The 72089-nt window shown below is 37.4% G+C and overlaps 2 protein-coding genes, 2 long non-coding RNA genes and 1 pseudogene across 11 annotated transcripts in view; 3 read left to right on the forward strand and 2 right to left on the reverse strand.

Annotated features, from left to right (window-relative positions):
- The window catches only part of LOC125650736 (orexin receptor type 2-like), a 37655-nt gene extending 31433 nt beyond the window's left edge, over window positions 1–6222 (forward strand). For 7 of the 8 annotated variants that reach the window (XM_056166399.1, XM_056166397.1, XM_056166400.1 and 4 more), the window contains one exon: window positions 4754–6222. In XM_056166399.1, coding sequence (XP_056022374.1) covers window positions 4766–6148 — 1383 coding nt within the window. In that variant the 5' untranslated portion in view covers window positions 4754–4765 and the 3' untranslated portion in view covers window positions 6149–6222. Of the gene's footprint in view, window positions 1–1755; window positions 1900–4753 lie in introns of those variants that run through there. The other variant, XM_048879261.2, reaches the window with a different exon arrangement.
- A 6532-nt stretch (window positions 6223–12754) lies between these two features.
- Window positions 12755–16776, reverse strand: LOC125650761 (uncharacterized). The gene is made up of 2 exons (XR_007361095.2): window positions 16562–16776; window positions 12755–12880 (listed from the first exon to the last, which is right to left on the reverse strand). It is a non-coding gene; the product is annotated as an uncharacterized LOC125650761 (long non-coding RNA).
- A 7242-nt stretch (window positions 16777–24018) lies between these two features.
- On the forward strand, window positions 24019–25061 carry LOC125650742 (3'-5' ssDNA/RNA exonuclease TatD-like; annotated as a pseudogene).
- Window positions 25062–28976: 3915 nt separating this feature from the next.
- Window positions 28977–48402, reverse strand: LOC130055084 (uncharacterized). Its single transcript, XR_008803312.1, has 2 exons — window positions 48347–48402; window positions 28977–29401 (listed from the first exon to the last, which is right to left on the reverse strand). It is a non-coding gene; the product is annotated as an uncharacterized LOC130055084 (long non-coding RNA).
- LOC125650737 (cholecystokinin receptor type A-like) lies at window positions 29359–31053 on the forward strand. Its single transcript, XM_048879264.2, has one exon. The coding sequence runs from the start codon at window positions 29724–29726 to the stop codon at window positions 30846–30848; it is 1125 nt and encodes a 374-aa protein (XP_048735221.1). The 5' UTR covers window positions 29359–29723; the 3' UTR covers window positions 30849–31053.
- Window positions 48403–72089: the final 23687 nt, after the last annotated feature.

Consider the following 72089-nt stretch of genomic DNA (forward strand, 5'->3'; position numbering starts at 1 on the left):
GGAAAAAAAATGTGTTAAATGAGAAAAAGAAATGGGGTGTAATTACAATTATGAATTATCCTTTCTTATTTTCTCTGTTAGGAGTAAAAATTTTCCTAAGTTTCGCAATTCTTTAACATTTTGTACACTTAATAATTGAATTAATTTGAAAACGCTTGGAAGTCTAAAATAATACTTTTTGATATATAAATTGCGTATTTCTTGGTATTTTGGACATTTCAAAATAAAGTGAAATTCATCCTCTACGTCTTTTAAACCACACAATGTACATATTCTAATGTTCCTAAGTTCATTTTTGTATCGACCTGATTCTATATTAAGATTGTGAGAGGATAGTCTGAATCTAGTTATAGTTTTCCTATGTATTTCACTCATTGATTTAGATAAATAATACTGTAATCCAAAATTGCCTGGTATATATTGATAGTATTCCCCTCGTGATGACTTTCTAATTGCAGAAAACATTTCTTGCTTATGTAAATCAAAAAATCTTTGCTCTAATATTTTTTGCGTAGGTTTATCAATAATACTTTCATTAAAAATGTATCCAAGACCTAAGCGATTTAATTCAGTTCGTATGTCATTAACCCAAGGATCATTTAAATTTTCTCTGTCTTCTAAACACGCTCGCAAAATACAATTATCTGAATTCTTTAATTTTATTCAATATTTAAGGATTCTTGATTTTCTAAAGATATGCAGGGGAAATCTTCCTAATTCATAATACACTAAGCTATTGCACGTACTTTTCTTTACCCCTAAAACGTTTTTACAGAATAATTCATGTAATTTTTCAACATCTTTGGCTTTATGAAAACCCCAAACTTCACATCCGTAATTTAATGTAGTTCCACACTCCTGTGACGTCATATGAATTTGCGAAGTCAATGATTTAATGACTGGAACATAAATTTTGTTGGAGTCTTTTTCAATAGTTATTGTAAAAAATCCTGTTAGCCATAACATATTTTAAAAGTCTTAGTTATATTTGAATAGTCAATGATATGGTTCAAAATATTCAATCCAAGGACAATAACTCTGTTTTCATTAAATTATTTATCAAGTCCATTTTGTGATAGATTTCCTTTATTTTTCACAAACATTTTACGAAGGTGATAAGGAATCATTAGCTGTGTCCTTTCATGAAATTACATGCAATTTTAATCAACAAGTGATTTTGAATAGCTCAGCTGTATGGTGCCAGGTCTCAATTTTTTATGGGGGTGTACATACTCTGGAAGCTATAGATTTGAAATTATTAAGGATCATCAAACTGGTTCAGTGAAATGCTATTGGTTGTTTGAGTTTTACGTTTACTGAAGTATTTGTGAAATTGTTTGGGATTTTGTTTTCTCAATAAGTCAATCATGTCACCCCCATGCCGTTTGTATTGTCTCTTAAGTCGAAGTTCTATTTTTTATACTCTTTCTTCTTCCTGATTAAGACTGAATGGTTATCTACTGTTTTATTCATGTTAAATTCATGATTTAAAATCAACAACAGTCTTCTAAGCTTTGAAACAAATCGATCTCGTCACTACCTCTATCATAAAAAACACTATTTTCAGGTGGCAGGTAACAAAATGCAAAGAATGTATCCTTATTAACTAATTTTTCGTGAAATCTAAACCAAATAATACATTCTTCAAAATTCCTAACTAAACAGATATCATCTTTAACTTTATTTCACAAGCGTGACCTTACAATAATTCGCATCAGATATTTAAGGAGGTCTAGCGACTGTTTAAGGAGGTCGAGAGCCTGTTGAGCTTCCTGTTGGATCATGCTTGTTTTACAACCACTTAAAATTTGTCCCTAGACTGCTAAAAACGGACATCCTGTCACAGTGGGAGAAAGCATTACACTTCCCAGTGACACGAAAGGTGAAATTAATAAATCTGTAAGTAATGTTTACTTATTATTTACTGGGGAGTCAAAGTAGATTAATTAAAAGGATTATCAATACTTTGGTGATCTAACAACGGACCCTTTTATGATAAGTCATTTAATGCAGGAGTCAATGGCCATAAAACAAATACATTTTCTTGACATTTATAGGGTGTTGCTAGCGCTGTTCCCGTTTTCTTTCCATCTTTTCATACCAGCAGGTTTCCGGTAAAGTGTTTAGTAGTGGTTTACTGTAGTTACACGTTTAAATTATATGTATATCAAAGTATTTCTGTATTTCTACAATTCAGAATTAAAAAATACCAGCAAATTCAATAAGATACATTATTATATACTTTCAATTTCATCTCTTCTTTTTTCTTTAAAAGTTTGCGGGCATATATCACACGATATATGCCGGGAAACATTCCGGCCCGCAAACATTACGTCACAATCAAATTTCTACGCCGTTGATTTTCAAATTTTTCGTGTTTTTCATCTTTTACTCAGTTAAACCGATAAAGTTATTGTTAAAAATAAAATTATTGTTAGTTTCTAAATGAAATTGAAAGTATATAATAAAAAGGTTATAGAATTTGTATGGGAAATATGACGACCTCGTTTTTTGTCGCGAACGGACCTCGCAAGCTCGGTCCGTCTACGCGCCAAAAAACTCGGTCGTCATATTTTCCCATACAAAGTCTATAACCTATAAAGATTAACCAAATCTTTGATTAGTAATCCTCAATGTTTCATATTTTAGTGCTTTAAACATTTGACTAATCTAACATGAAATATTATAACAGTTTTGATAAATTATATGATGGTATGAAATTAGGTAAGGATATGGGGTCATTTATGAAAGAAAGAAAGAAAAAAAGATTAATTTTCTTAATTTTTTTCTTTACTCCTCCTAGGCACCTGATCCCACCTCTGGTATATCCAGGGGTCCATGTTTGCCCAGCTCTCTGTTTTGTATTGCTTATAGGAGTTGTGAGATTGATCACTGTTCGTTATCTTCACCTTTCATGAGAACGTTTTGAGAAGTGCATCTACATCGTCCACCTGAAGAGGAGCTCATTCGTGCAATTTTTTGTCTATACTTTGTTACTTTTGCCAATAAAAACTTTCTTCCAAAGTTTTGAAAAATATTTTTTTAAAAAGTGATTTTTTTCTACTTAGAGGCAAATTAAAGTCATTACTTTAAGATTTTACGATAAAAAGTATAAGTGATATTTTACTACCCGCTTTATAATTCGACCAAAAATGACTTCCCAAACCCTGTGTTAATGTTAAATGTAACGACTTTGAGCAACAAATAAACAAAAACAAAATGTTTTGAAAACATGGTGCCCCCTGTCTGGCAATATTGAAAGGACCAACTGCAAATTCAAAGAATCTACAATAATAGTGAAAAATGGGGGTCATCTACTAGACAGGGAGAACCACTTGATGTCAAAGTGTTCTAAACTTTACGACGACGGCGATGACAGAGAACTGATGAATATCGATCAGAATAGTTCACACGAGCGTTTCATCATTGTGCTAAAATAATTATACTGAATAGGTCTTTTCTCATATCCAGAGTCATTTGACCTATGACCTTTTGACAATCAAAATCAAAAAGAGTTATGAAAACATGGCATTTTGACAGGAATATGCTCTGTAGAATAAGTATCGTATCAGGAGAAAAAAAACCCACCCAAAGTATGTAGTGCACTATATAACATATATCGTGTCAGACCCCCCCCCCCCTCCCCCAGAGTATGTAGTGCATAATATAACATGTATCGCATCAGACAAAAAAATAGTATGTAGTGCACTATATAACATGTATAGCATCAGAAAAATGGTGAACTTAAAAGATTTTAAGACTCATATATCATTTATGCAGCAAAGGGTTCTCAAAAGTGTTGAGCAAGCACTATTTTCTTACGTATAGGAAAGTTTGACCCCTGACCTTTACCCTTAGGATCACAAAACTCATAGAGATAATTGATTTCTTAGGGAGTACCAGTGTACCAAGTTTGATGTCTATCAAAGACAGAGTATAGAGCGGAAAATATTTTCCTATGTATAAAACTTAAGAACATGTTCAAAAATTCATATACTGTATCCTCCAGTCTGATTAAAATCAGACCCCATACTCATTGGGTCTGATTTTAATCAGACTGCTGTATCCTCTAATTTGCCCGAGTTCTGACAGTAAGCCATTCCAGACAGATCTTCTACCAATGTCGTATCTTTAATAGAAAAAAAACCCCGAACAATGTCTGTAACAACAGGAATCTTGTTCAAAACTCGCGCAGTATTTACGGACAGGAAAATGGCCCGAAAATAAGAACGTTTTAGTACTCCGGATTAAATCAAACATATGTGTGACTTAGTACAGTAATCATTATTTTCTTGAAATGGTACACCAAAAGAATGCATATATACGTTCAATCAAAACAGGGGTCTATTTTGTTTTTCAAAATAAAGTTAAAGGTCATTTTAGGGGCCAAATCAGACCGTTATTGACTACATGTAGTCAGTTGGAAATGATTTATCTTGTTCTAGAAATAGAATTATCGATAGTCACCACTTACAATGTATTTGGAAAGTAAAGACTTGTTCGACTTCTATATACCATATAAACAAGTCAGACTGTTGTTGTTCATTACGTAAGTAATGGTGTTTATGTAAAGTTTGTATCAATGCGCTTCATTTTACATCGCGTGTAAGAAACTTCTTAATCATGCAGTCGCTAACCAAAGCAATATAGTTTTCTTCTTAATCGACTGTTTCCGCAATATTTCCGATGACTAACAATAAATATGTGCGTTACCATTGCAAAATAACAACCACTTTTCCATTCTACATTGCAGATGTAAGTCAAGATGAACTGGACGAGCTCTGACTCCGTGTCTCCGACAACGTGGACCGAAGGGACTAACTGGACTAACTCTGATACAGTGTCCCCAGCCGCCAGGACTGAAGACAGCTCGTTTTACACCACTTACATTTCCGAACAGTTATTGTCAACGACAATTTACAATATTTCTGTGTCAATGGGTGATCTTTCCAGAAGCTTTACCACACCCAAGAGTGCCTCCTTTCCGCTCACAGCAGAATACTTGAACGCTAAAGAAGTCCCGGTGTACACCCCCGCCCTCGTGTATACAGTTCTACTTCTACTTGTAGGTGTTCCGGGAAACGCAATAGTTCTCTATGTATATTTCCAAAAATGGGGTCGGAGTTCCACCAGGACTTTTATTCTGGGATTAGCCATGTTAGACCTAGTGAACTGCCTTGTGACGTATCCGATGGAAATCGCCCTCATGTTGCGGCCGTTCCTCTTTGATTACTCCGTACTTTGTAAAGTCACTCGTTTCGCGACCTACTGCTGTAACACGTCGAGTGGACTGGTTCTCATTGCCATTGCAGTAGACAGGTACCAGCGAATCTGTAGACCTCTTCATAATCCCATGACACCTCGCACTGCCAAAATCATCATTTTCTGTGCCATTGGGATTGCTATTCTGTTTTTATGGCCCTCCCTAGTTTTGTACGGGACACAGAGTATCCCCGTTACAAAAACGGCTATCTTAAAGCTCTGTTTAATTCAGGATAACTTCGTTGCCACCAAATACCCTTTGATTTTCTTTGTGTTTAATGGTGTATTTACGGTGATTATATTTCTGATTTTGTCTATCTTATATTCATTGGTGGGTATAAAAGTGTGTAAACATCGCACTTTCCGCTCAAAGTCGCAATCCGTGACATCGCTCTCAGATTACGCTGACGAAGACGACCAATTTTATTTGGGAAATCAAGAAGGTTCACAGAAATCCAGGAAAGAGCTTCTTCCCTTGAAAGGCAAGAGATCACAAGAAAACGGTTCCGGAGAGGACGCTCCCCCCGCTCCCGGCGCTATTAAACTTGTCTTCAAGACGACTTCCGATACCCTGAGAAAGGCGCGGAAATCAGTCTCAGACAAGCGACTGAGAAGGGTGGGAAAAACCACCATCATGTTATTCCTAGTGACGCTGCTCTACGTCATCTGTTTCACGCCTTTTCTGGGAATTGCGTTTCATAGAACCATACATAAGGAAAGTTTTAAAAATCAGACGAAATCGGAGAAGATGGCGTTTTACGTGATTTTGCGTTCTTATTTGTTAAACTGTGCCATAAATCCATTGATTTATTCATTCTGTAATGACCTTTTTAGGAAAGAATGCGCATACATTTTCAAAAAGCTGTTTCGAAAGAACAGCCGGTGAGGTAGACTAAAGTAAGAAAAGCTACGATTGTTTCAGTTGATGTTGTTGCATGTTTATAATAAAATTAATGGCTATTGGTTTCTTTAAATTTACTTTTTGGGGAAAATGAATACATCGATAATGGCTTTATATGTTGACATGTCAAATGTTACCTTAATGACAGATGACCCGTACGTTTGATCATTATAGGTTATAGATTTTGTATGGGAAAATATGACGACCGAGTTATTTGGCGCGTAGACGGACCGAGCTCATCATATTTTCCCACACAAAGTCTATAACCTTTTTATTATATACTTTCAATTTCATTTAGAAACTATCAATAATTAATTTTTAAGAATTTCTTTATTGATTTAACTGAGTAAAAGATGAAAAACACGAAAACTTTGAAAATTAACGACGTAGTAATTTGCTTGTGTATTGATTGTGACGTAATGTTTGCGGGCCGGAATGTTTCCGGGCATATATCATACGATATATGCCCGCAAACTTTTAAAGAAAAAAGAAGAGATGAAATTGAAAGTATATAATAACTAGGAGTATGGACCTTGGGGTAGGTCGACCGGCAGTTGTTAGAGTGTGTTCCTTCCGTAAACACAGCTGGTGAGGAAATCACTACTCAACCACGGAGTGACGACATGCATAGATATGTTAAACCTGGCTGAACGGTAGATAGCCACAATTACGAAAACAATACGCGTTCTGTAGTCTGATTTATTTATAAGGTCGTTCGCTCCTCATCTTGTGCGCACAGGCGCAAGAAAATATACCTTTTTACATACTTGCTTAATACTTATTGTACAAGACCATAAATATCATACATTGTTTTATTTAACACTAACTACCGGGTAATTATATTTTTTTTATCACGTCGATTCAAATATAGAAAGGGTTTTAAACTTCAAGAAAGTATATTTTTTGGCCGAAGGGAGTTTTAATCTATAAATCTTCCATGCTTTTACATGTACCGCTTACATTTTATATTATTGTCGCTATGATACACACCTATTCATACATCTAACATTAAGAGAATGCCAATCTTCTTGTTTAAAATGTTTGTTATGCTTGTGTAATCTTATCGACAACGGATTAGTACGGCGTACATCCGCTTATCGTGGGATCTAAATACAGGTGTATTGAATTTTTTTTGGTTAATATGAAAAAGGTGAAGATAACGAACAGTGACCAATCTGATAAATCCTATAAAGAATACAAAATTAAGAGTGGGGTGAACACGGACCCCTGGTCAGAGGTGAGATAAGGTGCCTAGGAAGAAGTTAATATCCCCTGTCGACCGGTCACACCCGTCGTGAGTCTATATCTTGATCAGGTGAATGGAGTATTTTTCTACTCAAAATCAGTATGTAAAGAGCGGCTTCAAATCGGTAAGAGGAACGTTAGGCAGCATTCGACCCGGCACATTTTATTTGCAAATAAGATCCTACAACAGCAGTTGCGACACCTTTCTAAAGACGAAATTCTACAAAATCATGTTTCAGTTTTAAACACATTTAATATCCCAGTTAATGGGACGGATGAATATGAGTTACCGTACCAATACTGGATTCTTAAACTTCACAAAACCCCTTACAAACCGAAATACATTGCAGAATCCAGGAAATGTTCTACCAAGCCCCTATCTTTACTCTTCACGAAACTATTCAAAATGCTGTGAAGGAGAAACTTCAAACGTACCGTGCCACATCATAAGCCAGAAGTGGTGTAAATCAAATATAGATTCTCAAAAATAGTAAATTTGAAATAAAAAAAACTTTTCCCAAATCAACAGCATCAAAACGTACGACTTTTCCACACTGTACATGCCCATTTCGCATGATGAATTGGATATCGGGTTTTTTGACATCATAGGCAGCTGTTTCGTCAATAGCAATGGAACACAGAAATATTCATATCTTGTGCTCAATCATCCAAACACAATCACGTTCTTAAACACCACTCTGATTCTGCGCGCAAGTACTCATAAGTTGGTATTGATAAGACGCTGGAGTTCCTCAGTGACAATGCTTACGCAGAGTCTTTGGTGATTAGGTCTTCCAACAGTCGGTTGGAAATTCCATGGACACAAATTGTGCTCCATTATTAGTCAACTTATTTTCGTATTCCTATGAGGCAGAATTTATTCAATAGTTTCTATATGAGAGAAAAAAATCCCCTGCTGTGGCCTTCAACTTGATGTTTAGATATATCGACGACGTTTTATCTATAACAATACTAATTTTCATTCATATGCTGATTCAATATATCCCAATGAACTTGAAATAAAAGACACTACAGAGGCTCTCATATCTGATTCATATTTCGATATTTTATTGAATATAGATCTCAACTACACACTACCAACAACTTTATGACAAGCGAGATGATTTCAGATTCTCCATTGTCAACCGCCCATATTAGTGTAGCAATATTTAATTATCACCTACATATGCTGTTTATATCCTCAATCGAGTCGATACGCGAAAGCATCTTCTGCGCATGATAAATTTTTAAATGGAGGTAGGCTACTGATAAATATGTTGATGGTACAGGGGTTTCTAAAGCCGTAAGCGCTAAGCAAGGTCTGAATTTGTGGTACTTCATCCACAGCTGATGACGTCTCTACATGAGTGAAAACGAATGGAAGTTACAACAGACAAAGAAAACTAAGTACTGTCCTCATTGGATATATGTATAACATAATGGTATACGAACATGGCATCATGTCAAAAGTTTGCTTTGGGGGAAATGGATTGTGAAAAAAAAAATCTTGAAGAAATTTTAAACTCACGTGCAGAATTTAACTGTGTTACGTAATGTCGCACAAACATTTTTAGCAAGTATTAAACAGAAAAAGTCTTATTCAGAATTATGTTGTAAAGGAGTATTATGAACTGATAGTACGGGGGACGACAAGTGAGTACTTATAAACATTTTGATGTTGCGTGGGGGTATACAATGTGCAAAATGAGACAAGTTTGTTGATGTTGATTACATTCAGGATATTTTTGCATAATATACAAATAGAATACAAAACTGGGAAGAAACACGTGATCGTTTGTTAGATAATTTCAAATCCTCGAAGTGCACCCAATTGCTTCTGTGTCCCTCGGTGTATAGGCATGCCAAACTTTCACATTCGTCTACAATCCCAGTTTTCTTTATTTTTCTCTTTCTTCTATCTTCTCTTATAGTAGTCAAGAGAAAAACTACTACTGGGTACTTAGAATACGAGTGTTACCCCGAATACGAGTGTTATCCAATATACGAGTATTACCCAGAATACGAGTGTTACTGAGTGTTACTCAGAATACGAGTGATACTCAGAATACGAGTGTTACTCAGAATACAAGTGTTACTCAGTATACGAGTGTTACTCAGAATACGAGTGTTATCCAATATACGAGTGTTACTCAGAATACGAGTGTTACCCAGTATACGAGTGTTACCCAGAATACGAGTGTTACTGAGTGGTACCCAGAATACGAGTGTTAACCAGAATACGAGTGTTACCCAGTATGCGAGTGTTGCCCAGAATACGAGTGTTACTGAGTGGTACCCAGAATACGAGTGTTACCCAGAATACGAGTGTCACCCAGAATACGAGTGTTACTCAGAATACGAGTGTTACTCAGAATACAAGTGTTGCCCCGAATACGAGTGTTACTCAGAATACGAGTGTTGCCCAGAATACGAGTGTTGCCCAGAATACGAGTGTTGCCCAGAATACGAGTGTTACTCAGAATACAAGTGTTGCCCAGAATACGAGTGTTACCCCGAATACGAGTGTTATCCAATATACGAGTATTACTCAGAATACGAGTGTTGCCCAGAATACGAGTGTTACTGAGTGGTACCCAGAATACGAGTGTTACCCAGAATACGAGTGTTGCCCCGAATACGAGTGTTACTCAGAATACGAGTGTTGCCCAGAATACGAGTGTTGCCCAGAATACGAGTGTTACTCAGAATACGAGTGTTGCCCAGAATACGAGTGTTACTCAGAATACAAGTGTTACCCAGAATACGAGTGTTGCCCAGAATACGAGTGTTGCCCAGAATAAGGGTGCTACTGAGTTGAACCCAGAATACGAGTGTTACTCAGAATACAAGTGTTACCCAGATAACGAGTGTTGTTCAGAATAAGGGTGCTACTGAGTTGAACCCAGAATACGAGTGTTACTCAGAATACAAGTGTTACCCAGATAACGAGTGTTGTTCAGAATAAGGGTGCTACTGAGTTGAACCCAGAATACGAGTGTTACTCAGAATACAAGTGTTACCCAGATAACGAGTGTTGTTCAGAATAAGGGTGCTACTGAGTTGAACCCAGAATACGAGTGTTACTCAGAATACAAGTGTTACCCAGATAACGAGTGTTGTTCAGAATAAGGGTGCTACTGAGTTGAACCCAAAATACGAGTGTTACTCAGAATACGAGTGTTACCCAGTATACGAGTGTTACCCAGAATACGAGTGTTGTCCAGAATACGAGTATTACTCAGAATACGAGTGTTACCCAGAATACGAGTGTTGTCCAGAATACGAGTACAGAAGAGAACGAGTAATCAGAGCCTTGTGCGCCGAATATTTTTATTATAATATTAGATTTTAGATCGTTCATGGACCTCAACTCCCCCTACATCATTTCTTGATTGTCTACCCTGTTGTTCTTCAATGTATCAAACTTATATTTCATAAAAATGCCCTGCACTAAGACATTGGTCAGATATTGTACTCGGACAAAAGATCCATTACCAGTGAAGGAATTTCGTGTATTTCAATATTCATATTGATTAAAAAGTTAGCATTGTTACATACCGTCAATCTAGATGTGTGTAAACAGGCTGGGGAATTCTTTCGCAGATTTCCACGAGTCACTCACGGAGAGAGAAAAAAGAAGAAGATCGAAATCAATTTACTGACCCCGTTGATGACAATGTCCCAGGACGTTAAATGGATCAGATAATCCTGTCGCCTTTGTGACATTGGGAATACTCTGGAAAGCGATCAGGCTCTCCTTAACCCGATAATGGATGATAGCGTACAGCCGTGGAGGGGCGACTTAAGAACGAGTTTGCCCTTTTCCCATAAAGTGCTTATTCATTAGGCAGTGTTGGTATCATCTGAATCTCGCAATAATTGAAAAGTCACAGCATAGTCATAGATAAGTAATAAATAGTCAGCGATAAGTCACTAAATAAGTACAGATAAGTTTCCGAGTGCTCACTAATAAGTATTTATAAGTCACTGAATGTTAACTTTTAAGGAGGTACGCTACACCAGAGAAATTTGATGTAGATGAAAAGTGGAGAATATGTACAACAATATTTTGAAGTTGATAATTTTCAAATTTACTTTATTTTGTCAAAAAATACAGTTTTAGTAGAAGGTAATCTGAAAAAAATTTAAAACCCCTGCTGGACTCGAACCTGCGACCTACAGTTCATCAGTCGGTATTTTTTTTTTTCTCTTTTATTATCAGTCGGTATTTTAACCTACTGAGCTACTCGGCTAGGTATTTAAATGGAAAAGGAAAAGTCCAATATTGCTGATATCGATTTTTTCATCCATGTTTTTAAAGGAAGTCAGCCATTATGACGATGTAGAGTACTACCTTAAGTAACTAAATGTTCACTGATACATGTAATTCAATTAACGTCCAGTGATAAGTCACTGGATGGTCACTTATAAATCACTGAAGCAGAATATGTCACTGGATGGTCACTTATAAATCACTGAAGCAGAATCTGTCACTGGGTGGTCACTTATAAATCACTGAAGCAGAATCTGTCACTGGATGGTCACTTATAAATCACTGAAGCAGAATCTGTCATTCGATGACTTTCCAGTGGATGCAAATTAGCACCTGTGGAACACATCATCATGATTATGTTTTTCTCTCGACTTGACGGAAAAGGCCGAGGGATTTTCCGATTGGTAAAATGGGTCATAGAAGGGCCTAAGAAAATGGGAGTAAAAACCTTCTTAACCAAGTGAAAAACCACGGTGAAAAGGTTAGACACTAAGTTGTTGTAAAAACTCATGTCAATGAAAACGGTGTATTTGCGATTATTGATAAAGCAATGAATACATGTATTCTATATCAGATCGCTAATTGCCCGAAAAACGGGTTAACTGTGTTAAAGTGGGAGGAAATTCTTGTAACCGTCGGTCAACAGTGACAGAAATTAAGGATATATGGGACTGACATCAGAGTAATTAAAAAATCCTAAAAATGAGTTAAATAGATAGCACTGTATTCATTTTATTGAAAAAAGACATTTTTAAGGTAGGTTCGTGAGTTCGTTTCCATGGTAACGAACATCAAAGATACCCTTGCTGGAGACATTATAATTTACTGTAATTTACTATTTGTCTAAATGGGAGTGTGGAACTGACATAAGAACAATGAAAACATTTCTAAAATTATTAAAGTAAATAGCATTATTTTTAATTTAACAGGAAAAGTCCTTTTTAAATAGGTCTGTGAGTTCGTTTCCATGGTAACCATCATCAAACATATCCTTGCTGGAGACATCATATTTAGAACCTGTACAGAAACCGGAAGTGTATGGCTGACATCAGAATAATTAAAAAATTCTAAAATTGAGTGAAATGCATAACATTATATTTATTTTATCAGAAAAAGACATTTTTGACATAGGTCCGTGAGTTCGTTTCCATGGTAACCATCATCAAACATATCCTTGCTAGAGACATCATGTTCAAAACCTGTAAAAAAAAACGTAAGGGTATGACCGCCATCAGAATAATTAAAAAATTCTAAAATTGAGTGAAATGCATAGCATTATGTCTATTCTATCAGAAAAAGAAAATTTTGATATAGGTCCGTGAGTTCGTTTCTATGGTAACCATCATCAAACATATCCCTGCTGGAGAGATCATGTTCAAAACCTGTAAAAAACGGAAGGGTATGACCGCCATCAGAATAATTAAAAAATTCTAAAATTGAGTGAAATGCATGTACTACTTTTAACTCTGTATTCTCAATTGAATTATGAGATTGATCACTCTTCGTCATTTTCACGTTCGCTTTTAGTTTCGGTTCTCCTCTATCTATCTTATTTTCCATCTGTCACAAACACTTACACATAAGGTATTTGAAAGTAGAGTTGTGAAACTAGCCTTCAGTGCGGCAGTGGTGACGTCTCCATGAGAGTGAAATATTCTCGAGAGGGACGTAAAACAATATTCAATCAATCAATCAAAAACAAAATTTAAAAGTTTCCTGGTAAACGTAAAGCTCAAACTTTTGTTAAAAATCCTAGAACCAGATCTACACGTGCTTAATTAATATTTGATATCTATTGTAATTAACTTTGACAGGACCGAATGCACAGGGATTACAACTGAGAGAACTGCAAATATTCCTTAAAATCATTAATGTGACTGTATACCAATAAATCATACAGAAGTTTGAACTGTTTTTGATTTACAGTTCTAAGACTTTGTTTACGTCCCGTTCATTTATAGTAAGACGTCACGAGTTGTAGGTGAAGTGCCACAAAAGTCAGACATATCAGTGAAGGTTGTTTAACGTGTAGACAGCTATCACGACACGGGACTTCGGTTTCTAAGGTAATATCGAAAATACCCGTGTGTTTGGCGAAGGGGTAATTATCCGTTTTTAGGTTTTAGGTTTTAACGCGACCACGGCACAAGCCTGACTTCCGGTGACGCAACCATGGCACAAGCGGGACTTCCGGTGACGCAACCACGGCACAAGTGGGTATTCTGGTGACGAAGCAGACGCTCCAACCACTGAGGTACACTGAAGCAGTACTTGCTCCTCTTCGGTAGCCTAGTGGTTAGATCCAACCACTCCGCCCAAAGACGTTTACCATGGGTAATGAATGTTCCTTCTCTAATAGTCTGGCATTAGAAGTGAAGGTCACAAGTCTTTCGGACATGACCTTAAAAACGTATGTCCTAGGTTACGGTAGGCGTTGGCACGATAAAGAACCCTCAATGTTACCGCTTTAAATGTCATGCATACAGTAGGTCAAAATTTGTAGCACTTCATCAAAAGTTGGTGACGTATCTACATGAATGAAAAATTCTTGAATCGGACATAAAACAACATGCAAATATATTTCTCTAGTGTGCGCGTGGTTGTCAGATCACGCCAAACTACTTTATAATACTAATGTAAATCACTTTGATATTTTATCTACATCCATCAAAACTAAATACAGTAGCAGAGAAATCTGAGTGTCGGCTTGTCGGGACATGTTCTTGATCGGCGTCAGACTGAATTCCACCTCAGTGCGTCTGCCAGTCTGTCTAGCCCTCTCTCCTTTCCCCGACATTTTGATTATGTTTGGATATCGTTGTGTAGCGTAACCTCATAAACAACTTCATATGTAAAGCAAGATCGACTTTCTTTCTGATCGACCCATTTCTACAAAACTTTGTCTCTGCGCTGTTTATGATTTTATTAGATATATTAAAAGAAACTTTTCGTACCAAGATCGACTTCTGCCACGATTGACGTGCTTTAACTAGAGTTGCATCCCTTTGTACGAATGACCTGTAACTTAGCTTTTTAAAGATGGCTCATGAAACCAAAATCTTATTTGATAACTCGTTAAAACACCTCGTATGAAGTATGATTTCACTATCAAAAGAGTAATACAAGCTCTCTATAATTTTATATGATTTTTTTGTGATTTTTTCCGGAATAATAAAAAAGTTGGTTGATTGTACACTGTTTAGTGTCCCACTCGAGAATATTTCACTCATCTGGAGACGTCACCATTGCCGGTGAAGGGCTGCAAAATTTAGACGTATGTTCGGCGCTTACGGCCTTCGAGCAGGGAGGGATATTTATCACCTCAATTTTTGTGGTCTCATCTGAAGGACCGCCCCATTTAGTCGCCTCTTACGACAAGCAAGGGAAACTGAGGACCCATTTTAATCCGTATCTCCACGGGATAAAAAAGTTGTTTTATTTGCAAATTAGAGATTTTAGCGTCCAAATTTCACTGTGGTTTGATGCATGATATGAATATCTAATAAAACACGCCCAAAAGACGCAGACAGACATACTAATTTTTATTTAAAGATAAAATATGTTTAGAAAAAAATCGAAAACGTTATTTGTTAAAAAAAAAATTTAAATCTTCAAAAAAGATTCATCTAACAAATGCATTTTAAAAAGAAATTGAAATGAAGTGGCCAAAATTAAGAAATATTGCAATTTTTCAAATTTGAAAATCTTCGACAAAGAACAGAAATAAAATGTACAAATGTTCTCAGATTAATTGCATGTTTAATGGTTATTACACACAGATGGGACGGAATAATTGCAGACTGTCATAAAACGCAAAAAATAAAAAAAAAAATACAGTAATCCACCTTTAAACAAAGTATGCTGCCTTTTGATTGATCAAATATTTGTATTGCCATCACAGTGAGTTAATCGTTATCCTTCTTCTGGCAAATGAATTGAATTACCCAACATTTTATTTATTAAACTGGAAATAATAGAAATATTACTTCCTGTTAAACAGATTGTCTTGCTTTTTCCGAAGATGAAAATAGATCTAGTGCTTAAACCTTTTCATCTCGATAATGAACCGAATCAATACCAGTATATATAACCAAGCCAATCCAATCAAATGTGAGGCTTTTGTGAAATCTGAAACCATGTCGTTAGAAACGGACATTAAGATGCTCTGATACGTCCAACACCATGTTCTATATGTACAATTTGATCATGTCAACAATAATTTAATCTGCAACGTTTGTTCTACGATTGAGCATGCATTTGCTGTTTATTGATTTATTAGTTTTTATTGAAATTAAAGTATTTCTGCGCACATGTGATCTTTGGATAAAAGGAAATTTACAAAGATAAAAAAAGATCAATGAAAGACCTATTCCAGATCTCAAACGGGAAATATCGTTAATTCAAAAAGACATTCATGAATGCAGTCACTGACTCTATACAGTCTAGGTTCTTCCTGTGCAGACCGGTCGCGGTATCTCAGTGGTAGAGCGTTCGCTTCGTAACCGGGAGTTCGAGTCCCGCTTGAGCCACGGCCGCGTCAAACCTAAGACACTAAAATATGTAGTGATAGCTCCTTCGCCAAGCGTTCGGGATTTAGACGGATATGACCTTAAAAACGGGGGTCCCTGTCGCGGCAGGCGTTGGCATGCCAAAGAACATTCACTGCTACGACCCTGAGCGCTAAGCATAGGTCTAAATATATGTGGTTCTTCGCCTACAGCTGGTGACGTCTCACTATGAGTGAAAAATTCTCGACAGGACGTAAAAAAAAACCCACCCAATCAAACAAAAACAATCTTTCTGTGCAGTATCAGCATTCAAAGTTACTAGTATCAACAACTGTTTTGGGAATCAAAAATTTTAGAAAGTAACAGTCTTACCAACATCCACAATGTTAACATTCAAATCAGCATTGCCAACTAAATGAACGCAATTTTCAATCTATATATAGCACATCAAAGAACTAGGTCAATGCAGATTTCTATCTACATGTGTGGTACCACAGCTCGACTCATCTGCGTACGATCTATCTAACGATATATTGATATCCTGACCCGCTATCTTGCCAGACGTTTCTACGGACACAGCCTGTCTAAAGGACATATCTGGAGGGATTTGTCAGGTATTTCCTCGACTATTACGACATTGGCGTCGCCGGTAGCTGTGGAATCTACGACGATTCGCTCTTCGCAGTTACTCATATTAAAGAAAATCTGTAATTTCCTGTGAAGTTATCGTGCCTTTCACGAACCACGTGTTGGCAATTGTTGATAGTTCATTAGGAAGTTCAGAACGACTAAATATTTAAATTTTATCAATAGACATTGTAATCATTTTGCATTATCTATACTTAGTACGTTATTTTAGTGTTTCAAGCAGATTAATTTCTATAATATAGCTATATACTACACCCGAAAAGTAAGATCACGTGATCATATTTTCCCACTGTTTTTACTACCAAATTTATGGCGCGCATTTCGTGCCATTAGAATTTTTGTTCAGAATTTTGATAGTGATTTGGTTTGGATTTATGAAATCAGGTTAAGATTAATTTCAATTGATACCTGGGATAATTTTCACTCCAATTTATTACTTAGCTATAACTCCCAACCATACGGTTGCACTTGCATTAGGTATTGGGGTCACTGGCTCTGCTCATACTCTTAGCTATCACTCTGTTATCCTCTTTCTGAGTTATATTGGATAGTTAAGTAAGTTGTATAAATCATGGCTTCGAATAACCCAATCAACTTGTACAAAGCCCCCGAGAATGATTTAAAGTCGTTGGAAGGAATTGGTAATGCTAAAGTTAAACGAATTCTTGAGCTTAGGGAATCCTAGGAAAACTTTACTTTCAACGATGTGGCAGAAGTGACACAAATTACACTCGCACAATGGACAGCATGGAGTGAAGCAGGTGTTGTCACCATTGAGAAGCCCAAAGGAGAAGCTTCACCAAACGCTCCTGCACTCATACCTAATGAGACCAATCAGCTTCATCTCACTCTACTAGAAATGAATAAAAGTCTCCAACAGCTACGAGATGAGGTTCAAACATTAAGATCGGAAGTTGTCCTGAAATCTGAAATTGATGAGTCAATATCCCCAGTGTACAAAACACCTAGTGCACCGACGTCTGGACTTCAGGACACGGACGATAGCTTGGATAAGACAGTGATCCTTACTACGGGCACAGTTCAAACACCAGCCAAGCAGTCGGATAAAGGAAAGGAACAGAAAGTTATTATAGATAAACTGACCTCTGTTATTCCTTCATCAGGTTATATAACGGATCCATTCAAAGGAGCCAAGCCTAAAACAAGTACACCCCTTACTGGGAAGTTATGAGCCGTTGCTTTCCAGGATTTGTCACCGATACCTATAAACCCTAGTTTCGGACAGGATGGCAAGCCTCTTGCAACTAAGGTTATAAACAGTGGAAAGCCGATTGCCATAAAACGAATGTCAAAGCCAGAGTCTCTGGAACCCCAAAGTGAATCCAGTGTGGTGGGGTCTGTGACTCCCAAAGGGAAAGACAGGGGTAGGAAAACAAAAATGAACAGACGACAGAGATCCTCGTCTTCCAGTTCTTCAGATGACTCAAATCTCACGCAGCAGGTCCAGAAGTAAAAGTCCTCAGGTTCAAAAGGTCCAGAAGTAAAAGTCCTCAGGTTCAAAAAATGCCAGTATTCAAGGGTACTGAGAGTCCAAATTGGGAATCTTTTATTTATCAATTTGAGCGGATTGCTACTCATCGAGGATGGTCAGTACATAAGAAAGCTTTCCACCTCCTGGATTATTTGAGTGACGTAGCCCTAGAGTACGCCAGGAAAGTAAACCAGAATGGTGATTACAAGGACCTGAAACGGCAGTTAAAGCAGAGATTCAGCAGGAAAGAGGTACCTATCCTTGATCGTCGTCAGCTGCCCTTCACTAAGCAATATGAAAATGAGAACGTGGAAGAATTTGCCAAGCGTGTTTACTTCTTAGCACTAGATGGCTATGAGAGATGTGAAGGGAACATGATTGAAGAGATAGCAACGGAAACCTTCTTACGAGGCTGTCGAGATGCCAACAACACTACAGAAAGCCGTAAAATATGTAAGAACTTCTATCGCAAGCCACCGAGCCCTGTATGGGTCAAGAGGAAGTACCAGAGCCACTACATTTGCTCAACGCCAAGTTTTAGTCCCAAGCAGAGAGGGATCTCCAACAAGTGATTCTTCTCCTAGCAGGGCTGAACCAAAGCTCTCTAAACAGAAAGATAACAGCAGATCCTCCTTGGATGAGCGAATATGTCATCTTGCTAGGATGGTTGAGAAGTTGACCACAACTGTTCAGCAGTCAATTGGTAGGCAGCAGACCCCACCCAGTTCTCCGGTTGTGCGGGGGCGGTTTCTTGAGAGAACACGAAGTCCAGTTAGATCATCAACCAGAGGGCAGCGCTACAATTCCCCAATCAGGAGTAGCCAGTATAACAAGACTGTAGTCGAAAACAAAAATCCCAAATCCAATGATTTAAACGGGAAGGGGTCAAGTCTATAGGCCCTCACTTGACCCTTGATGATAGCGGCCTAAAGGATCAGTTAATAACTATAAGAAGAACTTTAGGAAAAAGTATTAAGCTTGATGTCATCATGGAGGGGAAACCATTAAATGCCATCATTGATACAGCGGCTATGATTACCCTTATCAATGAACACATAATTCCACAGAATCGTCTAGTCACTGCTGAGCTCATGAAATTAAAAGGATTAGGATCCCAAATTGTGCATGGCAGGCTACTATAAAATACCACTTTTGAAATTGACACTCTACATGTATCCTGGGACTGTTGTGCTGTGCCAGAGGAAGATGACATAATAATTGGACTGGACTTTCTAGAGGCCAATCATGGGATTATCAACATAAAAGAGGGAACATTATCTATAGAAGGCAAAACATTTCCAGCCAAGTTGATATCTAACCTACATGGAGGGCTTCATAGCTCTCAGGTGCGGGTACAGAGAACAGTGTGTATACCACCTAATTCTATAGCCCGAGTACCAGTCCAACTTGACAACCCATTTATTGGTGATTATGTTGTTTCCCCAGTTTGTCTGAAATTTGTTCTAGGTTCACATACCTTAGGGATGGGATGTACCACAACCATGAACTTTATAAATGATACCAATACAAACGTCAAGATCAAAGAAGGAACTGTAGTTGGAGAGGCTGAAGTTTACACGGAGATCTGTCTAAAAAACAGTGGCGCTTTTCGTATCCGAACTAACCAGACTGGTGTCAGTGAGGACTACACACTTCCAGCACATCTTACTGACATATACAATAGATCAGTCGCTGATCTCAATGACACAGCAAAGTGGCATGTTAGACAATTGCTAGTGGAATACCAGGACATATTTTCAAAGCATGATCTTGACCTTGGATGCTTAACAGCGGTAACACACAAGATAAACACTCAGGATCATCGGCCAGTCAAACACAAAATGCGCAGACCCCCCCCCCCCCTTGGGTTCCAAGATCAGGAAAAAGAACAATTGGACAAAATGCTACAAGCTGGAGTCATACAGCCATCAAGTTCTGATTGGGCATCAGCACCCGTCCTTGTGAGAAAGAAAGATGGGTCGATTCGATGGTGCATAGACTATCGAGCCTTGAATGAAAAGACGGTGAAAGACTGTTACCCCTTACCAATAATCGAGGATTGTTTGGATACCCTTCAAGGAACAAAATATTTTGCCACACTTGATATGACCTCCGGCTATTATCAGATAATGATAGACAAAAAAGATCGTCATAAAACTGCCTTTATAACACGCTATGGGCTGTTTGAACACACTCGTATTATAATGGGTCTCTGCAATGCCCCAGCTACTTTCCAAAGGGCAATGCAGCTTGTGCTCAGAGGTCTCACTTGGAGCCAGGTCCTTGTCTATCTAGATGATGTTGTAGTTCTTGGGCATAGTTTCGAAAATAGCTTGGATAATTTGCGGGATGCCTTTGATAGATTTAGGTTACACAACTTGAAGTTAAATCCAAAAAAGTGCACGTTATTCCCGAAAAAAGTTGAATTCATGGGCAAAGTAGTGAGCAGTTCAGGCATTTCTGTGTCGCCTTCTAAGACAGAGGCAGTAGCGAAATGGCCCATACCCACCACGCAAACTGAGCTGCTATCTTTTTGGGCTTCTTGAATTATCATAGAGACCATATTAAGGACTACGCTACAATATGTGCAGACTTTTATGATTTGGCACAGCAAAAGGGGGATATGGCTTGGATGGATAGGCACCAAATTTCATTTGACAGCACAAAGAAGGCCTTAGTTTCAGCACCTTGTTTGTCATATCCACGCCCTGAAGGTCTTTTTATATTGAATACTGACACCTCTGATAAAACAATCGGAGCTGTACTATCTCAAGTCCAGGATGGCCAGGAGAAGGTTATCTGTTATGCAAGTCATGTCTTGCTCAAACCTCAACGCAAGTATTGCACAACTAGGAAAGAGCTCTTATCCGTTGTTAAATTCTGCAGACACTTCAGGCATTACCTCATTGGGCGTCGTTTCCTGTTACGCACTGATCACAATAGCTTGGTATGGTTGATACGTTTCAAGCACAGAGAGGGGCAGCTGGCCCGTTGGCTGGAGGAACTAGCACAGTACAATATGGAGATAATTCACAGACCGGGAAAAAAGCATACAAATGCTGATGGAATGAGTCGTTTACGAGACGATATATCTGAATTTGATTGTTATCAGGCTGGCTCAGATCCTTCAAGTTTACCCTGCGGGGGTTGCCATTACTGTTGCAGAGCTCATGCACAGTGGGGGCGATTTACAGAAGATGTTGACGATGTCGTTCCCCTATCGACTAGATCATCCCTTCCCGCAGGTCCTGTTCTGGCTATCCGAACACTGGATGATCACTGCCCAGAGTCCAGGGATGTGGAGTCTCACACATGCAATTGGGCAGCAAGTTTCACTCCAACATATGTCAGACAAATGCAGAAAGAGGATGCTGACCTGAATCCAATTATTGATTGGTTAGACAATAACCATGAACCTTCTCAGGCTGAACTTACACTTCAGAGTCCAGCAACACGAGCGCTGTGGATGACAAGAAAATGTTTAAGGCTAATTGACAGCGTGCTCCATTACAAATGGGATAACAAGGTAAATAGAGGTATGTGTTTGTTGGTACCTAAACAGCTTCAAGCAACTGTCTTGGAGGGGTGTCACGATTTCAAAACATCTGGACATTTGGGGCAGCAAAAGACCCTTGAGAGACTCAAGCAAAATTACACGTGGTACAACATGTCTCGATAGGTTCAGTCATGCAGTACTTGCAATCAAAATAAGAAACCGCATGTGAGGCCTCGGGCCTCCTTGGGTACTTACCATTCCGGTTTCCCAATGGATCGTGTGCATCTGGACATCCTAGGTCCATTCAACACTAGCAAAGATGGTAACATCTATGTCTTGATGATGATTGACCAGTTCACGAAGTGGATAGAAATTGCTGCCCTCCCTGATCAATACGCCTTGTCGATAGCTGAAAAGTTCTTGTTACACTTCATAGTTACATTTGGATGCCCACTTCAGGTTCATACAGACCAAGGCAAGAACTTTGATAGTAATCTATTCAAATCTCTATGTGAAGCTCTTCAGATTGCTAAAATCCGAACTACACCCTATCATCCGTCATCCAATGGACAAGTAGAGAGGTATAACACAACTGTCTTGCAAATGATAAGGTGTTTTATTGAGAAAAATAACAGAAAGTGGGACAGAGATTTGCCTCTACTAGCTATGGCTCTGCACTCAACCGTCCACCGACAAACGGGGTTCACTCCTAATAGATTAATGCTAGGTCGCGAAGTCATTCAACCGGTACACCTAATAACGGGAAACATACCAGAAATCCGCACACCGCAAGACCCAAGTGAATGGAGTGTCAAACTTTCCCAACGCCTGGCGGGTGCCCACCAATTTACTCGCCAGAATTTGATGCAAGCCCAAATGCGTCAAAAGTGAGACTATGACTTGTAAATAGCAGAGTACCACTACAATGAGGGTGATATAGTTTACAAACTGGACTCAAGCACAAAAATTGGCCAGTCACCTAAATTAAGATCACCTTGGACTGGGCCATTCCTTGTTGTGGCATGTAGACCTCCTTTGTATACGGTCAGAGACCGGAAGAAGGAAAAAGTCATCCACCATGACCGTCGTACGTTGTGCCAAGACCGAGATATTCCTATGTGGCTCCGCCGACTGCGGCACCAATATTTATACACAGAGATACAAAATCTAAGTGAAACGGCAAGTCAAGAACCAGACTTAGATGATGTTGCAACCCCTGGACAAAGCTTGAATGTCTCACAAGACTACAAGGACAAAGATCCTGGTGAAGACGAGTATGCCACGACCAAGGTCGACGTTGGTAACAGTCTTCAGAGAGATGGACATCAAACACGAAGAGGAAGGCCGTTGGTCCCTCCAGCCAGATTTAGAGATTTTACTCTAGAATAATGTGCTTAACATTATAATGTATATAGTAATAATCGGCCATTATGTTTGACGTGTATTTTCTTTATTTATACCTTAGGGAACTGATTTCCCTACACTTTTTTCTTCTTCATTTTTTGCCAGTTCGTTGTGTTACATTCTTTTAGAAAATATATACTAGGCGTCACATTCATTTCAGATGGCTTATTTAAGAAACTTAGATGGTTTGGACGAGAGCCATTTTGTTCCAAACTACGACCTGTCCTCCACCAGTCGTCAAACGGAGACGAATGGATCGTATTAGACGAGACCGGTTCGGATCACTCATCATGGTCTCCTGAACCAGGAGCAAGGTTACAGGAGCAGTCGATTGCAGGAGAACATTTCCTATCAGAGACAGCCTCTGCAGTGGTATCTGATGCCGGCACTCAGATGTCCGTGTCTAGGGCTTCATGCTCTGGCACGTCTCCAGCCTCTAATCGGAGCTACCATTGCCCAGTCTGTGGCAAAGGCCTGTCTGGACATGTGAAACGGCATGTCTTACGCAGCCACCTACCATGGTTTTGGATAGGTAATCTCTCCTGCTGGGAGTGCAGACAATTGGAAGGATCAAGCCTTAGCCTGACAGTGAAGCACACTATGGCTCATAAGGGACAGCAGAGGTCCTTCGACGATGATAACCTACATGAGTGGTTCCAGCTGTTCAATGAGTCATTACATTTACTCAGAGAATGGTTTCGTGCAGAGGATCTAAATGATCTCTTACAACTATTGGCAACTCAAATTAACATCCCAGGTGGGGAATTTACTGTTTCTGAACATCAACTGATGGCATTCTACAGCGCTCATTACAGTGACAGCCAACTATGCTCGTACATAATTTCCCCTCTAAACCACATAGTGTGTGTACTCCATTGGCAGGTCATATCCACTATTCTCAAGGGTCAGACCCTGGAGCGTCAGGAAATGTTCAAGAACCATCAATGTAGGCTCCTAACCACAGGGATGACTGTAGATAAGCCAATCATTTTTGAAGAGCCGGTATCACTAGTGGACAGTCACTTCCATCTGGACAAAGTTCTCCAACGTTCCAGCTATCTCAACTGGCCTCAACTGCAAGATGCCCTTCAGGGCAGAGGTTATGTGGACTTGACAATTGCCAACTATGTATTTCCTAGAGAATGGGATGCTTGGGAACAACAAATAGCGTCGGCCACTAACCTGAAGGTTTCCTTTGGTATCCACCCTCACTCTGTATGTGATACCCACCCTGACATCCTGACAAGGCTCTCTGAATTGGCTAGCTTGCCACAGTGCTGCGCTATTGGTGAAATTGGCATAGATCTAACATCGCAGTGCAGCTGTAATCCATGCCATAACCCCCAGGACTGCCAGCGTGAGCGCCTCAGGAAACAGTTGGACTTCCTTGCAGAAATGCTTCTGATGGCTCGTGACTTGGGCAAGCCTGTCATACTACACTGTTGAGACAATGACACGGGTGAAGCAGCAGTGCACACACTCGCTACCATACACATGATGGATATGTCGGATCATGTCTTTCATAGACACTGCTTCATTGGTGAGTTAGAGGAGCTGCGGCAGTGGCAGAGGGAATTGACCCATGTCAAGTTTGGGGTCACAATGAAATCCGTACAGGACCCGAGGATGGTAGCGTTAATACCGCCGGAGCAGCTTTTGCTTGAGACAGATGCCCCTATCTTCCTCCTGCTCCTGGATGCCGCCTCAATCATCCTTGAAATATTCTCTCCTTGGCCAAGCAAGTATCCTTTATAAGAAATATGCAAGCATCCCTTCTGTTGAAGATAGCCAACACTAATGCCATGGTGATCTATGGTCATCGAGTACACTAACTATATATAGTGCCAGTCTTCTTATTGTTAAAATTTTTTTCTTTGTGGACTTCATTTTGGATTGTACATACATTTTTCATATATATGTACTTAGGAAAAGTGCATGATTTCTGTTATCTGATGTTTGCTGTTACATATTGGTCTTTGCATATCTTGAGGACAATTCAATTATTACTATACTCCATGTCCTATTGTTAAACTGTTTGGGGTGGATTTTACATAGCTATAAAGTTAATATGGTATTAATTCACCAATGAACATCATCGGCTCTACAAGGAGGGGAGGAGTGTGATACCACAGCCAGACTCATCTGCGTACGATCTATCTAACGATATATTGATATCCTGACCCACCATCTTGCCAGACGTTTCTACGGACACAACCTGTCTAAAGTACATATCTGGAGGGATTTGTCAGGTATTTCGCTCGACTATTTTGACACATGTATAACACATCAAAGAACTAGGTCAACGCAGATTTCAATCACATGTATAGCATATCAAAGAACTAGGTCAACGCAGATTTCAGTCTACAAATAGCACATCAAAGAACTAGGTCAACATTGATTTCAATCTACACATAGCATATCAAAGAACTAGGTCAACCTTTATTTCAATCTACATTTAGCGCTTCAAAGAACTAGGTCAATGCAGATTTCCATCTACATGTATATATTTAAATTATAGTACTTTTTGCGCTACAGATGATTAATTGTAAAGTACATGTATTATGAAGATCAAAAACATAGTAATCGGCATTGAATTAGTGTATTAGTAGGATTTTAAGCAATACTATCATTTCAATGCAGTAAAACATTAGTGTTAATGGACAGTCCGGTCTATTGAGCTAATTGTTTGACCAATTAGTCTTGACCAGGTGGACGGTCCTGTTGATTGAGCTGATGAAAAGTGAAGACATCCGGATAATAATCAATTCCATGACTCCCGATAAAGAATACAAAATTAAGAGTATGGTAAACACGGACCCCTGGGCACACCAGAGGTGAAGGTGGGATCAGGTATGGTCAGATGCCTAGGAGGATTGAGCATGTCTTGTTGACTTCCTGCGGGGATCAGGGCTATAATAGGTCTTCAGTACCCCTAGCTTGCTGCAAGAGGTTACTAAATGGGGCGGTCCTTCGGAGGAAACTGTAAAAATAACAGAGACTCCGTGTCACAGCAGGTGTGGCACAATAAAGATCCCCATGCTCAAAAACCGTAAGCGCCGATTTGCAGCCGTTCACCAGCAATGATGACGTCTCCATATGAGTGAAAAATTCTCGAGAGGGACGTTAGATAAAATATAATCAATCTCTTGTTGACCGGTTACACCCACCCTCTATCTTGATCAGATAAAAAGAGTAATCCGTTGTCAAAATCAGTATGTAAATAATGGCCTAACAATTGGTATAAAAAACGTCAGGCAGCATTCGACCCAACACAAGTTGTATTTGCAAACAAGTTCGTTATAACGACCATTGAAAATGTTGACTTCAAACGAGACTGTTGAATACCCTGTTGAAACCTTTGTAACGTCCAACGTATTTGTCAGTAGCCTGTCTCGATTCAAAAATTTATCATACGCATAACATGTTCTCGCATATCGAATCAGACATAAACAACATATACAGGAGATAAAGAAATGTTGCTACATAAATATGGGTAGTCCATGATGAGGAATCCGAAGTCATCTCGTTTGTTATAAAGTTGTACATGTATTATAAGTTTGCCGTTAACAGCTATGTTCAATTAAAAACATATGAAGCATATATAGAAGACAGCGATATCTTTTATTTCGAATCCTCTAGGATGTATCAAATCAATAAATGAATTAAAATGAACATTTTTAACAATAAAACGCTGTCGATACATATACATGTTATGTTGAAGGCCACAGCAAAATATTTTTTATTCTTGTGTCATGATTAGACCCATCAGCTAGACAAGGTGGACAGCCCAAACCTTGGACCCACTAGCTAGACCGTCCTGTCGATTGAGCGGATGATTAGACCCATTAGCTAGACCGAGAGGACTGTCCTGTCGATTGAGCGGATGATTAGAACCACTAGCTAGACCGAGAGGACTGTCCAGTTGATTGAGCGGATGATTAGAACCACTAGCTAGACCGAGAGGACTGTCCAGTTGATTGAGCGGATGATTAGAACCACTAGCTAGACCGAGAGGACTGTCCAGTTGATTGAGCGGATGATTAGAACCACTAGCTAGACCGAGAGGACTGTCCAGTTGATTGAGCGGATGATTAGAACCACTAGCTAGACCGAGAGGACTGTCCAGTTGATTGAGCGGATGATTAGAACCACTAGCTAGACCGAGAGGACTGTCCTGTCGATTGAGCGGATGATTAGAACCACTAGCTAGACCGAGAGGACTGTCCAGTTGATTGAGCGGATGATTAGAACCACTAGCTAGACCGAGAGGACTGTCCTGTTGATTGAGCAGATGATTAGACCCACTAGTTAGACAGAGATTGAACTGATGGGTAGATCCACTAGCTGAACTAAATAAATCGTCAAAACAACATTCGCATATTTAAAACAACAGTAACGCAAGCGGATAAGACGCGTCCATACGACGTAATTTGATCAATGTGACGAAGGCCATGACAGTTAATACAGAACACATGTATCGAGCAAAAATGTCTGACTTTCTGATCGACAATATACACGCAATATATTACTGGATCGTGTACAATGTACTTTCTCTCATATTTTTCAATTTAATTCTGCCCAGCTACATATTACATTGGTACGCTGTATAACGGCTTTAGTTGACTTTTCTAGTAGGCCTATCCTCGAACTCGTTTTCTAGTAGGTCTATCCTTGAACTCGTTTTCTAGTAGGTCTATCCTTGAACTCGTTTTCTAGTAGGTCTATCCTTGAACTCGTTTTCTAGTAGGTCTATCCTTTAACTCGTTTTCTAGTAAGCAGGGGCGGATCCAGGAATCGCAGTTACGGGGGCGCCACTTTTTGAGGCAGGGGGTCTGGGGGCCGCCTTGAGGCCCCCAGTGGGTCCAATGCGAAGCCCTGGTGGGGGCCCAGGGGGCAAAGCCCCCAAAAGCTCCTGAATTTTATAGGGCTTGAAATATGTCTCCTATTCAGTCTTTTGTACTATTTTCTATCATTTTTATGAGGTGAAATTAATGAAATGACGCAAATTATAAGGGTTTTTCGAAAAAATAAAGTTATCCCAATAAAGTAATTCAAGAAATCAAAAGATTTTATCATTTATTTCTCCGGGAGTGGAAGAAATTATTGCTTCTTTTATCGTTTAGTACATTTTTCGAAACAAGATACCACAATTTACCTTAAAAAAAAAATACCTTAAAAATTTAGGCCCCCCCCCCTTAAATCCACCACTGGTAGGTCTATCCTTGAACTCGTTTTCTAGTAGACCTATACTTGAACTCGTTTGGTGGTCGTAGCAGTCAACTTTATAAATCAATGATAATGTAAATTGACAACAGAATTCAGAATGTTGATGATAAAGATAGAAAATAACCATCTAGATAAATCAGGAAGACATGAGAAGTAGACAATCACTAGAGCAGGTGCTCGTGAAATGGTACATATGCATTATACAAGTGAAAACGAACTGCGTGATTGCAACACCTGTTTCAGAGGCATCAGATGTCTGGTTTATGAACGAAGTTAAATTTTATTGATGTTGGAGTACATGACAGGTAAAATTGAATAACGATATCGACTGCTATGTTTGCAGTGTCTCGTGCTGGACAATGCTACGTTAATTGCCCTAACAACCTGTTTTAATACAATACAGCCCAACAATCAGTAATCACGCTATTGCCCGCTAACTTTAATGGTCACACACCACTGATTTCGCAAGAGCAATAAATTGTACTCAAATTCATTTTAACAAAAGAATACAAATAGAAATCTTGAGTGTTATTGCTTTTAGTGTAAAACAAAATTTACCAGCCTTTATGATTACATGTTGTAAAAATTTGAATATCTATTACATCATATATAATCTAGGCAAAAAATGTATCAAGTCGTCAACTAAAACAAATCGATGAATTATGTGTAATGAATGATAAGCGCTGACTCGCTGACTCTGAAGGCAGCAACAAACACAGAGGTCAACGAAATAAAACGTCAGGAGATTGATGAGCACATAGCTAACAACCAGGCGTTCATTTCAGATCCGTCCATCTTCATCAGTCTGCCATCAGCTTCACCAGTTGGTAGGAGTCTGTTGATCGTTGTTGCTGTCGTAGTGCTATTGATTTTTATATATCGTTGTTTGGAGTTAGCCGAAACCTCTCAGTTACAGCATCAGTCATTGGGTACATCAACTGCACAGCTTAAAATACAGAAACTGCATATAAGTTGTCGATATGATCAATGCAGTGCTTCGACAGCGTGAAGTCACAACACTTGGGGAAATGAAAAGAATAGATGCGCCTGATTTAACGGTGACAAACGGTATGTTTCATCTGCGAAGATTATTTTGCTGACGAAATTTCAAATTTATCCTAACCTTTTGAAGTACGTCCGATTTATTAGACAAAAAAAAAAAAAGACGAATTCTAAGGATTTGTTTGAATTTTTTTTAACCTATGCCTGCTGTGATGTTCTGTGAATATGATTAAATTTTAAATATACGGATTACTACTGTGAAAAAAATGGAAATGACCATCAATAACACGTCATCAGTGTCATTGGATTACGTCATACACCACAGATTAATGGAGAACATTGCTGCTATCGTGTACACGTCAGTTTTACTGGTGGTGGGTGTGCCGGGAAACACCTTGGTGTGTTACGTCTACTACAGATGGAAGGATAAAAATCCATCCAAAGTTTTCATTCTGTCTCTAGCCATGATTGATCTCTTTAATTGTCTCGTTACCATGCCAACAGAGCTATCCATGATGACAAACCCCATGAATTTTGACTTCAACATTATCTGTAAACTTTCTCGATTTTTTACTTACTTGTGCAACACTTTAGCGGCCCTGATAATGATTGTTATAGCTGTGGATAGGTACCGGAAAATCTGCACCCCAGACAAGAGGAGTATGAACCACCGGCAGGCAAAAACAGCGGTGGGGGCTTGTTTTGTCGTTTCTATTTTTAGCACCTGGCCTGCCCTAGTTATGTATGGGACGTTTACGACCGTACTGGACACGAATGTCTTTGCTAAGAATTGTTTCGTTGAAAACAGATTTCTTAACTCGCCATATGTGCTTTCATATTTTGCGTTTCACAGCATCGCCACCATCACCATCTTCATTGTGATTTCAGTGCTCTACACGTTCATAGGATTAGCCGTGTACAAGCGTTGGAAGTTCCGGAGACAATTTCTCTCCAGTTCTAAAGACCTTCTTGTTCGCATGTCAAGGTCAAACAATTCTCGAAATCACCTTGACACTCCAGGGAGCATGACCTGTTTGGACTCTGTTTCAGGAATGAGAAATAGTTCTGCCATCAGAAATGAACATATTCGCCCGCCAAAAAAACAAAACATTAAATTAGAAAAAACGACCTTCATGTTATTTGTGGTGACCTTGACATACATTGTAAGCTTCATTCCTTTCTTGACCTTGGCTATCCATAGATCGATTCATCCCGGTGAATGGGAACACATTACGCATGCGGGAGAGATAGTATATCAGGTGTTTCTTAGGTCTTACCTTCTTAATTCGTGTGTGAATCCGATCATTTATTCGTTCTGTAACTCACTTTTTAGAAGAGAATGTAAAAAGATATGCTGCAACAGACGTACTGTCTCTCACTCATTATCGTGAAGGACATTTATCCTGTGAAAATGTGATTTTTATTGAACTAAGGATACGTGATGTTCATTGTAGTGGTTACATTAATCTGTTACGTAACAACTTTTCCCTCGTTGTAAGTAGCATGTACAAACGTCATCATTAAAATTAGAAATTAAACCATGTGTAGTTGTCATCACCGTTGTGCCTGGATGTATTGTAATAAAGATTAACTGTAGCTTCGAGTTGTTTCAAGACTAGTGTACAACAAAGATGAAAAATGTGAAGATAAAACTCATAAATCCCAAAAGAGAGTACACTTTGAAGACAGGTCAAAGATGGACCCCTGGAAATACCAGAGGTGGGACTAAGTGCCTAGGAGGAGGCACCATGAGTTCTCTATCTTGATCAAGTAAACGGAGTAATCCAGTCATTACGAAAAGAACGGCCTAACAATTGTTATGAAATCGTCAGACAGCATTCGACCTAATGATAGGTTGTATTTGCAAATAAGATCATTATTACAGGTACAGCCATAGAAATTTGCGAAATGCTAATTTTAAATAGGAGTATCGAAATTCATCAACATCAACTTATTTATCAATGCTTCGGTTAAAATTTGATAATACATAGAACAAGCTCTTGTGTATCGAATCATATGGGAGCACAAATATCATATGCAGGTGATTATGGGATATTGCTACATAAATATGGAAAGTTTGTCATAAAGTTTAGTTATTACACACACGCGCGCGCGTGCACGAACGTACGCGTGCGCATACATTTAGAATTTGAGAAATTTTGTTACTACACTCCACGCCGGACATTTTGAAATTTAGGAGACTGACACGAATTGTTCATTATTATCAAAGTTCAATAAAGCCGATGTTGAACTATATGATAAATGTTATTGGGGATTTATTTTTACTTCAATGTAAAAGATAGTTCAATATAAGTGACTTCAATATAAGTGGAGTTGACTGTATTTATGAATACATGTACCAAAATGTGTTCTGTAAGTGTTTTTGATCAGTCGCTGTAGTTTTGCTACCAGGAGGCTCGAGATAATTTTCAATCATTGCGCTTTGTTGATATTTTAAAAGATGTTTTACACAAATAAAGTCACGTGTCTTTCGGAAATTATTTGAAAAAGGAGGCCCATTTCACGGTAGGCAATGCCATAGTAAAGAACCCATCCTTCCACTTCACTTCCATCTGGAGCTGTTTCTACATTTAAATTAAAAATTCTAGAATGGTACATGTACATAAAATAATCATTCAACCAAAGAAACCATGTACATCTGTACATAACAAGACTTATTCTATATAGAGAATGGCTTTAATGTTATTTCCATCTCTTTTTCTATCAAGAAAACAAGTGTAAATGATTTTAAAAAATCAGAATAAAGCACGAATACTTCAAAGGCTTTTAATGTCCATTCAAGCGATTCCAAGATCAGAGCTCTTAAATTTTTGTATTCACCATACTAATGAAATGCCACACCATAAGGAGGAACGGAAATAAAGATGGCTGGTAAACACATTAGGAGTATGCGAGAACCACGGAGGCATCTTCTGTCACAAATGGATATACTGAGAGACAAATACTCGCCTGAGAGTAATGCATCACTTTAGCAATGAACTGGGAACAATTCCTGCCAATCAGTAGTGTCTTCTCAGAATATGAGGTCCGCAACACATCTGAGACAGTATATCATGACATCAAAGCTTTGCCTTTCCCAAAGGTATCAAAGACCTTCTGGATAAATATGTTTTGATGCATCGATTACTCACTAGGGGCACTTGAAACGACTATAAAGGCGAAAAAAGGGGGAAATTCATTATCACGTGTACACCCTGCATTTACAAAATGTCTGGCTCTTGCCTTTAAAAATGCATTTCTAAAATGTGCCAATTTAGTATAAATGCAATAGTGAGCCAACTCATCTGAATACCAGAATCTGTTGGGGTGAGAGTGGAGGGGTTAACCTTCCATGGGACACAAAGAGAAAATATATGTGTGTACACAGAATGTACAAAATCCAAAGACTCTGTAGAGGGTCAGTACCCCAGTAGTAGAGGGTCAGTACTCCCAGTAGTAGAGGGTCAGTACTCCAGTAGTAGAGGGTCAGTACCCTAGTAGTAGAGGGTCAGTACCCCAGTAGTAGAGGGTCAGTACCCCAGTAGTAGAGGGTCAGTACCCCCAGTAGTAGAGGGTCAGTACCCCAGTAGTAGAGGGTCAGTACCCCAGTAGTAGAGGGTCAGTACCCTAGTAGTAGAGGGTCAGTACCCCAGTAGTAGAGGGTCAGTACTCCCAGTAGTAGAGGGTCAGTACCCCAGTAGTAGAGGGTCAGTACCCTAGTAGTAGAGGGTCAGTACTCCCAGTAGTAGAGCTTCAGTACCCCAGTAGTAGAGGGTCAGTAACCCCAGTAGTAGAGGGTCAGTACCCTAGTAGTAGAGGGTCAGTACTCCCAGTAGTAGAGCGTCAGTACCCCAGTAGTAGAGGGTCAGTAACCCCAGTAGTAGAGGGTCAGTACCCTAGTAGTAGAGGGTCAGTACTCCCAGTAGTAGAGGGTCAGTACCCCCAGTAGTAGAGGGTCAGTACCCCCAGTAGTAGAGGGTCAGTACCCCCAGTAGTAGAGGGTCAATACTCCCAGTAGTAGAGGGTCAGTACCCTAGTAGTAGAGGGTCAGTACCCCAGTAGTAGAAGGTCAGTACCCCAGTAGTAGAAGGTCAGTACCCCCAGTAGTAGAGGGTCAGTACCCTAGTAGTAGAGCGTCAGTACCCCAGTAGTAGAGGGTCAGTACCCGAGTAGTAGAGGGTCAGTACCCTAGTAGTAGAGGGTCAGTACCCCCAGTAGTAGAGGGTCAGTACCCTAGTAGTAGAGGGTCAGTACCCCCAGTAGTAGAGGGTCAGTACCCCCAGTAGTAGAAGGTCAGTACTCCCAGTAGTAGAGGGTCAGTAACCCCAGTAGTAAAGGGTCAGTACCCCCAGTAGTAGAGGGTCAGTACCCTAGTAGTAAAGGGTCAGTACCCCCAGTAGTAGAAGGTCAGTACTCCCAGTAGTAGAGGGTCAGTACCCTAGTAGTAGAGGGTCAGTACCCCCAGTAGTAGAAGGTCAGTACTCCCAGTAGTAGAGGGTCAGTACCCTAGTAGTAGAGGGTCAGTACCCCCAGTAGTAGAAGGTCAGTACTCCCAGTAGTAGAGGGTCAGTACCCGAGTAGTAGAGGGTCAGTACCCCAGTAGTAGAGGGTCAGTACCCCCAGTAGTAGAAGGTCAGTACCCCCAGTAGTAGAGGGTCAGTACCCCAGTAGTAGAGGGTCAGTACTCCCAGTAGTAGAGGGTCAGTACCCCAGTAGTAGAGGGTCAGTACCCTAGTAGTAGAGGGTCAGTACCCCCAGTAGTAGAGGGTCAGTACCCCAGTAGTAGAGGGTCAGTACCCTCAGTAGTAGGCAAGTTATAAATGGAGCATGAAAGATATGGCGGGAATCGAATGTAGGGACACATTTTAATCAATGGAATTAAACATGATTATAATTAACATTGAGCCCTATACCCAAACTGTGAAATTCGTGCAAATATCTTAGAAAATCTTCTTTACTTCTACACATCAAGGAGGGAAAATGGTTGCATGATTATCATTGGCATTAAGCTTTCTACAAATGGAATGTGGTTAGATTAGTCATATACATTACCCATTTAAAGTTTGTATGACTATGATGAACAATGTGAAATTTACTACCCCTTGGTTCAAGGTTCAGGTTCGAACATGGGGCTTAGTTCATCATGTGTTAAAATTGCAATATACATGTACATGTATTTCTGAAAATCTTTACTCATTGACATCAAGCAGGCAAACTGTTTGCATGATTATAATGAGCAATGAATTCTCTTTGAAGACTATAAAACTTAATTAACTTGCCCTTTTATAACTCAAGTAGAAAATCGCTGTGATGTTATAAAAATTACTCACTTATAAAAGAATTCTAAATCATAAAACATGTATGATAGTTATATTAATATATCTATCATCTAATGCAAAGTATAAAATGGATAAATTTAAAAAGCATTCAAGTAACGCAATGATTTCTAAAGAGTAAAAAATATGTGAATATTCGTGTGAAGTTCCATGAGCCTCAAAGTAAATGTAACACGAGTACCTCTCAATTGATCCAAGGGCCTTGTTTTGTAGGAGTCCCCACCTGCGTGTACATATTCAGTAACTAAACACAATGACGAGGTGACTTACAATGATGTAATGGAAATATTTGAAGGAAGGGAAGCTATCACATCTGCACAATAAAATTGTAAGAGTTCTCACATGCAGTACTTAGTAGCAGGTCAAACTTTCTTGAACGAGTTAATTTCCCCCAGAATTCCTGTTTGTTTCTTTGAGCATGCCCAGTTTCAGTGACTTAATCAGATGTCAATGTTCTAACGGATATACATGTAGCTGTTAGGTACGCGAAAAGAATGGGGTTCAAAGACAATGACGTTAGCAGTGTGTTTTTTTCCTCCAGAAAAGTGCAAATTCGGATTCTTGGTTTTTCTCAATTTTTAAAATTTTAAACCAAACTAATCCGTAATGGGAAACACATTTTACACGCTTTTGAAATTTATAGAGAGAATGCATAATTACAAAACGCCACTGAAAAGTTCCTCTTTGTAGCAAATGTTATATTAACCATATTATTTTGTTATCTGTCAGTGTAGAAAAGAAGGTTACATTTATCCTCAAAGTTTACTTTCCTTACGTGCCTTGATTTTTGCAGAAATCTAAATTATTGCAAGCGTCCATTTCAAATCTAATTTCCCCGGAGAAGAATTATTTAGCTTCTAAAGGTGCTAAGATTGCTGCTATCGAGATATATGCGCTGAGTGAAATTTAAGGCAAACTAACCTCAATCATGGTGGGTAAAATGAATAAAATAGGGTAACGGTCGATGAAAGATCTGTAAAATTACAAAGTGTAATTACATGTAATTCATTATTAATTCAAAATTTAGCGTGGCTTGTGAAATAAAGTTAAATCCGCTGAACAGGCTTGGCCTACATACTTTATTTGTGTCATAGAGATATTTTGTCATTCTTCTAGTTCTAATGACAGGGGAAATGTTTCGTAGATTTGGGCGCGTTCGAATGTGTCGATCTAACATGCCCCATAAATGCTCTATTGGCGAGAGATCGAGGCCAAAGTAACGCGTCGATATTATTTTGGTAAATATGGTCCAGTACACGTCGCGCCACCACGGGTATGCTATGTAAATTGCATAATCTATCAAATCTGTCCTCAACAAAGTTAGGGAGCTACTAACCTTTTAAAACTATTTTGAGTGTTTACGTAGAACAATTTGTATGATAACAGCATGACAAATACGCACTTCTGAATGTCATCATTACATGGCTATTTTGAATAGACCACGAATATACTGAGGCTTGAGGGGATGTTGCATGCAAGGTGAAGATAACGAACAGTGATCAATCTCATAACTCCTACAAGCAATACAAAATAGATAGTTGGGCAAACACGGACCCCTGGACACACCAGAGGTGGGATCAGGTGCCTAGGAGGAGTAAGCATCCCCTGTTGACCGGTCACACCCGCCGTGAGCCCCATATCCTGATCAGGTAAACGGAGTTATCCGCAGTCAAAATCAGTGTGCCAAGAACGGCTTAACAATCGGTATGAAACACGTCAGACAGCATTTGACCCAATGCGAGGTTGTATTGACGAACTAGATCGTTATAACGACCACAGAATTTGCGAAATGCTGACTTCAATCGAGACTGTTGAAATCCCTGTACCATCAACTTGTTTGTCAGTAGCTTACCTCGATTTAAAAACGGACTATACCCAGAACAAGCTCTTGCATATCGAATCAGTTGAGATATATAAACACCATATGCAGGTGATAATGGAATATTGCTACATAAATGTGGGAAGTTGACGATGGAGAAGCTGAAATCATCCCGTTTGTCATACAGTTGAGTTGTTAGTTTGCCGTTAATGTCTACTTTCAATAAAATATCTAAGTATGAAGCAGAAGTGCATATGTACATTTGAGATTGCTTGTTTAGAGGTTAGAGTATTTTGCATGCGGATGATCATAATACATTTTACATCTTGCAACACGACTTTGGGCAATTGATCCACCTATTCATTTAACGCGGGAAATATAAATAACGCAGTCGATGTAAAAGCCTTCGGCCTGTTCGAGCTTCGCTCGGTATCAATCGATTGATTGATTGAATATTGTTTAACGTCCCTCTCGAGAATCTTTCACTCATATGGAGACGTCGTCATTGCCGGTGAAGGGCTGCAAAATTTAGGCCTATACTCCGCGCTTATGGCCATTGAGCAGGGAGGGATCTTTATCGTGACACGGGACCTCGGTTTTTGCGGTCTCGTCCGAAGGACCACCCCATTTAGTCGCCTCTTACGACAAGCAAGGGGGTACTGAGGACCTATTCTAACCTTGATCCCTAAACACAACACCACCTCCGTGTTTATAGCTTACATGCACTTGTGTTCTATAGTTTTCTTTGAAAGTTTTCTTAACTGATGATTCTAGCAGCAATCATTTTATAACCTTTCATCTGGTGTAAAGAATGATCTAAAAGTATGCGACTAGTGCTATACACCTTTGCAGTTTTATTACAGTGTATGACAGAGGAAAATCGGACGGACATGATAATCTTCTTTGTAAGTGAATGCAATCATCATACCTTCATGATATCGAGAAATTCTCAGTGTTTTACAAAATATATTTCTTGGCAGTTCATATTTTGTCAATATTTACATGAATTCTTTAAACGTGGCATCGATAGTTATGACGTCATCTGTTTAGTTTCATGTTGATCAGACACAAATTACACGACAGCAATACAACATTTCGTATTTCTTTCTGTCTTAGGTAGCAGGGGACAGTTTCGCACTAAAGGCCACTATAGGCAAATACAAAACTAAGACACATACTCAGTTGCTGAAGAAATTCAGGTGAAAACATGCATCGCCCAGCAAAAGGTCTGTAGCTGAATAGGAAGGTGGATGGCCCCGAATGAAAGGTAGATTTTTAAGAAGTGCAGACCGGGTTCTTAATTGTGCACAGTGTCTAAATCCCCTCGCTTGGTACTGTGATGTTGTGTGGGTGGTGCGGATCAACCCAAATGAGAGAAAATCAAAGCGAGAAAGGGGCACCTGCTCAGAACATGTTTTGTGACCAGTACCACTATGTACAGATTACATGTAATTTAGGGTCATAATTCATTAACTACATCAATATGAAATACAAGTGTTGACATAAAAGGGAAATATGATTTTTCATTAGTCTGTCATAATATGACTTTGATGTATATCCCTACCCACATGTTTCAGAACAAAAAACCCCTGTCTCCTGCCACCTTAGTAGCTGCATTCGAGGACGAGCTTGGTCCTATTGGCATGATCTGCTGTCGCGCGTATCCGTGCACGTGCTAATCGAGTTCTCGTGGAAAACGCATGGTGTGGCCGAGTTCAATCAACCTAGGATTTCTCAATTCAATTTCAATTCAATTTATTTCGCTCAAACCATGTTAAACGGTACATGAGGTACAATAAATATAATACATTGAACATGCAAGAAAAATCGTCAGAGGTTCATATATGAAACAATACAACTTTCTTAGATACCAGAGGGAAACATAAAATACAATGTATGTATAAATAAACGTAAAATCTTCGGAATCGAAATTGCTAACAATAATTTATTAATTATGAAAAATTATTGATGTTTGATTGGGGTTACGTTTCTTTTATGTGTTACGACAGAAACTAATTATGATATGCAGCATCAACGAAATTCAGTGCAGAAAGGTTATCGTTACACGCACTGCTGTTCCGATGCGACACTAGTTAATGATTAACATATTTGCATCCTGAAGGGTCAAGGGGGATTATTTTGAACTAATCAGTATCTGTTTTATTCTGATTTCCCAGGAGTTACTCAGCATCCCCATCGCACCTGTTAAAACGCGGTATTATATTATGTGCTTAGTGCATCAGGCATAGCTAGCTGCTGTTGTGGGGTTTCTTGTGTTCTGATCGAAACCTTATCATATCCCAATATTGAGAACCCTACAGATATTGAATTTGTATTGACCAAATTCATAAACGTAGTGGTATTGAGCAGATTGAACATATTTTTTGAGTTATTGATTTAACTAAACATACACATAAATCAAGGTAAATGTTTAGAGTAATTTTTCATCTTCTGCTGAACTATTTTTATCTTTAAGGGGTGAAACGGTAGCTTTTCATAATCGGAAAATAGCGACTTCAAAAACCTAAGGTAGTATGTTTTACCTTTACACTTCACCAAAAAGTGAATGAGTAGCGGTCATATTAATTGCCCTAGGAGCCCTTCTTTGCTAAAACACTGACCTCCACCACTTATAGCGAGCGAAGCGACGCCACGAGCTCGCTCCAATAATTACACATTGTGATTTACTCTTCATCAGCTGAAAAATGAAACCCATAATGATTCTGAAAAAATGTCGCCTTCACTGCGATATACTTCAAGGGCAACCCCGTAGATAGAACAAATAGTTTGTAAAGTACCACAAACGTTTTTAAATTCCAGACAACCATTTTCATACCTTTGTACGTTTAGTTGTGGATAATAGACTGATTTATGATAATTTCTGCGCATGTGCATAAATTCTTCCGCGGGGCAAATAATTATTTGAGCAATATTTTTTTCGTACGAAGAATAAATTGTATTTATATAAAGTGTATGTGTTTTATCTATTTATATATATTGGAGGTTTGGTGTTGCGTTCTGATTACAAATATATTTTACGAAATATGATTTTAAAAAAAAATAGCATTGAACTCGCTACCCTATTGGTTTGGGGGGAAAAAGCATGTCACTTTTGATTCCATAAAGAGAGACCGATGTATCGCATTAAGCAGGTGTAATATGTGTCAAAAGGGGGAACCGGATTTGATGAAACGGATTTTAATTCTTCAACGATGAAAAAAAGAAAGCATAATGAAAAAAGTCCTCGTATAGGAGCACGGTATTCACATAATATGAAAAGGTGACTATAAAGAATATAAAATTAAGAATACGGCAAACATGGACCCCTGGACATACCAGAGGTGGGATTAGGAGCCTAGGAGGAGTAAGCATTCCCTGTCGACCGGTTGCACCCGCAGATCAGGAGCACGGAGTAATCTGTAGTCAAAATCAGTCTATAAAGGTATGAAACAAGCATTTGACCCAATAACAGGATGTATTGATAAATTAGATCCTTATAACGACCATGAAATGCGACTGTTGAAACCCCTGTAACATCAACTTATTTGTCGTTAGCCTGCCTCGATTTAAAAAATGACCATGCGCAGAACAAGCTCGAGCTTGCGTATCAAATCAGTTGAAAGACATATGTTAAAGGAATTTTGCTACATAGATGTGGGATGTTGACGACTATTAAAGAAGTGCTTCTTGTTATTATTTATCTGGGGTTTTTTTTTTTCTTGGTTGTTGTTCTTTTTTTTCTAATAAAGTCTTACAGCAATGCTGGTTTAATTTAGATATACATGTAGTTTGAGTAAAGAACGCATGGCCTCACAGGTTACAAAGAGGTACAGTTGTGATTGTCTGGATAGTTCGTTATAAACTAGGTTCTGTATAATCGCATTTTGGAATAATCAAGGTTTACTGTACATTGAACGAGTTCATTTGCTGTTCCGGGTCATTAGGCAGAATCAGCACCATGGATTATGTAAATTTATTTCTGATGATTAGATAAAAAAAACACCAACCCTGAAAAATCTCAATTTTTTTCACGCATGAAACACAACACAGCTTATTTTTTCTACACTAAACACTGTCATCAGTCTTTAGGGCTTATAAAGCTATGACAACGAAGATTTTCAAAATTATCTTGGTAAGAAAACAAATCATTTAAAATGTCTCTTGTTGCCTTGAAGGATTCCCCTGTAAAACATAATGAGTTTTATGTCTAGTCTCCGTGAACCTTCAAACAAACCTTGAAACAATTCGTAGACTCTTTCGACATAGCCAAATTGTTTTCTCACCCTGAAGGGAGATTATTGTATGAAGTATATGCACTAATTTAAGTAGGATTCTTTTTTATGATTACTTGCTGTCATGCATTTCAGAAACAAGATTTTTTTTTTAAATTTTCACTTATGCACAAAATTACCCAGTGATGCAGTCAGATTTTTTGCTCTAAAGCTGAAATTGTGTTACAACCTATCGTCACTCTAACTAAAATGTCAATTATTTTACAGCATTAAAGTTTTAATTGAGAGAAAATGATTTTTCTTCCTAGAAGGAACGAAAATGTCTGTATTATATTACCAAAAAACAAACTGTGTAGTAAGGGATCATTTACCGCTGAATGCAGACAATTACACTGGAATCTGATAGGTTCACATTTCTCTGGGGAATTGCACAAAGCAAAGCAATAATTTTTGCACGTGTAGAAAATTGTATTGTTCTGAGCGAGAACATAAAGCTAATGCACTCTCAGTATGCATAAATGATAATTATCGATTGATTCGATGGAAATGGTATACCTCTCGAAACTGTATAAAGCTAACCAAGCATTTTCTGCAGCCAGAATAGAAATTCATATTTGTAAAATGATATCTAAATTTCACCCATAAATTATGCACGTACAAGTAATAATCAGTGATCTATATATAGTTATAAATCAGAAATCGATATACGTATATAAGTGATCAATATATATACATGTAATTACAAATCAGTGATCGATATAGCAGTACGTTCATTGATTATCTAAGTACTGTTACAGTCTGTACATAGAAATTCTAGAAAAACAAAAATATTTTTTCTAATATCATGAAAATTGTTCCGGATCCACAGACTCCACATAACACCAGTCAGATCATCTTTATACATCTACATTTCTTTCCCTTCTTTTTTTCCTCTACAAATTGTAATACCGTGCAGTTGTAAACAATGCGCGTATGAATCTTGATAAATATAGTACATCTATTTCAACGACTTTGATTTCCGACAGACATGGAAGATGAAAATATAAAACAAGAGATGTTTGTAAAACACATATACCCCCCATGGTGCACAATTGAAAAGGGTTATACACACACACATCATTTAATTGAGAGAAGTATCATCAATTCAAAATATTGAGCAGACAATATCTTCCTATGTCAAGAGTGGATTGACCATGTGACCTAAAAATCAATAGGGGTCATCAACTCCTGAAGATGTACCAGTGTACCAAGTTTGATGTCTGTCAAGCAAAGGGTTCTCAAGAAATTGAGCGGACAGTATATTCCTATGTCCAGAGTAGATTGACCCTTGATCTTTAACCTCTTGACCTGAAAAACAATAGGGGTCCTCTTCTTTTTATAACCAACCCACATATGAAATATCATTACAATCAAGTGAATGGTTCTCAAGATATTGAGCGGACAACTCATGGTCTACCACATGGGGTTAAGATCAGCAGTTTGACCTTGACCTTTGACCACGTGACCTGAAAATTCATAGGGATCATCTACTCTCTAAGGAAAGCCTCTGTATCAATTTTGCTATTATCAAGCAAAGGGGTCAAAAGATATTGAGCGGACAACACATGGGGTAAAGGCCAGCAGTTTGACCTTGACCTTTGACCATGTGACCTGAAGGTCAATAGGGATCATCTACTCTCCAGGGGCAACCCCTGTACCAAGTTTGGTTGTTATCAAGCAAAGGGGTCGAAAGATATTGAGTGGACAACACATGGTCTACAGACCGACCGACCGACAGTTGCAAAACAATATGCCCCCACTTTTTCAAAGGGGGGCATAAAAATAAATTTCATAAATATGAATATATATAGGGATATAAATAACGCGCTTCGTGAAGTATGCGGCAGCGTGAACGCACGGTCCATACCCTCGTGAATTTTACGGATTTTAATATACGAATTACCGAGTTTCACTAAACGATGTAGCAAATTGTCGAGTTTCAGTGTAAAATCTCGGATGATATCATAAGAATTAATTGTCGAATTTCGCTGTAAAATGTAAGGATGTTATAACATGAATTGTCGAGTTTCACTATAAAATGTATACGAATTTTGATACTCGAATTGCCGAGTTTTAATGCAAAATGTACGAATGTTATGGCATGAACTGCCGAGTTTGAGTGGTGAATGTACGAATGTTATAACACGAACTGCCGATTTTGAATGGTGAATATACGAATGTTATAACATGAACTGCCGAGTTTGAGTGTAAACTGTACGAATGTTATAACACGAACTGCCGAGTTTGCGTGTAAAATGTACAAATGTTATACCGGTAACACGAACTGCCGAGTTTGAGTGTAAACTGTACGAATGTTATAACACGAACTGCCGAGTTTGAGTGTAAACTGTACGAATGTTATAACACGAACTGCCGAGTTTGAGTGTAAAATGTACAAATGTTATAACACGAACTGCCGAGTTTGAGTGTAAACTGTACGAATGTTATAACACGAACTGCCGAGTTTGAGTGTAAAATGTACAAATGTTATACCGGTAACACGAACTGCCGAGTTTGAGTGTAAAATATACAAATGTTATTGTTAGAACACGAATTGTCGAGGTTGAGTGTAAAATGTACAGATTCTAATATACGAATTGCTGATTTTCTCTGACAAATGTTCGAATGAGACAAAATTTTTAAAATGATACAGTGACGAACTCTTTCTGGGATTTGTGCTGAGATTACGTGACTTTAACAATTACAACCTCTTATTGCCGAAGGTTGTCATGACAAACGATAAAATGAACAATAGAGCACATGAGCTAAAATGTCTTTTGTTTGTTCTCTTCATTTCTAAATGCAGCGCGATCTCTAACTGTGTCGTGTTTGTTTAGGTTTGATTATTCTGTATTGAATTCTCTCTATTAACAATTGTGTATTAAAAGCTATTGTGTTATTGTAGGAGAATTATTGATGGACATCTGATATAGGGATGTTTATTTCATCACAAATGATGGACGGAATGTCCCCCGATTCTTGTCAATATCTTATTCACAGGGAAACATATGATTGCGACATCCGTAATTACACTGCACAAAACGACCATCAATATATACTAATCAATGTTATAAACACGTGACCTGTAACCTTTTAGACGGAAGTTTACTTTCTCCATATGTACTAAGATGGTTTTTCGGTACTTATACCTGTGGCTTTTTTCTACACAGGTTCGGTGTGTCAGTACTCCAGATGTTGACCTGTAGAGGCTGTTACAGACTTTGCAACCTCCACTCCCTAGCTTAAACTGCTTTGGTTGACAATTTTTTCATAAAATAATCCATGTTGCCTTTATTCGGCTCCTCAATCCTCTTTCCTTTATTGGGACGGAAAAGGTACAAACTTGGAAAGCAGCACCCCCACCTCCCCATATGGATTTCTGTTGGATCCGCCCGTATCCCTTGGCAAGATTCAATCTCTATGCACTGTGAACCAACACGTCATTGTTTACATTTAATTTTGAGGAAAACTTATAAATTTGTTTCTATAAATAACACCCTCCGACTCTCAGATTCCCCCATGAAAACTCTTTACTGTGTTCCCAGTTTCAATTTATCAAAGCACACCCAGCAACCAATCATCATTGTGTTAATTATCTCTGTTTACTGTCAAATCAACTAATCAAATATTTGTATAACAAGGGGATTTTATCAATGAATACTACCACAGTTCATACGGAGTTTACACTATATAGACACCATCTGTCACATGCTGTGTGTGCATACCCTAAAATCAAATTTCTTAATCACACTCTATTTACATCCAATAATTTGTTAATTAGTGAAATTCAACAATATGCAATTACTGACATTTTTTGAATACGCTGTTTTAGCTTGCCGAGAAGTACAATATTTATGGAGCTCAATCGGCTTAACTAGCATGTATTGTTATTTTCCATCCAAATTTAAACATGAATGATTTCTGTATTTATTTTAATATGAATTTGTATATAACTACTACATGTAGTTTAATGTCTTGGGTAATGTTTTTTTTTTTAGGAAAAAAAATCAGATTATCTTGAAAATAAACCTCTCATTTTTGTTTCCAAAATAATCAATGAACTGCCATATTTACAATTAAACTGACTTAATTATGCCTATATTCTGTATAATTACGAAACATTTTGGCCGCAGTCAAGAACATTATTCTGCGTATTTATCAATATGACTGAATGTCAAGTTATCTAACCACATCTCGTGTCAATTCTCTGTACAGTTAAGAAAACAACCACATCTCATGTCAATTCCCTGTACAGTTAATAAAACAACCACATCTCATGTTCACTCTCTGTACAGTTAATAAAACAACCACATCTCATGTCAATTCTCTGTACAGTTAAGAAAACAACCACATCTCATGTCAATTCTCTGTACAATTAATAAAACAACCACATCTCATGTCAATTCTCTGTACAGTTAAGAAAACAACCACATCTCATGTCAATTCTCTGTACAATTAACAAAACAACCACATCTCATGTCAATTCTCTGTACAGTTAATAAAACAACCACATCTCATGTCAATTCTCTGTACAGTTAATAAAACAACCACATCTCATGTCAATTCTCTGTACAGATAAGAAAACAACCACATCTCATGTTAGCTCTCTGTACAGTTAATAAAACAACCACATCTCATGTCAATTCTCTGTACAGTTAAGAAAACAACCACATCTCATGTTCACTCTCTGTACAGTTAATAAAACAACCACATCTCATGTCAATTCTCTGTACAGTTAACAAAACAACCACATCTCATGTCAATTCTCTGTACAGATAAGAAAACAACCACATCTCATGTTAGCTCTCTGTACAGTTCATATGAGATGGGAGATAATATGGCAATGATGTCACGTGTAGATACATCATACTTTAAGTTCTAAATCTATTACTTGAGATGTCAGCGCTGACCAAGTAAACAAACAATTGTCTGCAAAACAAAATTAAGTTGGTTGGAATCACATGCCTTGATCTCGCATTTTCCTAGCAATCACAGAATTAAGGATTTCTAGTGCAGGAACCCGCCAGAAGTTTTGTTGTTTATTATTTGGGTCCCGTGACCTGTACCATACTTCTGAGTTTGAATCCTGTTTTTTGGGGATGGGTGGGGAAGGATACTGAGCAAAGCTTGATGATATGTGGTGAAAATTCCCTGTCTTTAAGGGGTCAGAATAACGTGTACAATGCACTAAATCCCGTACTATTCAATATCTGATTCATAGACTGCATACACGTATCCTCTGTTGTGAAAATTCCCCAGATCATTTAAATTGTACGTCTATTCCCCCAGATCATTTAAGTTTTACGTCTATTCCCCCAGGTTGATTTTTTCTTGTTTGTTTGTTCTAGGTTGGGTGTGGTGACTTTGATCAATTTCTGAGTCAATGAAACTTCACAGCATCTAGATTTTATGTTTGTTGTTAATCATCCACAAAAATGTTTTGTATAGAACGAGTTTACCTGGAATTATTTCTGTAGATGGTCAGAAAGAAATTAAATTACTATTACTGTTTTATTTTAACTATCCTTATCATCAGAAATAATTTTAGACCGTGTGTTAAGAAGTATAACAACAGAAAATATCAGTTCAAACAGTACTCCCTGGTTGACCATTGAAGTTACAGTCAGTTACGTCAAGAGAAAAAGGCACGGTACTTTAATTAAATGAGAAATAAATTTACAAAGAATTAGGCGTGATAGCAACTATAATTGGCTTTTAGATTGAATTAATCTCCAGCAGATCTTTACCTTCACATTGCAATACCATAAAATAGATGGTGTGATTTCACAGAAGGTTACACCACGTTACACTAAAAGCAGAATTTAATTCAGTTTGTCAAAGAAATGTGACTGATTACGGGAGACAGAGCGTGGTGAGATCTGGGTGTTTGTGTCAGAGAGATATTGTGATGACAGTCGAGGCGTCATGAGATTGAAGCAGTCAATTTTTGTGATCTTTACGGAAGCCCGTAGATGCCAGGGTATAGAAGTAATATTGATTCAATTGGCGACCGCCACTTAAGCTAACTGTAGGTCGCCTCTTAGTGTCTGACGGCCGACACATAAGTTAATAAAGTTTATCTACTCAGGATAAACTAGGTTACATAGGATAAATGAATTGAATTGTTTGATATAGAATTTAGTCTTTTTATTGAAATTTTCAGTGAATTTGAATTATTTCATTTATTATAATAACTAGTGGTCGACATAAAAATTAAGTGGCGATGTATCTGGCTATCGCCTTGGTTTGTTAATATAACTTGTATCCGCTACTTATTATCTAGCGGATGCCATATAAATGGACTGCCGACCGCCACTTAATATCTATATGGCGGCCGCTGCTTGATTTATCAGTGTACTTAATATACCAACGTACCAGTCACGTAGAACCAGGTTTTTTTTAAAAATTAATTATTTTGACAGTGTTTCCCGTTATTTTTACATCCAATGAAGTTATTTTCACACACAAAAATAAGCTACATTGGTGGATTGTCCCCCACCCCACTCTTTTGGTGGTAGTAATGAGATGTAACAATGTAACCTTGAATGAACTGATAAATTGAAGGACGGACGGAAACCCCCTCCCCTCCGAAGTTTGGGCAAAAGAGAAAGAGAGGTTTTTAGGTTTCTTGCTTGTCAACAATTTTAGAGGACAAATTCTCTTCCGGTGTTATAGAGCCAGACTTCGCCCAATAGTGAGACTTTCCACCGGAAGTCTGGCTTTAGAGGGAGCCTTACCCCCGGTAGTCTCGGTATCTAAACAATCTCCTTAAAGTGATAGTAGTTTACCAGGGATAAATGAAGGGGGAAGTCCTGCTAGGGGGGTCTGACTCTACAACTGTTGATAGAGTAGGTCTTCCCATAGGGAAGTCTGGCTCTAGAGTGAGACTTCCCCGGGGGTTCTCCTGCTCTAGAGTGAGCCTTTCCCTATGGGGAAGGCTCACTCTACAGCAAGGCTTCCAAGGGAAGTCTCATTATGGGGAAAGCTCACTCTACAGCACCGGCTGTCCAAACACTTTCAAAAACGATATTATGTGTCTGTGTGCGATTCTATAAACTCTTTAAAAAATAACTCAGCAGTACGAATTGCGTTATTGGTAGTCCCATTGTATAAAGGAAGTGCCGACCGCCTTATAAATTATGTGGCTGTCACCAGTTTATTCACAATAAATGGCGGCTGTCAGATAATAAGTGGCGGTCGCCAGTGAAATTAAGTGGCGTCTGCTACATAAATTCAGGTGATGGTCACCAGTTAAATCAATATCAATTCTATACCCTGGCATCTACTGGCTTCCGTAGATTCTAGATAGCACAGTAATATAATCAAATTGAAATTCATCAAACCAAGGGGACCAATATTCACAATGAGAATAAATGGATATAAGAAATAAAATGACATGCTGTTGGCACAAATTTTCTAGTTCTATAGCAAGGTATGGGGGAAGAAGGTTATTGATTCGTTACCTTGTACTAACCCTGAACATCAGTCACCATTCAAAACATCGGCTCGAGACGGAGCATGTGATTGGTTTGCATCCTGTAGCGTGGAGCCAATCAGATAACGGCGTTTATAATCGATCAGAAACGAAACTAAACACACACGGAGCTGCAGCGACAACATGGTGTAGAATTTGTGACCGTCGATTGATTTTCGGAAATTCTTTTTTTTTAAAGAAACAATTAGACGAAGTTTTAGAATATGAGCCGCATAAAAACGACGGATTGCCCAAGTATGTTTGTCGATTGTGTTTCAACAAATTGAACAAGTTATTTAAAATTGAAATAGATTGATAGCTACAACATTTATGGGACGAAAATGTGAATCATTAATTACGTTATATATAAAATCAACACGCAATGTTCATGATGTTGAGAAAGTACCCCACGAAAATCATTGTTCACTTTGTTTTTGCTCTTACCAAACTTGCATCTTAAACAAGGAATCTCATTGGATGATTTAATTTTAGCTTAATGCGTTATCCTCTGTCCCAAATCCATGTTTTGAATGGTGACTAATGTCAAGGGTTAGTGCGAGGTAACAAATAAATAACCCTTGACCTGTGAAGATGTTAATTTCCAAACTTTTAGGATATTACACATTTAATGGTCCCATGGGGATCCGAGTTAGCATAAGTCCCCAGTACCCTTTGCTTGTCGTACGAGGCGACTATATGGGGCGGTCCTTCGGATGATACCACAAAAATCGAGGCACCGTGTCGGCTAGTTGTATTCAGTGCGTCTGCACGTCACTCATGGTCAATGTTTTCCAGTGAAATTTGATGTGGTAAAAAACATTCAAATGTATTTTGATTTTCTCTACTTTTTAGCTTTATCGCTTGTTTTTAACGGAAATAGCTTAAGGGAATGTCGAGCCCAATCAGAAGTTCGAGGAATGTTTCAAGCTCTTGTTTGGTTTTTTTCAAAGTCAACAAACTACTGATACTTTGTATCTTTTAGCTATCGATATATAAATTGTCTTAAACAGTTTATATTTATATGTACCAAAACGTTTGATAATCAGACTTGTAAATCTTCTAACGTTGTCTACGCCATTGAGTGTAACCTGTGTGGCTTAATTTATGTGGGAGAAACCAAGGGTTCACTTAATAAAAGAATATCGGGGCACAGATTTCAAATTAATAATGGTGGTAACCAACTTCTTTACAAACATTTTAATGCACCGGACCACTCCATCTTGTCCATGAGGGTAAGGATTTTAGAAAAAATTTACCATCACACAAACAATCCTACATTAAGCACCCCTTTTCGTAGACAACGAGAAGATCACTGGATCAGGACCCTAGGCACTGCATTTCCGTATGGATGCAATGATAATGTATATGATGTGGGAAATTTGACTAGTCCACAAGGAAATAACGTTAATGTGATGGGACTCTTTCCCAATACCCAAAGACGAAAACGCAGTCACGGACATCGTTCATATAAAAGACCAAGTATAAATATGTCACGTTTGATTCAGTTTTGCCTCACGTCAACAGACAATTGGGTCCACATCATATTCGTACAAAACTTTACTCTATTCCATTGAGGGTTTTACACACGTTATTTGAAGAAGCTATGGCTAGTCTATACTTGGATTTTTCAACACCTGAATATAGACTGAACTCTATGGTTATGGTTGTTGCCTACCACAGGCTCTATAAACCAGCACGGACCATGGATGATATTCCTTCCAAATCATGCCGTCAGTTCCTTAAGCTCAAATTTACAAACAAAGGAATAGATGCCGTCAACATAAGCAACATTCTTCGTCATAAAAGGGTTCAGTCGTGTATTCCAACTTATTTCAAGTTCAAATCTACACCCTGTATTTCCTACAGCTATACTTCTACTATTGCATACAAACTTTTTGATTATAAACAAACTTTGCAGTGCTTAGATATAGATCATCTTATACGTAATCCACCAACATGTTCTTGTTCTTCATCTTCTTTCAACTACAGTCCAGCTGGACATGTCATTACTGGTGATGTTGATATAGCTGAAAATGAGGACCTCAAATCACTTATTCTTAAAGGTCCTAAATACAGAGAACCTCGGTCTTTTAATTGGCGACAGAACTTCATCTCTATTATGAGTTCTGTCGAAGAATATGCCAGACGATGGGCTAAATATGAAAAAGAACTTGATACATTGTCAGAATGGGTTAAAAGCATAAGAGGGATATTAAAATCCCGCATTTGATACATGAAAACAAAAGTACGTACCATCTATCCTTCTGTGTTTATTAAACCAGAAGTGATAAAAGAATTAGATAGGTTACATGAGGAATATGTTTTGTTTCCAGTTGACAAAGCTAGTAACAACATTGTCTTTGTTTGTAATGCTCATTATTACAACTGTATTTTAAACGAACTTTGCATTAATTCCACTTTTGGTACTTATACTCCAACTGCCCTTTCAAAAGACGAAATTCTTCAAAACCATGCTTCAGTTTTAGACACATTTAATATTCCAATCAATGGGTCGAATGAATATGAGTTACCGTACCTATACTGGATTCCTAAACTACATAAAACCCCTTACAAACAAAGATACATTGCTGGATCCAGTAAGTGCTCTACCAAGCCCCTATCTTATGCCAGAAGTGGTGTTAATCAAATGTGGATTCTAAAAAATTCTAAAGAACTTTTAGTAAACTTGAAATAACAGAATTTTTCCCAAATCAATAGCATTAAGACCTATGACTTTTCAACACTATACACGACCATTCCTCACGATAAATTCAAGACTAGAGTTTTTGACATCATAGACAGTTGCTTCTTCAACAAAAACGGAAAACGGAAATATTCATATCTAGTGATCAGTCATTCAAAAACTTACTTTATTAAACACCACTCTGATTCCACGCACAAGTACTCTGAAGTTGAAATAAAAAATATGCTAGAGTTCCTCATTGACAATATCTTCGTGGTCTTTGGTGATCAGGTCTACCAACAGTCTGTTGGAATTCCCATGGGCACGAATTGTGCTCCTTTGTTAGTTGACCTGTTTTTATATTCATATGAAACAGAATTCATTCAAAAACTTCTACGTTAGAAGAAAAAATCTCTCGCTGTGACCTTCAATTCGACTTTTAGATATATCGATGACGTTTTGTCTATTAACAATGATAGCTTTCATTCATATGTCGATTTGATATATCCCTGTGAGCTCGATATAAAGGACACCACAGAGTCGTCCACTTCTGGTTCATGCTTAGATATTTTATTGAAAGTAGACATTAACGGCAAACTGACAACTCAACTGTATGACAAACGGGATGATTTCAGCTTCTCCATCGTCAACTTCCCACATTTATGTAGCAATATTCCATTATCACCTGCATATGGTGTTTATATATCTCAACTGATTCGATATGCAAGAGCTTGTTCTGGGTATAGTCCGTTTTTAAATCGAGGTAAGCTACTGACAAACAAGTTGGTGGTACAGGGATTTCAACAGTCTCGATTGAAGTCAGCATTTCGCAAATTCTATGGTCGTTATAACGATCTAGTTCGTCAATACAACCTCGCATTGGGTCAAATGCTGTCTGACGTGTTTCATACCGTTTGTTAAGCCGTTCTTGGCACACTGATTTTGACTACGGATAACTCCGTTTACCTGATCAGGATATGGGGCTCACGGCGGGTGTGACCGGTCAACAGGGGATGCTTACTCCTCCTAGGCACCTGATCCCACCTCTGGTGTGTCCAGGGGTCCGTGTTTGCCCAACTATCTATTTTGTATTGCTTGTAGGAGTTATGAGATTGATCACTGTTCGTTATCTTCACCTTGCATGCAAAGAAACAATTTTAGGCGCGAGGATACATCACACAGTGGTTTCCACTTTTGTGACAAATATTTATTTGCAGAATAAATAAATGAGTCACTCCCCAGTATCTTATATTAATCAGCCGTCAGAATTTTATCAATTGTTATGAATATAATTCACAGTGACACTCAAATTGTTAATATAATATTTTGCCATATGTTACCTTAACTCTCACCTGGGCCCACTTGAAGCCAGACCCCCCCCCCCCCCCTCCCCTTGAACACAATTTCTCCAAATACCATATTAAACCGAAACCGTGCATAGAGGACTCTAGTTAGTACTTGATATATTCAGATACACTGGCCAGTATTTGCACCATATGGGAATGGATTTTAATCATACATTGACAGGAAATTCTACAAAACCATGCTTCAGTTTTAGACACATTTAATATCCCAGTCAATGGGTCGAATGAATATGAGTTACCGTACCTATACTGGATTCCTAAACTACATAAAAACCCTTACAAACAAAGATACATTGCTGGATCCAGTAAGTGCTCTACCAAGCCCCAATCTTTGTTCCACACGAAAATATTAACAGCTGTGAAGGAGAAACTTCAAACTTACTGTGCGACTACATATGCCAGAAGTGGTGTTAATCAAATGTGGATTCTAAAAAATTCTAAAGAACTTTTAATAAACTTGAAATCGGAAAACTTTTCCCAAATCAATAACATCAAAACCTATGACTTTTCAACACTATACACGACCATTCCTCACGATAAATTAAAGACTAGAGTTTTTGACATCATAGACAGTTGCTTCTTCAACAAAAATGGAAAAAGGAAATGTTCATATCTAGTGATTAGTCATCCAAAAACTTACTTTGTTAAACACCACTCTGATTCCACGCATAAGTACTCCGAAGTTGAAATAAAAAATATGCTAGAGTTCCTCATTGACAATATCTTCGTGGTCTTTGGTGATCAGGTCTACCAACAGTCTGTTGGAATTCCCATGGGCACGAATTGTGCTCCTTTGTTAGCTGACCTGTTTTTATATTCATATGAAGCAGAATTTATTCAAAAACTTATACGCGAGAAGAAAACATATCTTTCTGTGGCCTTCAATTCGATATATCGACGACTTTTGTCTATTAACAATAATAACTTTCATTCATATGTCGATTAGATATATCCATGTGAGCACGAAATAAAAGACGCCACAGAGTCGTCCACTTCTGCTTCATACTTGGATATTTTATTGAAAGTATACATTAATGGCAAACTGACAACTCAAATGTATGACAAACGGGATGATTTCAGCTTCTCCATCGTCAACTTCCCATATTTATGTAGCAATATTTCATTATCACTTGCATGTGGTGTTTATATCTCTCAACTGATTCGATACGCAAGAGCTTTTTCTGCGTATACGCAGTTTTTAAATCGAGCCAAGCTACTGACAAACAAGTTGATGATACAGGGGTTTCAACAGTCTCAATTGAAGTCAGCGTTTCGCATATGTTTCATACCGATTGTTAGGCCGTTCTTGGCACACTGATTTTGACTACGGATAACTCCGTTTACCTGGTCAGGATATAGGGCTCACGGCGGGTGTGACCGGTCGATAAGGGATGCTTACTCCTCCTAGGCACCTGATCCCGCCTCTGGTGTTCCAGGGGTCCGTGTTTGCCCAACTATCTATTTTGTATTGCTTATAGGATTTATGAGATTGATCACTGTTCGTTATCTTCACCTTTCATTGACGTACAGTTGTTTATAATAAACCCATGTCAAACCACAGGCCTTGGGGCATGGATCATGCAACCCCAAACCCATTACCACCTTATTTTTTTCTGATCTGGGATCAACACATTTATAGATCCTGTGGGGATCCGGGTTAGAATACATGTAGGTCCTCAGTACCCTTTGCGACTAAATGGGGCGGTCCTTCGGATGAGACCGCAAAACCGAGGTCCTGTGTCACAGCAGGTGTGGCACGATAAAGATCCCTCCCTGCTCAAAGGCCGTAAGCGCCGAGCATAGGCCAAATTTTTGCAGCCCTTCACCAGCAATGGTTATGTCTCCATATGAGTGAAACATTCTCGAGTAGGACGTTAAACAATATAAAATCAAATTAATCAACACATCTATTTTCTTTTTACCAATGCTTTTTAAAACAAATTGCTGAAAACTTGATTTTTACTAATTTGTAAAATATATTTCAGATAATCCTTAATGTATATTTACAATTCAAAAGTAACAAAAAGTGTGTAGATCCCAGATCAGAAAAGGTTAGGGGGCATGTCGCATGTTCATGCCCCAAATGCCTATGTATATATTAAAACACCCCTATTGTAACCCCACCACGTGCGACTTCTGGTGAAATATCGAGACGTACGATTAGAAATAAGTCATATTTTTTTTCAGACGCGCGGACACGCCAAATACAACTAGCCCCACGCATCACAGCAGGCGTGGCACGATAAAGATCCCTCCCTGCTCAAAGGCCATTTAAGCGCCGAGCATTGGCCTAAATTTGGCATCCCTTCACAGCAATGGTAACATCTCCGTATGGGTGAAAGATTCTCGAGCAACATACAACCAACCAACATGTGATGAACTGAATGTTACTGTAATATTAGATTAGGAGAAACGAGGGCTCCCAAACCCTGGCTTTCAAAAACTAGTGATTATAAAATGCATGCGCAGTGGTAATGAAAGAAATTATAACAGGAAAAAAAAAACACCGTGCTTTGATCCTACTACACTTACAAATATCTTAACTCATCCATTGTCATGGTGATTAGAAGGCAGACTCAATCTTAATACTCTAAAAATAGGGGTGGGCACCGTGAGAAATCTGTTACACCTAGAGACGGGATAGGAAGAACAAAAATCCGTTCCATATCTAATAGAATGTCGTTATGAATGTTCTTTGTGATTTATATCTCAACACAAATGCACGGCGTTTCATGATGACTTTTAATCAAGAAATAAAGTATATGTTTTCTTGGATGCTACATGATAATCCCTGAGGTCGAGAAATGCTGGTTTGAAATACAAAAGCCGAGGATTTCATATTTCAAATAACATTTCGAGACCAAGGCGGTTATCCTGCATTATCCAAAAAAAAAACAAGAACTTTATTTTTATTTTACTACGGCTCAGAAATATCCAGCCAATCGTTTCCTTATACAACCGCAAATTAGATCGTTACTAGCTTGAAAATACGGATGTATATTTAATTGCTTTGATAAAATTTAGAAATTCATTTCAAAATTAAGGATGATCTCCCTCATGCATAGCTCTTATCCTTAGACGAATCTGACTCCACTTTTTGGCACTCTGCTTTCCCCTACAATATTTATTGTTATTTCGGATTTCAAAAATTTCGGTTGAGCATCACTGAAGAGATATTATTTGTCGAAATGCGCATCTGGTGCATCGAAATTGGTACCGTATAAGTTTTACATCACTTCATGACATCTTCCAAAACGGAATACACTTGTTTTTACTGACGAAAAAAAATGAGACGGTAGGATAAACTAAGTGTTTAGTTTGATGTTGACGGATTATATCAACTGCTCTAAATATACAATCCAACAAAACTGTACATATGTGAGAGATGGTCAACGTGTGTATGCATCCCCATGTTTATCTATCTCGGAATGTCTATATTGAAAAACCACATATTCTTCAGTTATTTACAAAGTTGTTTCCAACGTGTGTTATTTTCATGATTATAGAATTAAATTATCAGTTATCAATTCTATTGTTTATTAGGAAAACACAAACTGTAAAAATAGTACGGAGGTATCGCGGAAAAGCCATACCTTACACTTATAACAAGTGTGTTAATGGCGATACGCACCATCTAATCGGGTCTGAGACGTGACACCTATATAGTCTCAATAACAATTACATCTTAAATCTATATATCTATGTTTGTTGTGAAATTTTGATACGTTTCAATGTTCTAATAATCTTTTGATGACGTGACGTATATTGGAATATAATGGATGCGGCATTCCTTTGATCTTTGCCCTAACCGTGGTAGACTTGAACAATATCCGTTTTGTTGCTGTACACAGGATATGCTTTATGTGACAATGTTCTCTCTGATGAGGTAGATGTAAAATTTTGTGTTTGATCAGAAATATATATCCAGTGCTTTTTCGCTTTCGATATTTTTACCAATTGTAATGAAAGTAATTTCCTCATAAATGTGCTGCAATTGTGAACCATTTCCGTGTGAATCTTAATAAATATACATGTAGTACGTCTGTTCTAACGCCTGAGAATTCAACAGAAATGAAAGCAGAATGGAAGTATGAATTTTATTTTATTTTTATCATTATGATATTTGTTTGTTTGGGGGGGGGGGGGGATAAATGATGGTATGAATTGTAACATTTTATACGCCGACATACTGTTCATGAAGTGCTAACGCTGTATTAGTTTATGTCCTCGTGTATTTTCAAAAATTAAATTTATGTAGCAGATATAACTCATTATTATTATGTCTGATTTTGTCTTATAATCATTTGGTAATAAAATGACTTTAACGCCTCCTCGTTTACCTAAATGCATTCTTAGTTTGGGAAGAGTTTGCACGTCATTGGTGTAGTAAATTTTCTTTTATATACATGGAGAGAAATGTTTTAGTAACGGAGTTCTGATCAAGTCTATTGTTTCTTTTGGTGTTTTGGATTATCACCATTAATAAATTGTGACCTTTACGCTCTGTTTTCATATAAGAAGAAATAATGTAATTTACTGTGTCCCTGTTTGACGGACAATTGGAATATTTCACCTGCTCGGAAATTAAATACGCTTCATTTATCAATTAAATATATATAAAACCCTCTAAATTAGTAAACATCGCCATATTACTCTGTACGACACGCAATAATTGTAAACTGTCTTTTAATTTGTTTTTTTTGTTTTTTTTTTTACTAAAGAAGTACATCTTTCTACTCTATATGGCTTATGATATTTTCAATATTTCAAGGGGGAGATTCTCTAAAGTTCAAATCTGCATGTTTAGTGGAAATAAAATGAGCTATTAAATACATTTATATATTTCTTTTAAAAAAAATCATTAGACAGTATTTACAAGTCACTAATATCCAAACAGTATGCACCAGCGCGCCTTTCATGATACTTCATTAAAGATCATAAGGGTTTAATCATTTTTATTAATACAAGTCAAGTACATATAATATGCTAGAAATATTCCATTCTATATATAAATATGTATGTATATATATATATATATATATATATATATATATATATATATATATATACCCCAAGTCTCTGTTATAGTGCACTTCTCATTCGGTGTGCAAATCCTTCTACTAACTCCAGTTACAACTAATTTTGTATTTATAGAGCTGAAACTGTTCACAACACAGAAAAAAAAATGCTGGATCGCGTCAGAGGATTCTGTAGGATTCGAACCCACGTTATTTAGTTATCCAATACCAAATTTTTCACCAATGAAACGAAGTATCCCCTTGACTAAGCCAGCACGATTTTAATGTTTGCTAAATAGGATATATCGAGGTATGAGGTGGTAATGCAAGGCATTTAAATCGACCAGATCCTGTTAAGAATTTAAAGGTGCGGATCAACGGGGTGGTTGAATGATTGTACATTTGCATGCGGCCAATTTTTAAAGGGACTGATTCACGATTTTCCTCCAAATTTTGTTTTTCACTTTAAATGATCAAATCTACTGTCTAATATGTTTAGAAGGTTTCACAAAAAAATCAAGGTTATTCATCATGACAGAAGCTCATTGTAGAGAGTTTATTATTTGTTTTGAAAACCAAGATTGGGGTGTGTTATTGTTTACGGGGTTTTCAAAATAAATTGATATTGATCCAAGTTTATTATATATAAAACTTCATTGTTATTTTGGATTTCAAACATTTCGGTTGAGCATCACTGAAGAGACATTATTTGTCAAAATGCGCATCTGGTGCATCAAAATTGGTAAGTTTTATATTATGACCTCTGGGTCGAGGCCTCTGTTGGTGGACTGTTAGTCCCCGAGGGTCTCTACAGCCCAGTATCTAAGTACTTCGTTACTAGCTTGAAAATACGGATGTATATTTAATTGCTGTTATAAAATTTAGAAATTCATTTCAAAATTAAGGATTATCTCCCTTACACATAGCTCTTATCCTTAGACTAATTGGACTCCACTTTTTTTGGCGCACTGTTTTTCCCTATAATAGCTCGAAACTTCATTGTTATTTCGGATTTCAAACATTTCGGTTGGGCATCACTGAAGAGACATTATTTGTCGAAATGCTCATCTGGTGCATCAAAATTGGTAACGCATAAGTTTTACATATATCACATCTCAAGCATATTTTTGATAAAATGTGTCATTTAAAAGTTAAAATTTGTGATTGTACAAAATGAAGATGCTTTAAATTACAAAATTAACGTTTCACTGGTTTGTTTACATAAAAAGACGATGTTCATCTAAAAGAAGTCCAATCTCATAAACATTTAGGGGTCATTTTTCAGTAGTAATTTATCTTGGCAAATCCATATAGACGAAATAGTGAAAAAAGCCTATTCACGCCTGAGTATATTGCGAAGGGTCAAGTTTATCTTCGATAGGAAAACTCTGCAAAAAATATATTTTTCATTGGTAAGATCCTAGAATATGCTGACATTATATGGGACAATATACCAAAATATTTAGTTGATAAAATTGAAAACATACAGTTAGAAGCAGCCAGAATAGTTACGAGAGGTAGTAGACTAGCATCCAGGCATCTTCTATATAAGGAAACGGGGTGGGATCCATTGTCAAAGCGTGGAGAAAATCATCGACTTATTCAACTCCACAAGATATACCATAACATGACTCCCAATTATCTAAACAACATTAAGTACAGTCTCAGAGAAATCAAGGTCACAACTACAACACAAGGGGAGCTTGCAGGAAATCAACTCTAGAACCAAGCTATACTTTAATTCATTTTTTCCATCTACAATAAGGAAATGGAATGCACTTTCTCGAAATGTCCAATTAAATCCCTCTCTATCTCGCTTTAAGAAATATCTTAATGTAAGTGTCATTGATATTCCAAATTATTTTTACTTAGGAACCAGAATCGGACAAACTCTTCATGCAAAATTGAGATTAGAATGCAGTATGTTTCAAAGAAAATTATGCAATTAACCTCTTTGCATTTGTGGAGAAATAGAAAGTATTGATCATTTTCTTTTACGCTGTAATATGTACTCAAGAGTTAGGACCAATACAATTCTGACACTGCCATATCCACTTAATGTAGAATTATTGTTATACGGTAATGAAAATTTATCTGAAGTGAGAACAACATTTTTTATTTAGCCCAGGAATTTCTTGTTGAAAGTAAAAGGTTCTGAGGCTACTTCTGAAAGCTGTTTTTTCTATATCTACATGTAATACTGTCATATTGTATATAAAATATACTCATGTGCACCAAGGTTGTAATAAGTGGAAAACCTGTGTTTATTACTTATTGTTTATATGGCATAACTCTACAATTTGTTATTTCAACTTGTCTATAGTTTAATTTGTTATTTCAACTTGTCTATCGTTTATATTCATTTGATCTGTATCGACACTTATCATACATATAAACGTGTGTTATTTTTCTTCCAATACTCAATTCCAGCTTTTCTCTCTTATTCCTATTTCTTTTTGCATGTATTGTAATAATTAGTATACGACGTATTATACTTAGAATTTTCATTCACCTCTTACTTGTAAGATATTTAGAGAGAGATTAATATAAGCCTTTTGGCTTGTTTTTCAATCTCTTACATGTATAAAACATTGTTTGTAAACATTATTATCGAATTATTTACGAATAAATATTGTTTAAACTAAAAAGACTCGAGTCTTTGTTTACATAACACAGAATCAAAGATAAAATATTGCTCTTTGCATTCATACGGTCCAAATTTTGGTTGTCAACATTAAATGAGCTATATTTTTAATTTTTAACATCAAAAAAGAAAAACATTTCTTTCGAAAAACGTGGACCAGTTCCTATTTACATATTACAATAATCCCCAAATACCCATGATTCATAATTCTAAGTAGCTGTTTCGTCAATGTTAATGACCGTTGGTCTGGAACATTATTCACTCCGGCTGTTGTGTTTTTGAAGGACAAAATATCATGGAGGTCTGAAAAATGGAGACAATTTGTTTCATCGGCAGATTTTCCCTAATACTGTTAGTGTTCATCAAATAGAATTACATGTATTTTCATTTCCCAATATTAGGACGGCCTCATGGGGCTTAACCTTATTATTCTGATTGTATACCAACATAGCATGATGAATAATTTCCTATGCAAAACAAGGGAGATAGAGATTTTTATGCTTCAAATTACTTTCCATACAAAGAAAGCGTCTTTGTGACATAAGCACGATTTCCTATGAGGATATATAAACATTGAATCGCTATCTAGTTTGTGAGACAAAGCCGTTATGCATAATTTATCACATATCACATCACATACCCAAAAACTAGACAATATAATTCCTTATATTTATATTGAAATAAAAACTCAAAGTACTGAAAGCCGGGGTTTTATAAAGACATACTACACTGCATAGTCGAAGTGAGTAATATTAGATGTTGTATTGAGATCCATATATATATATACATTTTTAAAGGTTACATTACAAAAAATAATGTTACAAAAACAAATTTTATGATGAATTAGTACATAATGAAATATAACAAAGAAATAAAATTGCAATTTTGTAAATTTCGTGTCCATGATTTGTGATTAAATTCACTATACTTTTAAAAATCCCATAATGATTACTAATAAAAAAAAAAATTAAATCCAATACAATATGTAGCAGTTATACATTCAGTTCATTATCTTCACCTTTTGACATTGTGAAACAAGGAACGGAAGAGAGCAACAGTATCCATAAGGAATCTAGAATCTTTGGGTAGTATTTGCGCTTTAAAATCTCAAGTTTTCATATGCGATATACTTATTTATTACAGTTATTGTATAAAATCCACGTATGCAATACGAATATATATGTGTATACCAATATGAATCTGTTTTGTCATGAATATTTGAACTATTTAAAATAGCATGTCGTTTTAAAAGAGAAATAACTGGAATAACAGACATGTTCAGTCATTACATAGTACATCCCGCCGTCATTAATTTGAGGTTGTAACACTAAACTACTACATCCATGAAAACTACTTCATCTCTATGTATAACATAAATATAGAATTAAAATTCACAAATTAGCAATCATAATGCTGATTAAATTCAGAGGAAAAGTATAAATGAACATTTGGTAGACTTTCAATACAAAATAAATAGGCTTGTTCTGTATAATCAAATACTGCTTTGCAATATAAATTTATTCGGTCTGAATATAAAAGGGCACATGTCATTTGAGTTGATATTGTTATCAAATTAAGTAAGGTTCAGCACAAAATTAAAACATGCTGTATATACATCAAACAACATCAATCTCGTGTCTTCATCTTTCACAACTACGCAATGTAAATAAACAGCACAATATGTCAATGTTTATTACACAAGGATTTCAATATTTGGCAATCAAAATTAAGTAAAATTCAACACAAAACGAAGATGCGCTGTATATACATCAAACGGCTTTTAATGTCTTCATCTTTCACAACTACGTAATTTAGACAATATGTCAAAGTTTATTACACAGGGACTTCAATGTTTGGCAATCAAATCATTGCAATAATCGAAAGAAAAATAATGTGTGTCCATGCGGTATACATTAAACCATTCAATAATTTCATCTTTGAAAAAACTTACATAAGGTATAAACAAAATCGAAACATTACGTCAATGCAAAACAAGTTTCCCAAGATTCACTGTGATAATAGAAAGAATTCCAAAATCGTTGGTGTCGAAGTAGTGATCCTGCAAACAATATCTATTAGCTAACTATTTTCATTATAAACAGCTACATAATGTAAAATTATGTCAATGCGATACAGGATTTTCAAAGTTTGGGCATCAATGTCATTAATACCAATTCATATCAAATCATCCAAGTACACACTCTAAATGCAAAATATTTTTTTTCAAATCATTCTAGGAATTACGAAGTTCTCAAAATTGTTTTGGATTCACAAGAATTCAGGTTCAGCATTTTTCCTTGTGATTACAGATTTATGTTTTACAAAGTTGTTCTTAAAAGAGGTATATGAATTGAAAGGTGAAGATAAAGAACAGTGATCAACCTCATAACTCTTAGCGGGTGTGACCGGTCGACAGGGGATGCTTACTCCTCCTAGGCATTGATCCCACCTCTGGTGTCCAGGGATCCATGTTTGCCCAACCATCTATTTTGCATTGCTTATAGGAGTTATGAGATTGATCACTTTTCGTTATCTTCACCTTTCATAGGCAATACAAAGTAGAGAATTGGGCAAACACGGACCCCTGGATATACCAGAGGTGGGATCAGACAAACACGGACCCCTGGATATACCAGAGGTGAGATCAGACAAACACGGACCCCTGGATATACCAGAGGTGGGATCAGACAAACACGGACCCCTGGATATACCAGATGTGGGATCAGACAAACACGGACCCCTGGATATACCAGAGGTGGGATCAGACAAACACGGACCCCTGGATATACCAGAGGTGAGATCAGACAAACACGGACCCCTGGATATACCAGAGGTGGGATCAGACAAACACGGACCCCTGGATATACCAGAGGTGGGTACAGTTAATCACTATGTAGATGCTACTTGTCACTTTACAACCACATGATGTTTGAAGGATTTGACGCTTTGCAGTAAAGCAAGAATCAGTACAATTTAAAAAAAACTTTATCAACATTTTTATGAAACAAATATTTCCTTGATGTTGGTAAGACGTTTTACCCCACCTCTGACAAGTTAGCGCGAGGATCCTGAATAGTGATTGGCTCATTACGGTCACGTGAAGACGTGGGATATTCTATCCCAGGTCACCGTCAAAATTTATACCAGGCGTCCTTGCGAGTTATCTTTCTTGTTGCATTTGTCAACAACAATGGCGGCCAAACGGTTTGCAAGTTTGGCAGCAGACGAGATCGAAAAAAAGAAATTACTGATTAACTCCAAAGAAACTATTCGAAGCAATCAGAAGGCAGCTCGTTTGTTAAAGGCCTACTTAGGAGAACTCAATCAAAATCAAAATTTCGAAGAATTCGATGCTGTTCGCTTGAACGAAGTGCTTTGCCATTTCTACATGAATGCACGAAAACAGGATGGTGAATTTTACAAGGCCACAACGTTTGAAAACATGAGGCATGCGATCAACAGGTACTTGCGGGACCCCCCATATAATAGGAAATTTGATATTATAAAAGATGACGAATTTCGCAATGCAAATGTGTCATTCAAGGCTGCCCTGGCTGAGCTAAAACGGATAGGGAAAGGGAGTGTACAACATCATCCTGTTATTAACGAGAGTGACCGTCAAAAACTGTACGAGTCGAAGCAAATGAATCCCCAAACACCGTACGGACTTTTGAATAAAGTTCAATTTGATGTAAGGCTATACTTTTGCCGGAGATCTGTAGAGAACATGCATATTATGTCAAAATCAACGTTTGAGGTCATGCAGGAACCAAAATCAGGACTGAAATATGTGGCGAAATGTACAGACGAATTAACTAAAAACCATAGAGGTAACGACAGGGAAACCACCTCCGGTGTGATGCCAGAATCCCCGGGATCTCCATTCTGTCCGGTAAGATCTTTTGAAAAGTATATTGGCAAACTCCATCCCAGTTGCTCAAGTTTATGGCAGAGACCAAGGGATTCGTTTGACGATGATGATGAAACTTGGTACTGTAACGTGCGATTGGGTGAGAAAAAACTAGCATCATTCATGTCAAAACTAAGCCAGGACACAAATCTGTCACAAATCAAATCTATACCAACCATTCAATAAGGGCCACTGGTGCTACAATTTTAACCAAATGTTTGTTTAGTCCATCACAAATAATGGCCGTGACTGGACATAAATCAGTGCAGTCTCTAACAGTCTACCAACGAACCGATACCGAGGAAAAAATCGCCATGGGACAGGCAATGGGGCAGAGTCTTGCACCGCAGAGTTTTAAAACTGTCGCTGCTTTACCGAGCACTGCAACACTTGCTCTACCTCCACCCGAATCTGTTGGAGACACTAGCCTGGTGACATTACCTCAGGAACATGGTGATCATGAAGCGGTTGCCGAATTGCAGGGAATCAACATTTCGGATCTCTTTGGTGACTTTAACTGTGATCATACTCTACAATCTCAAACAGAAACCAGGTTTTCGAGTGTCCAGACCAGGCAAATTATGCCAGCTTTCCACGGATGCACAATAGGGACAATCAACTTCAGCATAAACATATCAAAATAATAACTGAAAATTGTAGTGATTTGTGCCATGTTTTGCCAGTTCTGTGTTCATCACGTTCATATCAATTTGAATAGACTGTGACATCTGTTTAATGATGTTATATTTATATCTGTTAGTGTTCTTATTAAATTGTTATATTTGAATTTTGTATTCTTCCTTCAAAAAGGATGCGACATGAAGCACATAAATGAATTGACTAGGTTATAGGATTGTATTTCCTCTCAATAGCCTGGAATTAAACCCAGCTCTCTATGCAACATGTGCAATGCAGGGAAAAAATTATGGTATGATTTTGTCTGACCACAAAAGCTCGTTTAAATACAGTCGTCTTTGAATAAGGAATATTTATGGTATGGTGTTGTCTGTAGTTCTGGTATGCAATAGCCTAATGCATATTATCAAAATAGGTCATCGGTGGGGTAAATTCGTTACCTAGTCATTTAGTGACCTGGTACGGGATGACACCAGGTCACTAAGTTTTATACCGGGCTCGGCTACGCCTCGCCCGGTATAAAACTTAGTGACCTGGTGTCATCCCGTACCAGGTCACTAAATGACTAGGTAACTAATAATACCTGGTTAATTGTGAGGTAGAAAATCCGCCATGATAACAATATACTCGTAAAAGTAAAACATAGCTGACTGTTACAAAAATAATCCTACAACTTCGTAGGTGATGATGCAATGCCCTTAAATGTACATTCAATATGCAGAGCCGGACAACAAAGAGACACGAGGTACGTTTCTAGGTTTTTCTCTTCACACTCTAGGAAGGCATGTGACAAGGATTGAATAGGGACAGCCACAATTTTGTCATCCATAGGTAAGAGGGTAGTTGTAATGTTCTCGATACATATCAACTGAATTTCCCATTTTTCTGTTTGAAGAAAAATAATGACAACAAATTCAAAAGATGTTTGACAGTGGTTACTTTAAAAATTCATATAATCTGCCAGTTAAATGAAAACACATCTGGTGTGTCCAGGGGTCCGTGTTTGCCCAACTATTTATTTTGTATTGCTTATGGGACTTATGAGATTGATCACTGTTCGTTATCTTCACTTTTCTGTTAATCTAATCATGATGAAAGTCATGCCTATACGTTCTAGGAGTGGATCCAGGAATAAATATATCCAATGAAATCAGCATTGAATCAGTACATACACAGTGAAAACATTCTGTTCAAACAGTCATGATCAAAATCTAATGAGGTAACTTGAAAAAGCAGAGAGGGTGTAATAAACGTTCATGTGATGTCCCCCCTTTCACAATTTCTGAATCTGCATATATGTATATCACATAAAAGGGGAAGGCAACCCAAAAAATGTTTCCATGATAAATGATAGAATTAATTAAATAATAAAAATTTGTCATACTATTATGTTGATATACGGCCTAGATAAGCTTCGGCACTAATTTGAAAACGTTAAAAATTGAAATTTCCGCCATCTACAGAGGCTGCTATGATGTGGAACTCTTTTGTATTCAAGACAACAAAAATCAATAATTTTGACGTCACACCGTCTGTTCCGGTTTTGATGAGATTCTAAGATCACCAAAGATGTGCATGTGGTAGATTTTACGAATTAATAGTTTGATGCTTTCCTGTCAAATAGTTAATTACACTAATGCGAAGGGGAGATGTGAAAAAGGTTGGGGGGTTTTTCTCTCGAAATTCCTTATCCAACCGATTCATCTGAAAAGAAAAGACTCTGTAAACTGTGGATACATCATTTGCGTAATAACAGGTTGAGGTTCGAGACATTTGTATGAAGAAACTTGTATCGTCTGCCTGGTCTGCGACTCGACTGAAAGCCTTCTTTTTCTTAATTTCTTCTTGCGAAAGAATGGCTCAAATCTATACGGCTCCAAACTTACCTGTTCATGACTTGTGATGTTTACAGTGCTGCTGATGAAATAAACCGAAACTGACAGTGTGACATCATAAATAGAACTTAATGACCGCTCTCTTCGCGGCGGGTAACTTAAGATATATCATAGAATGATATTCATTTATTCGTTAAGCAAGGATTTTTGTTGTTTAAGACTGTCATTTGTGATATCAGTAAGTATTATTTATTCATAAAAGCAACAATGTAGTTAGGGTTGCCTTTCCCTTTAAAATACTATCATCAATAACACGAGCATCATGTGTTCACTTCATTGAGATATTATATTCAGACTAAATATGACTTCAAATGTGCTGGATGAATTTCATGTCTCAGAAAATGCATCTGGAAATTTCAAAGCCAATGCAAACATTGCGTGTCACAAATTGTATATGTGTTTGCTGTAATAAACTACAGTAATTGAATTGTATTTAATTATACATTCTTCAAAGTAATTTTAAAAGAGTAATTTTAAAATTACATTGGTTAAAATTAATGCAATTGTAATACTAATTGCAAGTAGTCGACAAAATTATCAATGTAATTGAATGTATTTAATTACAATGTCAATGTAATTGATTCCATCCTAGCTTATATTTGATAAAGGTCGGATTCCATTACATACTGAATAGGGGCGAAACCATTCAGGGTGACACAGGTAACTGGGACGAGCCTACTCGAAATGAACAGGCAATGGGGGCGAAACCACTCGGATTTAATAACTTGACATAGGCGAATCCAGGAACTTGTGAAAAGAGGGGGGGGGGGTCTGCCATTTGATCATTTAGGTACATGTACTTTTCACAACCAGGGACGGATCCAAGAATTGCGGTTGGGGGCGCAAATTTATGAGGTTGGGGGTCTGGGGAAGCTCCTGGATTTTACAGATTTTATAGGGCTTGAAATATGTCTGCTATGTAGTCGCAATCTAATTAAAATCAGACTTCTTAGATCCACGCCGTATACATGTACTCTGCGTAAGCGATTGTGAGAGTATCTTAGGATCTGATTTTAATTAGATTGATGTAGTCATTTTTACTATTTTCTGTCATTTCTAATAGGGTGAAATCAATAGAATGACGCAAATGTTAAGGGTTTTTAGAAAAAATATAAGCTCTCTCAATGAAAGTAATTCAATAAATCAAAAGATTTTGTCATTACTTTCTCGAGAGTGGAAGAAATTATTGCTTCTTTTATCGTTTGCAATTTTTTAAACAAGAGACCACAATTAACCTTAGATTTGAAAATTTTGTGTGTGTGTGTGTGTGTGTGTGTGTGTGTGTGTGTGTGTGTGTGTGTGTGTGCCAGCTGCACCCCTTTTAAATCCGCCACTGACAACCTCTACCCTACCCCATTTGCTTGTGTACATAACATTTTAGGGAGATCGATCTGGAGACTGGAAACTCATGAGACTAATCAAATGTTGAATTTTTGATTTTGTAAATATAAAGGACAAAGGTTCGTGTAACAGTAATGAGTGACATTAACTCTTCCTAACAGCAAAGGAATCTTACTAGTTGTAGAAAATTACTTCAAAATGTATCAATATTGATCATACATGACGAGTTTCGTAGACATCACCACCTCAACCAGCGCCATCAATATTTAATACTGCAAGAAATTATGTCTGATAGTCATTGTACAAATGTTGAGGGAGTGCATATCTTTCTAAACCTTTAAGGTATAATGATGCACTAATTATAAATGTCAATCGTTGCCATCCTTTTGCAGCTGCGCTTTTTAAGTTTTTGTATAGAACTGAGATGAATTCATCAAGCAATAATCATAATCTTGTCATAAGTCATTCAAAAATTTCTTTTTAACACAGCTTTAATTCTACACACAAATACTCTAAAGTTACCGGAGTTCTTCATTGACAATATCTTCGTAGTCTTTAGTGATGAGGTCTTCCAATATTCTGTTGGAATTCCCATGGGCACGAATTGTGCTCTTTTATTGGTGCTCTTTTATATTCCTACGAGATAGAATTTAATCAAAAGCTTATATTTGAGAAGAAAAAAAATCTCTTGTTGAGGCTAGCTGCAACTCGATATTTAAATATATCGACGAAGTTTTATCCATTAACAATAACTTTCATCCACATGTCTACTTGATATACTCCATTGAACTTAAAATATAAGACACGTTAGAATCCTCCACATCTGCTTCATACTTAGATATTCTATTGAACATTGATGCTGACGGCAAACTAACAACTCAACTTTATAACAAACGGGATAAATTCAGCTTCTCCATCGTCAACTTCCCATATTTATGCAGTAATATTCCATTATCACCTGTAAATGGTGTTTATGCCTCTCAGCTCATCCGATACGCAAGAGCTTGTTCTGCGTATGGTCAGTTTTTAAATCAAGGCAGGCTACTGACAAATAAGTTGATGTTACAGGGGTTTCAACAATATCTTTTAAAGTCAGAATTTTGTAAATTTTAGGGTCGTTATAAGGAAAATACGGATGTACATTTAATTGCTGTTATACAATTTAGAAATTCATTTCAAAATTAAGGATTATCTCCCTCATGCATAGCTCTTATCCTTAGACGAATTTGGCTCCACTTTTTTGGCACGCTGTTTTTGGCTATATTTAGCTTTAAAACTTCATTGTTATTTCGGATTTCAAACATTTCGGTTGAGCATCACTGAAGAGACATTATTTGTCGAAATGTGCATCTGGTGCATCAAAATTGGTACCGTATAACTTTTACATTATGACCCCTGGGTCGAGGCCTCTGCTGGTGGACTGTTAGTCCCCGAGGCTCTTTACAGCCCAGTAGCTAAGTACTTCGTTACTAGCTTGAAAATACGGATGTACATTTAATTGCTGTTATACAATTTAGAAATTTATTTCAAAATTAAGGATTATCTCCTGCTACTATAGGGCGGATTTTATATCTGAAGGTTTGGAAATTTTTACTTAAGTACCCCGACTCCCTTGTATATTTTCCTGAATTTCCTTGGATTTATGAATTTTTGGCAGGACGTAAAAATTACCGTACTGGTTTTCACTTTAAAATTAGTGATATAGTTCATTACGGGTTTTTTATTTTTGTTAAATTATCTGAAAATTCTTTTGTTAGCTTTTGGATTTTAAGTAGTGTATTCTAGTCTTCGTTTTGACTAAGTTTTCCATAATAATTATGGCACCTCCTTTATCTGCTTCTTTTATTATGATTGATGAATCCTCACTCAAATTTTTTAAAAGCTTGCTGTTCTCCTCTTGAAATGTTTGATGTCACATCAGATCTTGTCAAATTGGAATCTGCTGATTCATTAAGACAGGTAATGTATTTCCCTGAATGTTTTCAAAGGAGGTCAGAATTCTTTTTTTATTTCTTACTAGTGATTCATCTTCATTTATTTCACTTTGAAAAAATTCTCTTAAACGTAACTTGCGACAGAATTCTTCTGTGTCTTTCTTAAGATCAACACTATCTGTTTTAGGTATTGGTGTGAATTTTAATCCCCAAGACTCTCTTTGATAGATTGATCATTTTCGGACCCGATGCTTTTGATTCAACGCATTTCAGTACCGTTTGAACATCCTCTTGTTTTGACGTTTTTTCTGTGTCCATTCTTGTCCTAAAAATCCCGATTGTTGTCTTGTTGGTAGTGGTTGGCTTGATGACCATAGTTTACCTTGGTATTCCTGCTTAGATTAGTATTTGGTTCCCTTCTTTGTGTAAAACCTCTCGGATTGGTTTGATGGAATTTGGATCTTCCTGATTGGTTTCTTGGTGTGCCTTCAGTTGGATTCCTCTCTTCGCCATTTCTGCACATGATGGACTTTGTTTTCTATACGTACTTTTAGATCTTGGTCTTGGGTTGCCACTAAATTGTTGGTTTAGGTTTTGCATGTTTCTAGGCTAAAATTTTCGTGACTCCTTTTGGTTTAGTTTGTTCTGCACCGTAGATAGTTTCATATTTTAATAATCAAGTGATTTTTTTAATTGAAGTATGTTGAGCGAATTTTTGTCTTCCCTTGCTGTATTTCATTTCCAGAGATTAAGAAGCTTCTGTTGGATTCTTCCATTTCCAGTCTCTTGATTAATTCACTAATTTTAAGATAACATTTTTCATACCTACTTTTAAACTTTGGTACTCGTAGACATAGATGTGATTTTGGTCCCAAACTTTTGTAATGCCATATTAATTCTGATGTTGATCTCCTCACTTGATCGGCAAACTGAACGCCCTTGTGCGCGTTCACATGCAGCTTATTAGCGACCCAAATATAAGAAATTCACCATGTTCCAAACACTTTACTAACTGCAGTCATGGAAATTTCAACACATTTCCATTTTATGAAATGTATGATGATTGCTTTACTTAGCATATTGTATTTCATTTTATTTTATGACTGTTTGAAGAGGCATTAAAACCGAAAGCGCTAACAGTAAAATTTGTGTTTCTTGACTTTTATTATTGGGTACACTTACTCTATCAAAAACTAAATTCTATTTATATATAGCAATGTAATATATATATATATATATATATATATATATATATATATATATATATATATATATATATATATATATTATTGTTATATCATACATGTACATGTATTTATATTACAAATCGCATTTTCCTCTTTGAACCAACCAATTTCAGCACGCGACACAATCCGTTCATTTTCACTATGAACGGATTATGAACTAGTTTAAAGCACCCAACTGAGAGAGCGTAATGATTGAAAAAATACAACATTTGTTACAAAGATCTCGCAAAGTCACACCCCGGATTAAGATTGTGAAGTTATGTGGATCATCATCCCAATCTTGTGGTCTCCTAGGCAAACTTCCGCCAGAGTTCGTTTGCTTACAAACCAAACTCTTCCATTTAGGCATTATGGAATAGCGATTTCTTAAGACACGCATACTGTGTGACGTCACTTTAGAATTACGAAAAAACATAACGTCAAACGTAAACAACTTTCAAAACAAGAACGTAAACATTAAGTTCATTACATTACACTATAATTTAAACAGAGTTTCCCTACTCTTTAATGATCTTTTGATCATTTTATGTTTAAAATAAAATCCATACTTTTATATTAATGCTCTTAATGTTAATATCTTCAAACTTTTAACTACGAACTACTTCTTTAGTGTTATTTGCCTGCGTGATAATCGCGGACTCACAATATACAAATATGTATAATGTACTGGGTCACATAGGAGAGGTCTATTCGTAGATGACGTAATGAGGCCTCGACGGGGAGTTTGGTCTCCTAGGTCTAAAATACAGCGCACCGTGTAATGTTGACATAAGGGCAGGGTAAAGTGTGACGTAATGTCTATGTTTTGACGTACGCCACAATACGACTGTGACATAGATGGATCTTAGGAGTTCGTTTTATGCAATAAAATATTTCCTGACTTATTCAAGCAATGTAAACAAATGGTGATTTAGTAAATGAATATAAATATAAGAAATGAACAGCTCAAAAGTGCTGTTCATTTCTTAAATATATAGTATTGTTCATTTTATTAATAGACTCTTACCTTTTTCAAATGTTTTTCGCGCAATATCAACTTTGACGTTAATACTTTTGTGTA

This window comes from Ostrea edulis, chromosome 5 (genome assembly GCF_947568905.1).
Source record: "Ostrea edulis chromosome 5, xbOstEdul1.1, whole genome shotgun sequence".
NCBI classification, from domain to species: Eukaryota; Metazoa; Mollusca; class Bivalvia; order Ostreida; family Ostreidae; genus Ostrea; species Ostrea edulis.

What these genes read in the sequence shown, in the direction of transcription:
- LOC125650737 (XM_048879264.2), top strand. Translation starts at nt 29,724, where the DNA reads ATGGAAATGACCATCAATAACACGTCATCAGTGTCATTGGATTACGTC.